This window comes from Lathyrus oleraceus, chromosome 4, assembly GCF_024323335.1.
Source record: "Lathyrus oleraceus cultivar Zhongwan6 chromosome 4, CAAS_Psat_ZW6_1.0, whole genome shotgun sequence".
Classification (NCBI taxonomy): domain Eukaryota; kingdom Viridiplantae; phylum Streptophyta; class Magnoliopsida; order Fabales; family Fabaceae; genus Lathyrus; species Lathyrus oleraceus.
In genome coordinates this window covers 434146122-434218210 of record NC_066582.1, presented here as the reverse complement: position 1 = coordinate 434218210, position 72089 = coordinate 434146122, and the positions used below count along the sequence as shown (strand labels likewise).

The 72089-nt window shown below is 40.1% G+C and overlaps 2 protein-coding genes across 3 annotated transcripts; one reads left to right on the top strand and one right to left on the bottom strand.

Annotated features, from left to right (window-relative positions):
* Positions 1-28276: 28276 nt before the first annotated feature.
* LOC127135633 (elicitor-responsive protein 3) lies at positions 28277-30071 on the bottom strand. The gene is made up of 5 exons (XM_051062295.1): positions 29959-30071; positions 29761-29826; positions 29507-29633; positions 28761-28878; positions 28277-28605 (listed from the first exon to the last, which is right to left on the bottom strand). Exons 1-5 carry the CDS (start codon positions 30023-30025, stop codon positions 28594-28596), a joined length of 390 nt encoding a protein of 129 aa, XP_050918252.1. The 5' UTR covers positions 30026-30071; the 3' UTR covers positions 28277-28593.
* A 9777-nt stretch (positions 30072-39848) lies between these two features.
* On the top strand, positions 39849-41477 carry LOC127075897 (uncharacterized). 2 transcript variants are annotated; one of them, XM_051017404.1, is made up of 4 exons: positions 39849-40162; positions 40331-40477; positions 41099-41257; positions 41346-41477. In XM_051017404.1, exons 1-3 carry the CDS (start codon positions 39902-39904, stop codon positions 41240-41242), a joined length of 552 nt encoding a protein of 183 aa, XP_050873361.1. In that variant the 5' UTR covers positions 39849-39901; the 3' UTR covers positions 41243-41257; positions 41346-41477. The 2 variants fall into 2 exon arrangements, with proteins under 2 accessions (XP_050873361.1, XP_050873360.1); XM_051017403.1 differs by having other exon boundaries at positions 41099-41477.
* The last annotated feature ends 30612 nt before the right edge of the window (positions 41478-72089 follow it).

Below are 72089 nucleotides of genomic sequence, written 5' to 3'. Positions count from 1 at the left end.
GTCGCCCCTGGGAGACTTGAGCTTTGTATTTTTACTATTATTCCTTTTGTAATGAACATTGATAAAAAAAAAAGTAGCAATAAAACATTTCCCTCTTGTTGGGGATTTATGCAGAGTTAAATTCCAAAAGTCCTTGAAAACATTTCATACATTGCATCGCATAACATAACATTGCATAACAGGTGTTCTAAAGGACCATATTCTCACGGTCTGCCTCTTAAACAGAAAAATGGATCTCGAACAGACTGTCAAAGATCTCCAGACTCAGAATGCTCAATTCAAGGAGATGATGCTAAGCTTGTCCAAGGGGCAGGAGGAGCTGAAGGCTCTTTTGGCTGAAAAGAAGAAGGACAAGAAAGCTGTGAGCTTCATTAACCCGGGCAGAAGGCGTAAAGGACAGGCTACGGGAATCAAATTTGGAATCCCGAATGGCCCAGAAGAGGGGGCGGAAAATGATTCAGAGGAGGAGAATGTTGATTTCTCTAACCCTGAGGATGATGATGAGGAGTATGAAAATGAACAGTACTCTCCAAGAGATGATAAGTACAAATTGCTGGAAGAACGCATGCTAGCCATGGAGGGTCAGAAGACACCTGGTCTGGATTTCGAAAGTTTGGGTCTGGTCTCCGATGTGACCATTCCTCGCAAATTCAAAATCCCCACTTTCAATAAGTACGATGGTGCGTCTTGTCCTCAGATGCATCTAAGGGCTTATGTGAGAAAGATCCAGCCGCATACCACTGATAAGAAACTGTGGATCCATTTCTTCCAAGAGAGTCTATCTGGCACTCAGTTGGAATGGTATTATCAGCTCGAGAGCTCTGACATCCGCACCTGGACTGATCTAGCAACGGCTTTCTACAAGCAGTACCAGTACAATTCTGAATTAGCACCTACTCGGCTACAGTTGCAGAATATGGCCATGGGATCTAAAGAAAGCTTCAAAGAGTATGCTCAGAAATGGAGAGATTTGGCCGGCAGGGTCAAACCCCCTATGACTGACCGAGAATTAGTAGACCTGTTCATGGGTACTCTGACTGGCCCATTCTACAGCCACCTACTGGGGAGTTCTTCATCAGGTTTCACTGAACTTATACTGACAGGTGAACGGGTGGAGAGCGGCATTCGAAGTGGAAAATTACAGGCATCTACTTCTACAAGCAGTAAAAAGTCCTACCATGGGAAGAATGAATCGAATGCTGTGTATGGTCAAAAGAATCATAATAAGAAAATCGGTGACCATGCCATCGGAGCAGTGACGATCGCAGCCCCGCCAGCTCAAAACTTCCAGCAAAGACAAGACAGACCAAGAAGGCAGTTTACCAAGCTCAATATGACTTTAGCACAAGCACTGCAAAGTATGCTGAAGGTAAACCTAATCACTCTCAGAGGTCCTCCTGCAAATGTCAACACTGCTTCGCCTCGTTATAATCCCAATGCCAGGTGTGCATATCACTCCGATAGCCCCGGGCATGATACAAATGATTGTTGGCTGTTGAAGAATAAGATTCAGGACATGATCGATGCTGGGGAAATTGAGTTCGAGCCTCCGGAGACTCCTAATGTCATCAATGCACCTATGCCTAATCATGACAAGGCTGTTAATGCTCTCAATGATGATTCTCTCATCACTACTGTAGCGGACTTAACATCTCCTCTCCCGATCATAAAGCGGAATTTATCGCAAGCTGGTTTATTTCCAGGTTGTACTGAAGATTGCAATCTCTGCACACTTTGGCCCGAGGACTGCTTGAAATTGAAAAATGGCATTCAACGGCTAATGGACGACCGTACAATTCTCTTTGAAAGGGTTTCTAAAACGGAAAACCCTATTGAAGAAATATCTATGATTGCAAGGTCCAAAGTTCCGGTTAAGATTACCGCTCACAGGGTACCTGTGAAGATCATTGCTGAGCCCAAGGTAGCTCCCCTGATCATTACTGCACCTGGCCCAATACCGTACTCCTCAAGCAAGGCCATTCCGTGGAATTATGGAGGTGAGGTTTACATCCATGGCGTAAAGCAAGTTGGTGACTCTGCTAATCCTAATGACATTGTTGGGACTAGTAAAGTTACTCGAAGTGGAAGGATCTTCTCTCCAGAAATCTCACCCCCAGCTCCTGAGACTCGAGGAAAGGAACCAGTCAATCCTTCTCAGTCAGAGACACCTGTCGAAGATACTACTGAAGACGTTGCCAAACGAGAAATGGAAGAAGTGTTGAAAATCATCCGCAAGAGTGATTTTGATGTGGTAGAGCAGTTGGGGCACACTCCTTCCAAAATCTCGATGTTGTCCTTGTTGTTGTCTTCTGAATCTCATGCCAATGCCTTGATAAAATTCCTGAAGACTGCCCATGTACCTCAGGAGACCTCCGTCGATCAGTTCGAAAATTATGTTGCTAATCTGACTGTCGACGGTGGCCTAGGTTTTTCCAATGCTGACCTGACACCAGCGGGAAAGGACCATAATAAGGCTCTGCATATCTCCATTGAGTGTAAAGGGATCACCCTGTCTCATGTGCTGATCGATAATGGCTCTTCTTTGAATGTGTTACCAAAAACCGTGCTCGAGAAACTTGACTGCAAGAGCGTTGAACTGAAGCCTAGTGACATTGTGGTGCGGGCTTACGATGGTGCAAAGAGTGTTGTCCACGGTGAAGTTGTTCTCCCTATCAAGATAGGACCTCAAGTTTTCAACACTACCTTTTATGTAATGAACATTCGACCTGCCTACTCCTGCCTACTGGGGCGCCCTTGGATTCATGAGGCAGGTGCCGTGGCTTCGTCCCTCCATCAAAAGCTGAGGTATCCAATAGAGGGCAAGATCGTCACTGTGTGTGGGGAGGAAGAATACATTGTCAGTAGTGTGCATACCTTCAGATACGTTGGGATGGATGGTGAATTCTTCGAGACTCCAACTCAGTCATTTGAAGTGGTTTCTCCGCCCGATCCTGTCCTTAAGCCAACTCCCTGTGTGCCCAAGGTTACTCGTGCTCCTCCTGCTATGATTTCTCTGAAAGATGCTCAAGCTGTGGTTGAAGATGGTGGCTGTACTGGCTGGGGTCAACTGATCAACGTACCGTACAAGTCTGACAAAGCTGGTCTGGGATTCAACTCTGAGAAGACGGTCAAAGATCAAATCAATGTTGTAGAAGATGCTGACAGTGATTGCGACCTGGATAGTTGGATCTACCCAACAATTGGCGACGGACTCAATAATTGGAAGGCTGAAGACACTATCCCGATCTCCTTTAGTCAGGAGTAATTGTTATTGTCTATTTAGCATTGCAAATTCTAATTGAACTTCTTAAAGCATTGTGTCTATACCCGGGGCACAATAGCTAATTTGTTAAGGGTTTTGTCATTTCATAAGCATATTTTCATATTCAATAAATCAATGGACATTTTCGCATTCAAATGTTGCGCTCTTTATTTTTCCTGTCGTCTTTCAAACAAGCTATGCTTTCTTACACACACTCACGTAACAAATTGCAGATCCGTACTCACTCTGGATCCTATTGGTAATAATTCCGCTACTGTTCATTATGACTTTGAAAATCCAATTTACCAAGCCGAAGATGGAAGTGAGGAAGATTGTGAAGTCCCTGGAGAGCTTGCCAGATTGTTACTGCAAGAGGAAAGGACTATACAGCCGCATGAAGAGTCCCTCGAAATTGTAAATCTGGGTACTGAGGTAGACAGAAAAGAACTCAAAATAGGAGCAGGATTGGAAAGCAGTGTCAAGGAAAGATTGGTTCGGATGTTGCATGACTATGTAGAGGTTTTCGCCTGGTCTTATGAAGACATGCCTGGGTTGGATACTAATATAGTGGTGCATCGGCTGCCTACGAAGGAAGACTGCCGTCCTGTCAAGCAAAAGGTTCGCCGCATGCGTCCCGAAATGTCTGAGAAAATCAAAGTCGAGGTTATGAAACAATTCAATGCTGGTTTCCTAGCCGTTACTTCTTATCCTCAATGGGTTGCTAATGTGGTGCCAGTGCCAAAGAAGGATGGTAAGGTGCGAATGTGCGTAGATTACCGAGACCTGAATAAAGCAAGTCCCAAAGACGACTTTCCACTCCCGCACATTGATGTTCTGGTAGATAACACCGCTCAACACAAAGTATTCTCATTCATGGATGGATTCTCGGGTTATAACCAGATTAAGATGGCACCTGAGGACATGGAGAAAACTACGTTTGTGACGCAATGGGGCACTTTCTGTTACAAAGTAATGCCGTTCGGTCTAAAGAACGCCGGGGCAACATACCAGCGTGCTATGGTGGTTTTGTTCCATGATATGATTCATCATGAGATAGAAGTATATGTGGATGACATGATAGCTAGATCTCATACTGAAGAAGAGCATCTCGATCATTTATACAAACTGTTCGAGAGGCTGAAGAAGTACAAGTTGAGATTGAATCCGAACAAATGCACTTTTGGAGTAAGATCCGGTAAACTCTTAGGCTTTATTGTCAGTGGTAAAGGAATTGAGGTTGACCCGGCTAAAGTGAGAGCTATTCAAGAAATGCCAGTTCCCCGTACGGAGAAAGAAGTCAGAGGTTTCTTGGGACGCTTGAACTACATTGCTCGATTTATCTCCCACTTGACCGCTACCTGCAAACCCATCTTCAAATTACTGAGGAAAAATCAAGAGATGACATGGAATGATGAATGCCAAGAAGCTTTTGACAAAATCAAGAACTACCTCCAGGAACCTCCAATTCTGATACCACCAGTTGAAGGAAGACCTCTAATCATGTATTTGACCGTGTTAGAAAATTCAATGGGGTGCGTATTGGGGCAACATGACGAGTCTGGTCGAAAAGAGCATGCCATATACTACCTGAGCAAAAAGTTTACCGACTGTGAAACAAGATACTCACTGCTCGAGAGAACTTGCTGTGCTTTGGCCTGGGCTGCTCGCCGACTAAGACAGTATATGTTGAATCATACCACTTTGTTGATTTCTAGGATGGATCCCATCAAATACATGTTCGAGAAGCCCGCTCTCTCCGGAAGAATAGCGAGATGGCAGATGATCTTAACAGAGTACGATATCCAGTACACTTCCCAGAAAGCAATCAAAGGAAGCGTGTTGGCTGATCATTTGGCTCATCAAGCGGTGGATGATTACCAATCTATGAATTTTGAGTTCCCAGATGAGGATGTCATGTTTGTTGCTGATAATGAAAAACCTAAACCAGATGAAGGACCCGAATGGGGATCCCGATGGACTATGGTCTTTGATGGATCGTCTAATGCATTGGGCCATGGTGTTGGGGTTGTACTCATTTCTCCTGGAGGTTACCATACGCCTCTCACTGCTAGACTATGTTTTCATTGTACCAATAATATGGCTGAGTATGAAGCATGTATTTTTGGACTCAAAGCTGCTATAGATTGGCGAATCAAGTTTTTGAGTGTGTACGGAGATTCGGCCTTGGTAATCAGTCAGATCAAAGGGGAATGGGATACTAAACATCCAAATCTCATCCCTTATCGAGAGCAGGTGATGACATTAATCCCATACTTTGAAGAAATAGCATTTGAACATATTCCTCGAGAGGAGAACCAGCTGGCAGACACATTAGCTACCATGTCATCTATGTTCAGAGTCAGATGGGGCAGCGAAGCTCCCATGGTTACCATTGGACGGTTAGATGAACCAGCATACTGTTATGGACTTAACACTGAGAAGGTACAGGAGAAACCTTGGTTCCACGACGTAAGAAGATATTTAGAGACTCAGGAATACCCTGAAGGGGCATCCATCAAGGACAGAAAATTCCTGAGGAAGTTCTCCGCTAAATTCTTTCTGAGTAATGGAGTATTGTACAAACGTAATCATGATTCAACTTTGCTTCGCTGTGTGGATAAAAAGGAAGCGGAAAAGATTATGGAAGACATGCATGACGGTATTTTTGGGACTCATCCTAATGGACATACCATGGCCAAGAAGATTCTGAGATCAGGGTATTATTGGTCTACCATGGAAGCTGATTGCCACCATCACTCCAGAACCTGCCACAAGTGTCAGATCTATGCGGATAAAGTACATGTACCTCCTGCTCCATTGAACGTGTTAACAGCGCCTTGGCCCTTTGCAATGTGGGGCATCGATATGATTGGAGAGATTAAACCTACGGCTTCTAATGGACATCGCTTCATTCTCGTCGCTATTGATTACTTCACGAAGTGGGTAGAGGCAGCCTCTTTCGCTTCTGTCACCAAGAATGTGGTGGCACGGTTCATCAAGAATAGCCTTATTTGTCGATATGGCATCCCTGAAAGAATTATCACTGACAATGGTACCAACTTGAATAACAAGATGATTACTGAACTCTGCACGCAGTTCAAAATAAAGCATCATAATTCTTCTCCGTACCGGCCAAAGATGAATGGCGCCGTGGAGGCTGCTAATAAGAACATCAAGAAGATCATACAAAAGATGACGGTAACGTACAAAGACTGGCATGAGATGTTACCATTTGCTCTCCATGGTTATCGCACTTCAGTACGCACTTCGACAGGGGCAACTCCTTTCTCTTTAGTCTACGGAGCGGAAGCTGTTTTACCAGTGGAAGTCCAGATTCCTTCTATAAGAATCATGAAAGAGGCGGGCTTAGACGAGGATGAATGGATTCAGACTCGGCTCGACCAAATAAACTTGATTGATGAGAAGAGACTTGCGGCTGTTTGTCACGGGCAGATATACCAGAAGCGCATGACCCAAGCATTTAACAAAAGGGTCAAGAGACAGGTGTATCAGGTAGGCGGCTTGGTGATCAAGCGTATCACTCTACCACAAGGTGACCCCAGAGGCAAGTGGACTCCCACATACGAAGGACCATTTGTGGTTAAGAAGGTATTCTCCGGTGGAGCCATGATACTTGCTACGATGGATGGCGAGGACTTCCCGCATCCTGTGAACGCGGACATAGTTAAAAAATACTACGCATAAAAGAGACCCGCTAGGTCGACGTACCTAGGCAAAAGTAAGGGCATCCCGGCGAACCAAAAGGGTTCGGGCAAAAGTTAGGGATAAATATATAAAGACGTATACCCGGCAAGTCGAAAACCTGAAAAGGCGGCTTGGGCAAAAAGGGGTATCCCGGTGGACAGAAAACCTGAAAAGGCGGTCCAGGCAAAAATTAGGGATTAAAGCGTATGACTATGTCCTGTTCTCTGCCACCTTCACCCAAGTTCAAGGGGCTGAACAAGCCAATCACCTCTATCCGACAGCAGGAGATGAGATGCTTGAAGACATAATGACAGTAATGGAGTCAAAATCAATAGGGCTTATTCTGCATAGCTTTCTTTTTGTTGTCTTGACAACTTCCTCTTACTAGGATTTCTGTCTCCTTGTACACAAATTGCCTGTTTATAGGCCCTCTTTCAAAATCAATACAATTTCATTTCCAAAAAGATGCTTTTGTTTTTACCTTTTCTGTTTTGTTTGCGTAAACGTCCATTAATTTAACTTGAATTGACTTATGCACTTGAATATGACCCATGTTTACAAAAATGCATGCCTAAAATAGCAATAGCAATTACTACACGACTTCAGGATCGAGGAGAAGGTCTAACCACGCTTTCCAAGGAGGCTGTTACTAATTCGATTCCCCGGCAACGCCAATTATTCCCCAGAAGAGGTCGGCATCGCCCTACCGAAAGGTCATCCCTTCTATCCCCAGCCAGGCCCCGTTGGACAGAACCCGAATCCCCAGCTAAGGAAGGGCCATCAATACCAATGTCTCCGACCAGCAGACTGGGATCTATCTCCCCAGTAGTGTCCCCTGGAAGAATGTTTCAGACGCCTAATGCATTCATTACATCATTTCACATCACATACCTACATACAATTTTCATTCCGCATCATATACATTACATCATTTCATAATATATACATGCATACACATGCATACCAGGTTCGCAAGCATAAAACATCTCATGCATCATGACATTGCATGAAACTAACGTTATTTTTCAGGTTAATTATCCTCTTGATACAGTCAAAATAAAGGTCCATTCGGACGGACATCTGTATCAGTTACATTCAGGATTCAACTACACCTTTCAAATATACTCCATGTCAACATTCATTCTGACATTCTCCCAATGGTGGCATCTCTAAGCCCACCCCAGGTATTCGCTGCAAATACAACAAACAGTATCAGATACAGCCTAACGTATGGTTCATTCTGATTCAGCCCAACATATGACTCTTTCAACTCAGATACGGTCTAACGTACGATCCATTCTGACTCTCAACCACTCCAATACGGTCTAACGTACGACCCATTTGGACCTCCAACTCAGATACGGTCTAACATACGATCCATTCTGACTCTCAACAACTCCAATACGGTCTAACGTACGACCCATTTGGACCTCCAGCTCAGATACGATCTAGCGTACGATCCCTTCTGATCTTCAACAACTCAAGTATGGTTTACTGGACGACCAAGTTAAACCTTCATTTTCTCAGGTGCTACCTTCGGACAGGTACATTCCTGAATGGTAGTCTAGTATACGGCTACTCCCTTTCTCAGGTGCTACCTTCGGACAGGTACATTCCTGAATGGTAGTCTAGTATACGGCTACTCCCTTTCTCAGGTGCTACCTTTGGACAGGTACATTCCTGAATGGTAGTTTAGTATACGGCTACTCCCTTTCTCAGGTGCTACCTTTGGACAGGTACATTCCTGAATGGTAGTCTAGTATACGACTACTCCCTTTCTCAGGTGCTACCTTCGGACAGGTACATTCCTGAATGGTAGTCTAGTATACGGCTACTCCCTTGCTCAGGTGCTACCTTCGGACAGGTACATTCCTGAATGGTAGTCTAGTATACGGCTACTCCCTTTCTCAGGTGCTACCTTCGGACAGGTACATTCCTGAATGGTAGTCTAGTATACGGCTACTCCCTTTCTCAGGTGCTACCTTCGGACAGGTACATTCCTGAATGGTAGTCTAGTATACGGCTACTCCCTTTCTCAGGTGCTACCTTCGGACAGGTACATTCCTGAATGGTAGTCTAGTATACGGCTACTCCCTTTCTCAGGTGCTACCTTCGGACAGGTACATTCCTGAATGGTAGTCTAGTATACGGCTACTCCCTTGCTCAGGTGCTACCTTCGGACAGGTACATTCCTGAATGGTAGTCTAGTATACGGCTACTCCCTTTCTCAGGTGCTACCTTCGGACAGGTACATTCCTGAATGGTAGTCTAGTATACGGCTACTCCCTTTCTCAGGTGCTACCTTCGGACAGGTACATTCCTGAATGGTAGTCTAGTATACGGCTACTCCCTTGCTCAGGTGCTACCTTCGGACAGGTACATTCCTGAATGGTAGTCTAGTATACGGCTACTCCCTTTCTCAGGTGCTACCTTCGGACAGGTACATTCCTGAATGGTAGTCTAGTATACGGCTACTCCCTTGCTCAGGTGCTACCTTCGGACAGGTACATTCCTGAATGGTAGTCTAGTATACGGCTATTCCCTTGCTCAGGTGCTACCTTCGGACAGGTACATTCCTGAATGGTAGTCTAGTATACGGCTACTCCCTTTCTCAGGTGCTACCTTCGGACAGGTACATTCCTGAATGGTGGTCTGGCATACGACTACTCCCTTTTCAGCAGATTCAGCCTAACGGACGGCCCATTCTGCAACTCAGAGACGATCTAGCATACGATCCATTCTGATCTTTCATCCCCATCAAAGTCATCCGCCTAACAAACAACTCACTCTGGTATCCAGACACGGTCTAACATACGATCCATGCTGATCCCATATCCCCAGCAGTATATAGCATACTCTGACTCCCCAGCGAAGTCGACGGCATAATGGATGACTCACCATACGGTCGGATGTATGACCCGATGTGACACCCATGTCTCTAGATATCGTCTAACGTACGACACCATCTGGAAATCTCCTCGGCAAGTTTCTTGGATGGCATCTCTAAGCCCATCTCCGTCAAGACTGATGGACAAGCGCAAATTTTCGGGGCATTCTAGTGTTCAATAATCTTTCACCTCCAGACCACGAACGGCACATACCATTCTACTCTCTCGGTTCAAGAGTATTGAACAGGGGCAGCTGTCATACCCCAAAATTTGCCCGTTGATATTACAAAGCATTTTCCAAGACCCTCTGACTTGTTCTGCAAGGCACTGATATCAAATGGACAAAAGCCCACTCACAACAGGCCCAATCCACAGGCGGCCCAAAATAACTGGCTCGCTAGGCGAGCAGCTCCTTCGCCTAGCGAACATTGCCTCATGCCACTCGCCCAGCGAAGAGTTGGACCCAGGAAAAAGCCCAGACCTAGTTTGCTCGCTAGGCGAGCAATTCCTTCGCCTAGCGAAGCTCGCGAAAGTTTGAAGTTTTGGACCTCATTCTAAGCCCATTAGGTCACCACTACCACTACTATAAATACCTACTCCTCTGCCACGAAAAAGAACACACAGAGACGGACGAAGACGGACGGAAACACACATCCAGAAGGAGAAACACCGAAACCCTGCTGATCCAAAGAGTTCAGAAGGCGGAAACCCTGAAGGCCGCTCACCCGCTCCGAAGCTACCGCCGCCCAACTCAATCCGGCTCGCCAACTCAAGGTTGCAACTCGATTTGTAAACAGGTTTGCATCACTGCTATCGCTTTAGTTTCTTAATTGGCATATGATATCCCTTTAGGGTCTTAAGCTACCTATGATTATCACTTTGTATTCTTATTTTGCATGTGGTACCGCTTTAGTGTCTTAATTTGCATGTGATATCGTTTGGTACTCTCATTTGGCATATGGTACCACTTCATGTTCTTAATTTGTGGAGGATATTATAATTGAATTCATAAACATTTTGAAGTTTTGCATGAGAATTTAAATGTGCTTGAATATTGTGAAACTGAACCATATAATTATGTGTTGGATGCCATAAGCCATGCTGCAGGTTGAGGTCATAATGTTCTCAAATTCCAAACCCGTGGCTGCTCGCTAGCTCATCGCTAGGCGAGCCTGCAGTGAGCCTTCGCTGAGCCTTCGCTAGGCGAAGCAGAGGCGAACGGGACAGGGGCTGCTTTGTCTCTTTGTTGCCCATTTTATGTTTACCTAATGATGATTCTGCATTATTTGGCTTAAATTCCTGGCTGTTATATTTATCTTATGGTGCAATTTCCAATTGTATTTTACCTCGATGCTTTAATCCGTGTGTTCATGGTGTAAAGGCTAGCATTCTTCCGAAGAAATAGCTGGCTAGGTACTCCGCTTTATGCATGGGAAGCCTTCATGGAGATGGATTCTAAATTATTTCACTTTAATGTGAAGATTCATGTTGATGGCCCAATTAATTTTAATGTAGTGATCCTTAATGTGTTGATTTTAATGTATCGATTTAATGCGGTATCACCATAATTACCTAATGAACGTAAAACATGGACTTTAAATAAATGATATCGGACCTCTCTTTATTACCCCACGATTACAATATTACGGTCATGCCCCGCGAATGTGGGATATCCTTAGCAAAGACCCTTCGGTTAAATCATCATAGTCCCTCGGATGTTGCCTTCGGAAATACGACTTTGTCCCTCGATGACCCTTCGGTGTAGCCTACGGTTAAATGATGATAGTCCCTTCGAATGCTAAGGTATCCTCACAACTGTTGCCTTCAATGACCAATCGATGACCCTACGATGACCCTTCTACATCCCAAGGATAAAACTACTTACTTCTCAATAGTAAGGACAGTTTTACCCTCATAAGGATAGGAAACGCCCGGAAAGACCTCGGACAGGTATAACCTTAATTGCTCATTCATAACCAAAAAATATACTTTTCACCTCACACCTTTCAAACATCTTTTTGGAAAATCACCACTTAGCATACATCCGCACTAGGATCATTGCCGAGTTATATTTTTCTAAACTATTTTCTAAATTAAAACGAGATAACCACTTTGTATACATTCATGCAAGAATCATTACAAAGTTAAATTCTCATTTTGCAAAACATTTTTCACACCTTTCTCAACCACCTTTTTCAAACTAGAAAACATAAATGATTGAGCAATTAAGAGCCCATGGATAACCATGGATACAAAGGGTGCTAATACCTTCCCTTTGTATAAAGTACCTCCCGAACCTAAGAATTTAAAATTAAGGTCTTTCCTGTTCTTTTCCACCTTTCCTTATTGGATAAAAGAAAAGTCGGTGGCGACTCTTGCTAACCGCGACATTGCGATTAAAACCACAAAAAAGTCCAGTTCACCGTATGACAGAACTGGCGACTCTGCTGGGGAAACAAAGAGAGGTCCACCTTAAAAATCATTTATGTTTGAATTTGTTCTTTCGTTTTAAGGGATTGTCTGAGTGAAAGATCCTACACCCGGATCTAGTGTACCTTAGGTAAGTAGCAATAGATCATCGCGACTATCCGGCGTATATTGGAATGGTCAAAATGATGGCTACGGTTAATGTGGCACTTTGGTCGTCCTGATGTTCCTCATGTTCACTTGAGGAAAAATTTGGCTTCCGCGTGGTGTCATCAAAGCATTAACCAGACCTTTAGAACCCTAATTGACTCATCCTAGCCTTTAGAAAGTAGTGAGATAACTGGCTTCGGTTCCGACTGAGGTTGGTTGATACTCGATACTACACTCTTTGAGATTGGACTTTAGGGAAGCTTCGGTCAACCACTTGGTGTTGCACTGAAGTGGACTTAAGGAAAGGTCGATGATTTGAGATCCTTCTAGAACCCGGTTACTATTCTAGGACAGGTTGAACCAACCAAACTTCAGTGGGGAGGGTATTTACCTATGGAACTCATGCAAGCCTTAAATCCTAGGATTGATTGTTGTGTGACATGTCTTTGCTTGCATAACATCATAACATCATAACATCATGGCATTATACTAACCATTTCAAGGACTTAGGAATTTAGCTTTGCTCTGTTAAACAGGTTATGGCTTCCAGGAAGACTATCCGGATCAATCTTGTAACGATCTCTCCTCAACTCAAGGATTTGGTGTTAGAACTTCCCGATCATGCTCAGTTCAACAAGAAACATGGTCATCTTCTCAACTTAGTTACCACTGGTTTCAAAGAAGATATGATGAGAGTCCTATTCCAGTTCTTCGATCCTAAACATCATTGCTTCACTTTCCCAGATTATCAGTTGGTACCCACATTAGAAGAATTCTCCCAGCTGCTCGGGATACCTATCCTGGACCAAATACCTTTCAGTGGTTTAGAAAAGATGCCAAAGTCTGAAGAAGTTGCCGCAGCTTTATGCATGACAAAATCTGACATTGAGACCAATTGGGTAACAAGGAGTGGAACGAAAGGTTTACTTGCCAAATTTCTGATAAGTAAGGCCCGAGAATTCCTAAAAGTTGTGAATGTCCATGCTTTTGAAGATGTTTTAGCATTGCTAATCTATGGTTTGGTGCTATTCCCTAATCCGGACCAATTCATAGATGTGAATGCTATTAAGATATTCCTCACACATAATCCTGTGCCTACCTTGCTTGGAGATGTCTTGCATTCCCTTCACACTCGTACTATGAGGAGGAAAGGGACTCTCATGTGCTGCGTACCTTTGTTGTCTAGGTGGTTTATTTCGCACCTCCCTCAATCAGTCTTGAAGAATGATCAAAATCTGAAATGGTCTCAAAGGACAATGGCACTCTCCCATTCAGACATCCGTTGGTGTTCCAATCTCAGAGAAAACGTCACCCTCATCGACCGTTGTGGAGAATTCCCTAATGTACCACTCCTGGGGATAAGGGGAGGTATTACTTATAATCCTGCCTTAGCCCTACGTCAGTTTGGGCATGCTCGAAGAGATGGTCCACATGAAATGATTATTCAAGGTACAGTGTTTGACTATGACAATGACTCTCAAGGTCTCCGCCAAAGGTTTGTACGAGCTTGGGGCATGGTGAAAAGAAGCAATTTAGGAAAGAAAAATTCTATTCCTATGGAGCCTTATCTCAGATGGGTGCGCGCCAGAGCTCGCGAACTTGTCATGCCATATCTTGCAGTCGGACCATTGACTGTTGAATCAGAGGCCGAAGGAGCTACTTCCCAGATCATTCCTTATCCAGATATGCCTACTGATGTTGAGGAATTGAAAAGATCCTGGACCCAGTTGAGAGAAGAGAGAGATACTTTCGAAGCTCAGTTCAATGCAGAAAGGAAGAAAGTGTTAGAGCTCACCAGTCAGCTTAATGAGGAACGAAGACTCAATGCATATCTTCGCCCGAAAAGAAGTCGCCCCTGGGAGACTTGAGCTTTGTATTTTTACTATTATTCCTTTTGTAATGAACATTGATAAAAAAAAAAGTAGCAATAAAACATTTCCCTCTTGTTGGGGATTTATGCAGAGTTAAATTCCAAAAGTCCTTGAAAACATTTCATACATTGCATCGCATAACATAACATTGCATAACAGGTGTTCTAAAGGACCATATTCTCACGGTCTGCCTCTTAAACAGAAAAATGGATCTCGAACAGACTGTCAAAGATCTCCAGACTCAGAATGCTCAATTCAAGGAGATGATGCTAAGCTTGTCCAAGGGGCAGGAGGAGCTGAAGGCTCTTTTGGCTGAAAAGAAGAAGGACAAGAAAGCTGTGAGCTTCATTAACCCGGGCAGAAGGCGTAAAGGACAGGCTACGGGAATCAAATTTGGAATCCCGAATGGCCCAGAAGAGGGGGCGGAAAATGATTCAGAGGAGGAGAATGTTGATTTCTCTAACCCTGAGGATGATGATGAGGAGTATGAAAATGAACAGTACTCTCCAAGAGATGATAAGTACAAATTGCTGGAAGAACGCATGCTAGCCATGGAGGGTCAGAAGACACCTGGTCTGGATTTCGAAAGTTTGGGTCTGGTCTCCGATGTGACCATTCCTCGCAAATTCAAAATCCCCACTTTCAATAAGTACGATGGTGCGTCTTGTCCTCAGATGCATCTAAGGGCTTATGTGAGAAAGATCCAGCCGCATACCACTGATAAGAAACTGTGGATCCATTTCTTCCAAGAGAGTCTATCTGGCACTCAGTTGGAATGGTATTATCAGCTCGAGAGCTCTGACATCCGCACCTGGACTGATCTAGCAACGGCTTTCTACAAGCAGTACCAGTACAATTCTGAATTAGCACCTACTCGGCTACAGTTGCAGAATATGGCCATGGGATCTAAAGAAAGCTTCAAAGAGTATGCTCAGAAATGGAGAGATTTGGCCGGCAGGGTCAAACCCCCTATGACTGACCGAGAATTAGTAGACCTGTTCATGGGTACTCTGACTGGCCCATTCTACAGCCACCTACTGGGGAGTTCTTCATCAGGTTTCACTGAACTTATACTGACAGGTGAACGGGTGGAGAGCGGCATTCGAAGTGGAAAATTACAGGCAGCTACTTCTACAAGCAGTAAAAAGTCCTACCATGGGAAGAATGAATCGAATGCTGTGTATGGTCAAAAGAATCATAATAAGAAAATCGGTGACCATGCCATCGGAGCAGTGACGATCGCAGCCCCGCCAGCTCAAAACTTCCAGCAAAGACAAGACAGACCAAGAAGGCAGTTTACCAAGCTCAATATGACTTTAGCACAAGCACTGCAAAGTATGCTGAAGGTAAACCTAATCACTCTCAGAGGTCCTCCTGCAAATGTCAACACTGCTTCGCCTCGTTATAATCCCAATGCCAGGTGTGCATATCACTCCGATAGCCCCGGGCATGATACAAATGATTGTTGGCTGTTGAAGAATAAGATTCAGGACATGATCGATGCTGGGGAAATTGAGTTCGAGCCTCCGGAGACTCCTAATGTCATCAATGCACCTATGCCTAATCATGACAAGGCTGTTAATGCTCTCAATGATGATTCTCTCATCACTACTGTAGCGGACTTAACATCTCCTCTCCCGATCATAAAGCGGAATTTATCGCAAGCTGGTTTATTTCCAGGTTGTACTGAAGATTGCAATCTCTGCACACTTTGGCCCGAGGACTGCTTGAAATTGAAAAATGGCATTCAACGGCTAATGGACGACCGTACAATTCTCTTTGAAAGGGTTTCTAAAACGGAAAACCCTATTGAAGAAATATCTATGATTGCAAGGTCCAAAGTTCCGGTTAAGATTACCGCTCACAGGGTACCTGTGAAGATCATTGCTGAGCCCAAGGTAGCTCCCCTGATCATTACTGCACCTGGCCCAATACCGTACTCCTCAAGCAAGGCCATTCCGTGGAATTATGGAGGTGAGGTTTACATCCATGGCGTAAAGCAAGTTGGTGACTCTGCTAATCCTAATGACATTGTTGGGACTAGTAAAGTTACTCGAAGTGGAAGGATCTTCTCTCCAGAAATCTCACCCCCAGCTCCTGAGACTCGAGGAAAGGAACCAGTCAATCCTTCTCAGTCAGAGACACCTGTCGAAGATACTACTGAAGACGTTGCCAAACGAGAAATGGAAGAAGTGTTGAAAATCATCCGCAAGAGTGATTTTGATGTGGTAGAGCAGTTGGGGCACACTCCTTCCAAAATCTCGATGTTGTCCTTGTTGTTGTCTTCTGAATCTCATGCCAATGCCTTGATAAAATTCCTGAAGACTGCCCATGTACCTCAGGAGACCTCCGTCGATCAGTTCGAAAATTATGTTGCTAATCTGACTGTCGACGGTGGCCTAGGTTTTTCCAATGCTGACCTGACACCAGCGGGAAAGGACCATAATAAGGCTCTGCATATCTCCATTGAGTGTAAAGGGATCACCCTGTCTCATGTGCTGATCGATAATGGCTCTTCTTTGAATGTGTTACCAAAAACCGTGCTCGAGAAACTTGACTGCAAGAGCGTTGAACTGAAGCCTAGTGACATTGTGGTGCGGGCTTACGATGGTGCAAAGAGTGTTGTCCACGGTGAAGTTGTTCTCCCTATCAAGATAGGACCTCAAGTTTTCAACACTACCTTTTATGTAATGAACATTCGACCTGCCTACTCCTGCCTACTGGGGCGCCCTTGGATTCATGAGGCAGGTGCCGTGGCTTCGTCCCTCCATCAAAAGCTGAGGTATCCAATAGAGGGCAAGATCGTCACTGTGTGTGGGGAGGAAGAATACATTGTCAGTAGTGTGCATACCTTCAGATACGTTGGATGGATGGTGAATTCTTCGAGACTCCAACTCAGTCATTTGAAGTGGTTTCTCCGCCCGATCCTGTCCTTAAGCCAACTCCCTGTGTGCCCAAGGTTACTCGTGCTCCTCCTGCTATGATTTCTCTGAAAGATGCTCAAGCTGTGGTTGAAGATGGTGGCTGTACTGGCTGGGGTCAACTGATCAACGTACCGTACAAGTCTGACAAAGCTGGTCTGGGATTCAACTCTGAGAAGACGGTCAAAGATCAAATCAATGTTGTAGAAGATGCTGACAGTGATTGCGACCTGGATAGTTGGATCTACCCAACAATTGGCGACGGACTCAATAATTGGAAGGCTGAAGACACTATCCCGATCTCCTTTAGTCAGGAGTAATTGTTATTGTCTATTTAGCATTGCAAATTCTAATTGAACTTCTTAAAGCATTGTGTCTATACCCGGGGCACAATAGCTAATTTGTTAAGGGTTTTGTCATTTCATAAGCATATTTTCATATTCAATAAATCAATGGACATTTTCGCATTCAAATGTTGCGCTCTTTATTTTTCCTGTCGTCTTTCAAACAAGCTATGCTTTCTTACACACACTCACGTAACAAATTGCAGATCCGTACTCACTCTGGATCCTATTGGTAATAATTCCGCTACTGTTCATTATGACTTTGAAAATCCAATTTACCAAGCCGAAGATGGAAGTGAGGAAGATTGTGAAGTCCCTGGAGAGCTTGCCAGATTGTTACTGCAAGAGGAAAGGACTATACAGCCGCATGAAGAGTCCCTCGAAATTGTAAATCTGGGTACTGAGGTAGACAGAAAAGAACTCAAAATAGGAGCAGGATTGGAAAGCAGTGTCAAGGAAAGATTGGTTCGGATGTTGCATGACTATGTAGAGGTTTTCGCCTGGTCTTATGAAGACATGCCTGGGTTGGATACTAATATAGTGGTGCATCGGCTGCCTACGAAGGAAGACTGCCGTCCTGTCAAGCAAAAGGTTCGCCGCATGCGTCCCGAAATGTCTGAGAAAATCAAAGTCGAGGTTATGAAACAATTCAATGCTGGTTTCCTAGCCGTTACTTCTTATCCTCAATGGGTTGCTAATGTGGTGCCAGTGCCAAAGAAGGATGGTAAGGTGCGAATGTGCGTAGATTACCGAGACCTGAATAAAGCAAGTCCCAAAGACGACTTTCCACTCCCGCACATTGATGTTCTGGTAGATAACACCGCTCAACACAAAGTATTCTCATTCATGGATGGATTCTCGGGTTATAACCAGATTAAGATGGCACCTGAGGACATGGAGAAAACTACGTTTGTGACGCAATGGGGCACTTTCTGTTACAAAGTAATGCCGTTCGGTCTAAAGAACGCCGGGGCAACATACCAGCGTGCTATGGTGGTTTTGTTCCATGATATGATTCATCATGAGATAGAAGTATATGTGGATGACATGATAGCTAGATCTCATACTGAAGAAGAGCATCTCGATCATTTATACAAACTGTTCGAGAGGCTGAAGAAGTACAAGTTGAGATTGAATCCGAACAAATGCACTTTTGGAGTAAGATCCGGTAAACTCTTAGGCTTTATTGTCAGTGGTAAAGGAATTGAGGTTGACCCGGCTAAAGTGAGAGCTATTCAAGAAATGCCAGTTCCCCGTACGGAGAAAGAAGTCAGAGGTTTCTTGGGACGCTTGAACTACATTGCTCGATTTATCTCCCACTTGACCGCTACCTGCAAACCCATCTTCAAATTACTGAGGAAAAATCAAGAGATGACATGGAATGATGAATGCCAAGAAGCTTTTGACAAAATCAAGAACTACCTCCAGGAACCTCCAATTCTGATACCACCAGTTGAAGGAAGACCTCTAATCATGTATTTGACCGTGTTAGAAAATTCAATGGGGTGCGTATTGGGGCAACATGACGAGTCTGGTCGAAAAGAGCATGCCATATACTACCTGAGCAAAAAGTTTACCGACTGTGAAACAAGATACTCACTGCTCGAGAGAACTTGCTGTGCTTTGGCCTGGGCTGCTCGCCGACTAAGACAGTATATGTTGAATCATACCACTTTGTTGATTTCTAGGATGGATCCCATCAAATACATGTTCGAGAAGCCCGCTCTCTCCGGAAGAATAGCGAGATGGCAGATGATCTTAACAGAGTACGATATCCAGTACACTTCCCAGAAAGCAATCAAAGGAAGCGTGTTGGCTGATCATTTGGCTCATCAAGCGGTGGATGATTACCAATCTATGAATTTTGAGTTCCCAGATGAGGATGTCATGTTTGTTGCTGATAATGAAAAACCTAAACCAGATGAAGGACCCGAATGGGGATCCCGATGGACTATGGTCTTTGATGGATCGTCTAATGCATTGGGCCATGGTGTTGGGGTTGTACTCATTTCTCCTGGAGGTTACCATACGCCTCTCACTGCTAGACTATGTTTTCATTGTACCAATAATATGGCTGAGTATGAAGCATGTATTTTTGGACTCAAAGCTGCTATAGATTGGCGAATCAAGTTTTTGAGTGTGTACGGAGATTCGGCCTTGGTAATCAGTCAGATCAAAGGGGAATGGGATACTAAACATCCAAATCTCATCCCTTATCGAGAGCAGGTGATGACATTAATCCCATACTTTGAAGAAATAGCATTTGAACATATTCCTCGAGAGGAGAACCAGCTGGCAGACACATTAGCTACCATGTCATCTATGTTCAGAGTCAGATGGGGCAGCGAAGCTCCCATGGTTACCATTGGACGGTTAGATGAACCAGCATACTGTTATGGACTTAACACTGAGAAGGTACAGGAGAAACCTTGGTTCCACGACGTAAGAAGATATTTAGAGACTCAGGAATACCCTGAAGGGGCATCCATCAAGGACAGAAAATTCCTGAGGAAGTTCTCCGCTAAATTCTTTCTGAGTAATGGAGTATTGTACAAACGTAATCATGATTCAACTTTGCTTCGCTGTGTGGATAAAAAGGAAGCGGAAAAGATTATGGAAGACATGCATGACGGTATTTTTGGGACTCATCCTAATGGACATACCATGGCCAAGAAGATTCTGAGATCAGGGTATTATTGGTCTACCATGGAAGCTGATTGCCACCATCACTCCAGAACCTGCCACAAGTGTCAGATCTATGCGGATAAAGTACATGTACCTCCTGCTCCATTGAACGTGTTAACAGCGCCTTGGCCCTTTGCAATGTGGGGCATCGATATGATTGGAGAGATTAAACCTACGGCTTCTAATGGACATCGCTTCATTCTCGTCGCTATTGATTACTTCACGAAGTGGGTAGAGGCAGCCTCTTTCGCTTCTGTCACCAAGAATGTGGTGGCACGGTTCATCAAGAATAGCCTTGTTTGTCGATATGGCATCCCTGAAAGAATTATCACTGACAATGGTACCAACTTGAATAACAAGATGATTACTGAACTCTGCACGCAGTTCAAAATAAAGCATCATAATTCTTCTCCGTACCGGCCAAAGATGAATGGCGCCGTGGAGGCTGCTAATAAGAACATCAAGAAGATCATACAAAAGATGACGGTAACGTACAAAGACTGGCATGAGATGTTACCATTTGCTCTCCATGGTTATCGCACTTCAGTACGCACTTCGACAGGGGCAACTCCTTTCTCTTTAGTCTACGGAGCGGAAGCTGTTTTACCAGTGGAAGTCCAGATTCCTTCTATAAGAATCATGAAAGAGGCGGGCTTAGACGAGGATGAATGGATTCAGACTCGGCTCGACCAAATAAACTTGATTGATGAGAAGAGACTTGCGGCTGTTTGTCACGGGCAGATATACCAGAAGCGCATGACCCAAGCATTTAACAAAAGGGTCAAGAGACAGGTGTATCAGGTAGGCGGCTTGGTGATCAAGCGTATCACTCTACCACAAGGTGACCCCAGAGGCAAGTGGACTCCCACATACGAAGGACCATTTGTGGTTAAGAAGGTATTCTCCGGTGGAGCCATGATACTTGCTACGATGGATGGCGAGGACTTCCCGCATCCTGTGAACGCGGACATAGTTAAAAAATACTACGCATAAAAGAGACCCGCTAGGTCGACGTACCTAGGCAAAAGTAAGGGCATCCCGGCGAACCAAAAGGGTTCGGGCAAAAGTTAGGGATAAATATATAAAGACGTATACCCGGCAAGTCGAAAACCTGAAAAGGCGGCTTGGGCAAAAAGGGGTATCCCGGTGGACAGAAAACCTGAAAAGGCGGTCCAGGCAAAAATTAGGGATTAAAGCGTATGACTATGTCCTGTTCTCTGCCACCTTCACCCAAGTTCAAGGGGCTGAACAAGCCAATCACCTCTATCCGACAGCAGGAGATGAGATGCTTGAAGACATAATGACAGTAATGGAGTCAAAATCAATAGGGCTTATTCTGCATAGCTTTCTTTTTGTTGTCTTGACAACTTCCTCTTACTAGGATTTCTGTCTCCTTGTACACAAATTGCCTGTTTATAGGCCCTCTTTCAAAATCAATACAATTTCATTTCCAAAAAGATGCTTTTGTTTTTACCTTTTCTGTTTTGTTTGCGTAAACGTCCATTAATTTAACTTGAATTGACTTATGCACTTGAATATGACCCATGTTTACAAAAATGCATGCCTAAAATAGCAATAGCAATTACTACACGACTTCAGGATCGAGGAGAAGGTCTAACCACGCTTTCCAAGGAGGCTGTTACTAATTCGATTCCCCGGCAACGCCAATTATTCCCCAGAAGAGGTCGGCATCGCCCTACCGAAAGGTCATCCCTTCTATCCCCAGCCAGGCCCCGTTGGACAGAACCCGAATCCCCAGCTAAGGAAGGGCCATCAATACCAATGTCTCCGACCAGCAGACTGGGATCTATCTCCCCAGTAGTGTCCCCTGGAAGAATGTTTCAGACGCCTAATGCATTCATTACATCATTTCACATCACATACCTACATACAATTTTCATTCCGCATCATATACATTACATCATTTCATAATATATACATGCATACACATGCATACCAGGTTCGCAAGCATAAAACATCTCATGCATCATGACATTGCATGAAACTAACGTTATTTTTCAGGTTAATTATCCTCTTGATACAGTCAAAATAAAGGTCCATTCGGACGGACATCTGTATCAGTTACATTCAGGATTCAACTACACCTTTCAAATATACTCCATGTCAACATTCATTCTGACATTCTCCCAATGGTGGCATCTCTAAGCCCACCCCAGGTATTCGCTGCAAATACAACAAACAGTATCAGATACAGCCTAACGTATGGTTCATTCTGATTCAGCCCAACATATGACTCTTTCAACTCAGATACGGTCTAACGTACGATCCATTCTGACTCTCAACCACTCCAATACGGTCTAACGTACGACCCATTTGGACCTCCAACTCAGATACGGTCTAACGTACGATCCATTCTGACTCTCAACAACTCCAATACGGTCTAACGTACGACCCATTTGGACCTCCAGCTCAGATACGATCTAGCGTACGATCCCTTCTGATCTTCAACAACTCAAGTATGGTTTACTGGACGACCAAGTTAAACCTTCATTTTCTCAGGTGCTACCTTCGGACAGGTACATTCCTGAATGGTAGTCTAGTATACGGCTACTCCCTTTCTCAGGTGCTACCTTCGGACAGGTACATTCCTGAATGGTAGTCTAGTATACGGCTACTCCCTTTCTCAGGTGCTACCTTTGGACAGGTACATTCCTGAATGGTAGTTTAGTATACGGCTACTCCCTTTCTCAGGTGCTACCTTTGGACAGGTACATTCCTGAATGGTAGTCTAGTATACGACTACTCCCTTTCTCAGGTGCTACCTTCGGACAGGTACATTCCTGAATGGTAGTCTAGTATACGGCTACTCCCTTGCTCAGGTGCTACCTTCGGACAGGTACATTCCTGAATGGTAGTCTAGTATACGGCTACTCCCTTTCTCAGGTGCTACCTTCGGACAGGTACATTCCTGAATGGTAGTCTAGTATACGGCTACTCCCTTTCTCAGGTGCTACCTTCGGACAGGTACATTCCTGAATGGTAGTCTAGTATACGGCTACTCCCTTTCTCAGGTGCTACCTTTGGACAGGTACATTCCTGAATGGTAGTCTAGTATACGGCTACTCCCTTTCTCAGGTGCTACCTTCGGACAGGTACATTCCTGAATGGTAGTCTAGTATACGGCTACTCCCTTGCTCAGGTGCTACCTTCGGACAGGTACATTCCTGAATGGTAGTCTAGTATACGGCTACTCCCTTTCTCAGGTGCTACCTTCGGACAGGTACATTCCTGAATGGTAGTCTAGTATACGGCTACTCCCTTTCTCAGGTGCTACCTTCGGACAGGTACATTCCTGAATGGTAGTCTAGTATACGGCTACTCCCTTGCTCAGGTGCTACCTTCGGACAGGTACATTCCTGAATGGTAGTCTAGTATACGGCTACTCCCTTTCTCAGGTGCTACCTTCGGACAGGTACATTCCTGAATGGTAGTCTAGTATACGGCTACTCCCTTGCTCAGGTGCTACCTTCGGACAGGTACATTCCTGAATGGTAGTCTAGTATACGGCTATTCCCTTGCTCAGGTGCTACCTTCGGACAGGTACATTCCTGAATGGTAGTCTAGTATACGGCTACTCCCTTTCTCAGGTGCTACCTTCGGACAGGTACATTCCTGAATGGTGGTCTGGCATACGACTACTCCCTTTTCAGCAGATTCAGCCTAACGGACGGCCCATTCTGCAACTCAGAGACGATCTAGCATACGATCCATTCTGATCTTTCATCCCCATCAAAGTCATCCGCCTAACAAACAACTCACTCTGGTATCCAGACACGGTCTAACATACGATCCATGCTGATCCCATATCCCCAGCAGTATATAGCATACTCTGACTCCCCAGCGAAGTCGACGGCATAATGGATGACTCACCATACGGTCGGATGTATGACCCGATGTGACACCCATGTCTCTAGATATCGTCTAACGTACGACACCATCTGGAAATCTCCTCGGCAAGTTTCTTGGATGGCATCTCTAAGCCCATCTCCGTCAAGACTGATGGACAAGCGCAAATTTTCGGGGCATTCTAGTGTTCAATAATCTTTCACCTCCAGACCACGAACGGCACATACCATTCTACTCTCTCGGTTCAAGAGTATTGAACAGGGGCAGCTGTCATACCCCAAAATTTGCCCGTTGATATTACAAAGCATTTTCCAAGACCCTCTGACTTGTTCTGCAAGGCACTGATATCAAATGGACAAAAGCCCACTCACAACAGGCCCAATCCACAGGCGGCCCAAAATAACTGGCTCGCTAGGCGAGCAGCTCCTTCGCCTAGCGAACATTGCCTCATGCCACTCGCCCAGCGAAGAGTTGGACCCAGGAAAAAGCCCAGACCTAGTTTGCTCGCTAGGCGAGCAATTCCTTCGCCTAGCGAAGCTCGCGAAAGTTTGAAGTTTTGGACCTCATTCTAAGCCCATTAGGTCACCACTACCACTACTATAAATACCTACTCCTCTGCCACGAAAAAGAACACACAGAGACGGACGAAGACGGACGGAAACACACATCCAGAAGGAGAAACACCGAAACCCTGCTGATCCAAAGAGTTCAGAAGGCGGAAACCCTGAAGGCCGCTCACCCGCTCCGAAGCTACCGCCGCCCAACTCAATCCGGCTCGCCAACTCAAGGTTGCAACTCGATTTGTAAACAGGTTTGCATCACTGCTATCGCTTTAGTTTCTTAATTGGCATATGATATCCCTTTAGGGTCTTAAGCTACCTATGATTATCACTTTGTATTCTTATTTTGCATGTGGTACCGCTTTAGTGTCTTAATTTGCATGTGATATCGTTTGGTACTCTCATTTGGCATATGGTACCACTTCATGTTCTTAATTTGTGGAGGATATTATAATTGAATTCATAAACATTTTGAAGTTTTGCATGAGAATTTAAATGTGCTTGAATATTGTGAAACTGAACCATATAATTATGTGTTGGATGCCATAAGCCATGCTGCAGGTTGAGGTCATAATGTTCTCAAATTCCAAACCCGTGGCTGCTCGCTAGCTCATCGCTAGGCGAGCCTGCAGTGAGCCTTCGCTGAGCCTTCGCTAGGCGAAGCAGAGGCGAACGGGACAGGGGCTGCTTTGTCTCTTTGTTGCCCATTTTATGTTTACCTAATGATGATTCTGCATTATTTGGCTTAAATTCCTGGCTGTTATATTTATCTTATGGTGCAATTTCCAATTGTATTTTACCTCGATGCTTTAATCCGTGTGTTCATGGTGTAAAGGCTAGCATTCTTCCGAAGAAATAGCTGGCTAGGTACTCCGCTTTATGCATGGGAAGCCTTCATGGAGATGGATTCTAAATTATTTCACTTTAATGTGAAGATTCATGTTGATGGCCCAATTAATTTTAATGTAGTGATCCTTAATGTGTTGATTTTAATGTATCGATTTAATGCGGTATCACCATAATTACCTAATGAACGTAAAACATGGACTTTAAATAAATGATATCGGACCTCTCTTTATTACCCCACGATTACAATATTACGGTCATGCCCCGCGAATGTGGGATATCCTTAGCAAAGACCCTTCGGTTAAATCATCATAGTCCCTCGGATGTTGCCTTCGGAAATACGACTTTGTCCCTCGATGACCCTTCGGTGTAGCCTACGGTTAAATGATGATAGTCCCTTCGAATGCTAAGGTATCCTCACAACTGTTGCCTTCAATGACCAATCGATGACCCTACGATGACCCTTCTACATCCCAAGGATAAAACTACTTACTTCTCAATAGTAAGGACAGTTTTACCCTCATAAGGATAGGAAACGCCCGGAAAGACCTCGGACAGGTATAACCTTAATTGCTCATTCATAACCAAAAAATATACTTTTCACCTCACACCTTTCAAACATCTTTTTGGAAAATCACCACTTAGCATACATCCGCACTAGGATCATTGCCGAGTTATATTTTTCTAAACTATTTTCTAAATTAAAACGAGATAACCACTTTGTATACATTCATGCAAGAATCATTACAAAGTTAAATTCTCATTTTGCAAAACATTTTTCACACCTTTCTCAACCACCTTTTTCAAACTAGAAAACATAAATGATTGAGCAATTAAGAGCCCATGGATAACCATGGATACAAAGGGTGCTAATACCTTCCCTTTGTATAAAGTACCTCCCGAACCTAAGAATTTAAAATTAAGGTCTTTCCTGTTCTTTTCCACCTTTCCTTATTGGATAAAAGAAAAGTCGGTGGCGACTCTTGCTAACCGCGACATTGCGATTAAAACCACAAAAAAGTCCAGTTCACCGTATGACACTTGGTACATAAGTTAACTTCCAAAAATTCTTGTTTTGCATTGTTTGTTTGAGACATGGTAACGTTGCTCAACATGCTTCCATTCAGAGGGAAAATTTATACTCTTTAGTCCAGACATTGGTGTCACTTCATTTAATGCAAGATCATCATTTTTTGGAGTTCACATGTCTCCGACATTGTCGTCCTGGAGACATGAGTTCTATGCTGCTTCCCCAAAAAGCCCCGGAAGTCCAACTTGTTACTTCCGTTCTTGATGTTTTTCCAAGAGGTCCCTCAAACACCTTACTACTCTATACCCATATATAACCTGATCAAGTCATGCACCGGTTTGGGTATTTGCAAGGTATTCCTAGAGCCCTCATCATTGTTGCTCCTTCCACACTCCACCGCAGAGATATTGATGAGATATTTGCGGAGTACCGTGATCATTTGGTCCCAGAGGATGTATGTAGTGTGTCATGTCCTCGGCCATGGAGTACTACATACAACTACATCCAATGATTTTTTAGAGTGTCACATACTTACTTGACACCAAATGAAGAGGGAGACCCACTTAGGTCAGCACATCAGAAGATGTTAGAAGAGGAACAAACTAGGGTGGACCATATCGTTGATGTATTACCGATATGTCAACATATTGTTGCTATTGGGCGAGCAGGCATAAACATTGTAGATTTTTATGAAGGAATTCTTGTGAGGGGCGCTATAGAGGTCATATTAGCCGAGGCATGACATGTCATACAGTACAGGAGGCAGAGGATTAACTAGGGGGTCAGATATACTCAGTAGTTGACTTTTTCTTTGTATATTGATAATTTGTATTTTGATTTGTATTTTGTGAATAATGTATGATTTGCATTTTGACTTAATATATGACATTTTGATTGAATTATATAAGTGTATGGTTTAATTGAATAACAATTATGTATACATGGCTTAAAATATGAAGTTTATTAAAATATGTCAAATTTATAACAAAATTACTATCCAAAAGGGAAACCTACAATCCTGGGATTAGTACGGAACTTGACATTCGTAATATCAACTGAGTTATGTAATAAACACACTTTAATGAGTTCAAAATGTGTCCAAGAGTTAATATGTAATTTAACCTACATACTCACCCTTCAATCAATAAATAAAGAGGTTAACTTATGTATTATGTACTATTTCAAGGACATTTACGAGTTTCTTAAGGGTGGCTCTTCACTAAGGGTGGGAAGAACAATCCCCGTAACCGTCTTTAAGGACGTGCATGATGGGTTACCGCACATGACCTTAAATTTGTCAGAGTTATATTATAGTTAAATAGGATCTCATAAAATATTTTTTAGATTAAATTGTGACTAAACAGAGCCTTTAATTATTTTATCATGGTTAAAATGTTCCTAACCTATATAGAACCTCCAAAAACTTGAGACAACTTAGACGATCCCCAAATTAAAACTATGAGAGTGATACAATCTAACTCTTGCATGAAAGAACCAACAAAAAAAAATAAAGTGGAATCACTATAAGAGTTATAAGATAAGGCCAAAAAATAAGACCCGAGAAAAATAAAGCATATCACAAAGCGTCTAAAGTGGATGAAGGATTATCACGGTTAGATTAAAGGAATGCAATGAATTATCTTGTATGTTTGTATTTCCATTATGTAATTCATCATGTTAGTTATAATGTGTTAATATTATAAGCTTTGTACTAGATATATGAAATAAACGACTAATCTAATAAAAAGACAACTGAAAACCCCACATCACTTCCTATCATCTAACTAAAATATATCGATCCACATAAATTCTCTCAAGAGTGAATGATCACATAATATTTTATTGGCCCTTAACAACACATAACAAACTAGCATCAATTGTTGAATAGAAATAATATAAAATTACAAAAATCATATATGTAAACATGATAATCCTTCATCCACCCTAAACGCTTTCAGATATGCTTAACTTTACTTGAGCCTTGCTCTTTTATCTCATCTTAATTTTACTCGAGTCTTCTATGAGAGTTGGATCGCATCACAAACATTCCTTCTCATACACAAATAATAAGTAATTGAATTGTTAAATGACATGTATTCAATAAAGAAAACTATATATTAATAACATTTATTTTAAAACATGATAAAAATATAAATGTACATTTTTTTATTTAATGGTTAAATGTATATATGAATATGAATTACCTCAGGAGTAAAAGTGAAAGCCACATGAATTTCTCCACAATATTCTTTATTGTCATTAACTACACTGTAAACAGCTGTTGGGATGATACCCTCATAAAACACTGAATGGAAAGGAATTCTGCACATGAAAAATGAATGTTAGTAATCTTTTAGTTCATCAATGTTGTCTACTTTATATAGGATTATTATTGTTATTTATTATGCCTCATTAATAATGATCATATTTGTAAAACTAATGTAAGAGAGTGTTATTTTCAACTTTCATTTTCATTATAATTTTTATTTTTTTTAATTATTAACCAATTTAGTATAGATTTTAAAAATATTTTTTATGAGACATTACTCAAAAATAATAGATATTAGATTGAACTTAATATTTTTGATATCCAAATATTTTTTATTAGAGATTTTAACATAATAAAAATATATATTTTTAAATATAACTTTATAATATTTTATTAAAAATAGTTTATCATTTTATTTATTTTTAAAATTTTATCATCTATAAAAAGTCATTTAGACGAATTTTTCTTTTGATTTTTTTTTTAAAATTCTCTTTTAATTTTTTTAACAAAAATATATAATATTATAAAAATTATTTTAAAAAGTTGTAACAAATGAATCTTATATCATTCAATTAATAACATATAAATCACTTTAAAGTTAATAGTTTTTATTTTATATTTAAGGTATATATACATGCACTAATGATTAATAAAGTTAGTTTAAATGAAAAATAAACTCACATTGCCCTGCCAAGAAAATCATCTTGAGTAAAACTATCTTCATCCATTAATTTCATATCAATTTCACAAACATCATCAGAAACTGTAAAAAGAAATACCTCATTCCACTTTGGGTTGGATCCAGCACCTGTTACATATTGAAAATAAGGTACCAAATACAATTAAGTAGAATATTATGTTAAAAAACAAATAAAAGAATATATATTATAGTAAGAAAAAATAAAATAAAAAATTAAAAGAAACAGAAATTTCACCTTGTGACACACTGCTTTTGTGCTCCTGTGACCGATATGTGAGAATAACATAAGGATCTACATTGGCTGTTTTTTTTATCAAGAAATAAAAATCAATCCAATGAAAAATAATTTGACTAATTTGATTTGTTAAAATGGATTAAAATATTTATAAGAAATTCAGTAAAATAAAGTAATTAAAATTTGAGTATTACTTACTGAGAAAATCATTGTTGCTAAGGCCTTTAGCACATATCAAATTAACATGAAGTGTTCCACGAGGCATCTTTGAGAAATAGATTAATTTCAACAATTACAAATAAATCTCTTACAATATAGTTTTGTTAAATTTTCTTGAAACCATTGTCTCTCTATATATACAAGTTGAGTATTAACTTTTTGGTCAGAAAAAGAAAAGAAAAGTTGAGTATCAAATTCATTTAATATGTGTCTATCTCAAGGATATTGTTTTTCCTTTTTTAAATTTACCATACATGGTCTATCTTCAAATTAAACTTCCAAAAGTAGCTTAGTGTCTTAAATGAATTCATTCTTTTCTAGTCAAGTCAACTAGTAGTTAATGATTTCAAGATTGTGTATTGAAGGTTAAAGTATATAATAAAATGAATATTTTATGTAAAAAGAAATAACATAATTTTTTTTTAAATAAGAAAAATTTAAAAACTTACGAAATTATGCATATTTAAAGAGTGAATTTCAATCTCTAGATTATTTGGAAAAAGAATTTAATATAAAAATCACAAACGTTTAGTTTAGCCTTTAAATAATATTTATTTTTAACCTTTATTTTTATTTTAGAGAAACTATTTTGAAGATTAAACTAAGGATAAAAAAATATTTTTTCTTCGCTATGTGGCGACTTTTGTTTTATCCATGTAAAAAAATAAGTTGTGATTCCAACTTTAAAATTGAAACATCTTTCATTTTAAACTTTCGTGATATAAGACTTCACAAAAACGCCTAGGTGGCTGACACATTATTTTGTTTTAGACCTTCATGATATATGACTTAGCAAAACGTCGTGTGTGAAAGCATTGGGCGGTTAAAAGCGTCATATGTGATCATGCGTGTGTTAGGTTTTATATAGTGTGGATGGTTAAAATCATTGTGTGTGATCTTGCGCCTTGTACAAAGGATCTTCCACTCATATTTGACGGTGGACGATTGCCAGAGGGTGAGGATCGAATGCAAGTTTCATGGTTGAGGGTACCTTGAGTCTTTAATGTCTTGGTACATTTGCTCTTGGAACGGATCTTCTCATGACTGAACTTTTCTATCCTTCCACATGTGGTTGACCCATAATAATTGCCTCCAAAGTACGTTGTAATGGAAAGTGTAACACCCAAAATTCGATTAATTAATTTAATTTAATTATTTAAAATTTTATTTGATTAATTGGTGTTTTTAAATTATTGTTCTGGAATTTTTGGGGTAAGTATCCTTAGAATAGAGATATGAAGAGAGTAAGAGGTTGATTTATTGGTTTAGAAGTTATTAGAATTTTAATTAATTATTAGAATAAATAGTGTTTTATTTGAATTTATTAAATAAATAGTAAAATGATATGATTGGACCATTTGTGAAGATTGAGGGAAATAGGTGAAGAGAATAGATAAATTAGTAATGAGTTGGGAAATTTTCATAATTAAACAAAGTGATGGAGGACTATATATTCTAAAAATATGGAGAAAACTAGGTTTTAGAGAAAACATATGATATACGTAGAAAAGAGGCAAAAGGGAGAGAAAGAGCAAAAGCTAAAAAATTAGAGAGGGAACTCATAGAAGTTATCCAATTCATCATCAATTAATGGAAATCTAAGGTAAGGGGAAGAAAAGACTATCAATCTAGATGTATTGCATGAAGGGTAGAGATGAGAGGTCCTTACTCTCTTTAGGGTAATTGGGATGTGAATGATTCTGAATTTCTATGATATTTTGATGTTGTTGGTTGTTTTCAATGATGAATTTTATGTGCCTATATGTGTACAGTTTTCTTTTTTGAGATATTGATGTTTTCCACCATGTTTGAGGGCTTGGAAGGTTTAGGGTAAACATGAATTTGTGAAATTAAATGGTTTTGTTGATGTCAATATGTGATATAATGTGAATTTTCTATTTTTAATCATTGAATAATTGTAGTATGTAGAAGTCTGAGATTAGAGGTTTCTACGGAATCAAAATCGGAGGTCCAAAAGGCCTTCGACAGTGAAATTCGCAATTATGCATTTTGCAGGTCTGGACGAGTTTGCTTAGCAAGAGCGACTTTGATTAGCGAGCAAGGCTTTCCTCATCGAAGAGAAACAATGTTGAAATGCTGATTTTTCGTTCAAACTATTTTTATCATAACTTGAGTTACATAACTCGGAACAAGACGTGGTCTAAAGCGTTGGAAAGCTAACGTGCATAACTATCACATGGCGATACTTGGTGAAATGTTTGAAATATAATTTTGTACCTACTATGTACATGTTTTTGCTGACTTGTGTGATCGGTTAGCGAATATTTATGTTTATACGACGATGTATTGTTGTTTTGGTGAAGTAACATGAGTGAATGCATATGAAGTCATGTTTGATGAGTTGTCGTTGTTTGTCATTGATTATTGATGTTGTAAAATTAATTGATTGCTGCTTATGGTGAATGATGTGATGCATAAATGATGAGATGTGTTTGGGGATCCTTTGGTGAAACATTTTATGATAATGCATGTTGTTGAGAGTCATGCATAATGGTCTACGGGTTTCGATCCAAATTTGGCGTGCTATGGTCCTATGATGGGGATCAAGAGCGAGTATCCGATTTTAGGTGGAAATCTATGAAGAATTACTTATGGTGATGGTAACGAACTTTGGTGTGCTCTGGTCCTACAATGGAGATCGAGAGTGAGTAGCCAGTTTCGGGTGGGAATCAGTGAAGTGTTACATATGGTGATGGTAACGATTTGACGTGCTCTGATCCTATGGTGGAGATCGGGAGCAAGATGAACCTCTATGATCATGAATGGTACCACATGCATAATGAGTCAGTTATGGAGTACATTTGCATACATGATGACATATGTAGTTGATTGTTCATGATGTTGATAACTAGATATGATTGTGTCAATGTTATCTTGATTTGGGTGTGAGAACATGTTATTGATGAATGTGTGTTTGTTGTGTATTCTCTACCTTAGTATTCTTTACACTATTTATATTGGTTTGTTGTTTATCACCCCTTTTGCTTTGATGTTGTCCATGATGGATATCTTGCAAATACTCAAGAGTAGAGTTTATTGATGTAAGTGGAAGTTAGGCCATGGAGTTACTTCGTTTAGTTTCACCGTTATTTTAGAAGTCTTGCTATGATCCTGTAACATCGGGGTTGGGAATGTTTGATTATTTTATTCAGTTTGTGTTTTGCTAATCGAGAGTCGTGTGTTATTCTCTTGATGTTTTGAGCTCATGTTATAAGGGAGATTTTCGCCACATTACTTTTATTCAAATAAGGTATTTTATTGAGACTTAAATGTTTGTGAAAAATCCACCTCTCTCTAGTGGTACATCTGAAATGTCATCTAAAAACACCTTAGGAAAATTATGCATTACCTGCAATTCATCAATCACCGCCTGACTCTTAGTAGATAATGGTCGCAAACAACACAAACATCTGAGCTTCCTCTTACAAAAGCTCCTTCAACTCTCTAGCAGACAAGAAACAAGCTTCTTCCTCCTCACAAGGAGTAAGAAACCGCACCGAATTGTTATAACAATTGATATGAACATGATTTAACTCCAACCAGTTTATCCCTAAGATAACATCAAGTTCCCACAGTTCAAATTCTGCTTTCCTCTTCTCTCGCTCAACCCCTTGTATTGAGCCGACCGAGCATTACTATCATCCTCATAAATTCTACAGTTGTTCACCAACTTTGGGAACCTCCTTATCTGTTGGTATCTAATTGCCTGCTTAATTTCAGGACGCAAACCATTCTCGAATTTAATACACTTTGAGAACTTAGCAGTCACCTCACTGTAATGAGTGTAGAACTTAGCAAGTTCCACAAATCTGAAAGCATACTCAGTAACCGACAAGTTACCCTACTTCAGCTCTAGAAACTCAATCTCCTTCTTCCCACGAACATCCTCAAGAAAGTACTTTCTCATAAATTCCTTGCGGAACACAACCCAAGTTATAACTTCAGCTGTAGCATCCAACACCTAAAGAGTGTTGATCCATCAGTCATCAGCTTCCTCAGCTAACATGTGCGTATCGAACCACGCCTTCTGTGCTTTAGAGCAATCATCACTCTGAAAATCCTCTCAATCTCCCTGGGCCAAGTGTGCGCTCCATCAGGATCGTACCTACCCTTGAAAGTAGGCGGATTATTCCTCTAGAACTTCCTAAATGTCGGAACTCGTCGTTCCCACCAGCATTAGGCTGATTCTGCACATCCTGAGCAACAACCTGCAAAGCAACAGCAATAACAACGTCATTTCTTACTATTTGACATGATAACAACAGAATCAACCATCCAACACAATACCAAATGCAACCAATGTGCAATGCAATGAGACTCAATAATTTGACTCAAAGCATGTGGTACCAATACGTGAACACTCAGGTTCACCGCTTCGATCCTCACCTCCTAGGATCAAAGCCACTAATTCGTTACCATCACCTCCGATAACGACTTATTGATTCCATCACCTCCGAAATCAACTACTGGCCCAATCCATACAATGGGATTTAAGGCTCAACAACAACAGACTATTTATCCAACAACATGAATGCATGCAACATATTATACATGCAACAACAACATCATACACAATGACCCACCACCATAGTCAATGTACACCGTCAATACTGACCATCATGCATCAAACAGATGTTATACAACTCAACAACATCAACATATAATAACAATACATTTAGGGTTATGTCACACCACCACATAAATATTACAATGCATTTCAACACAATCGCACATAAAAATATTCATTTTCAGGTACTGAAATCAATTTTAAATGAAATTACACGCTCTCAATTTTCCGACGCTTCGAAAGCGACACTCGAATTAGACACTCGAAACAAACGTTATGATTAAAAATGTGTTGGAACCCAAATTTGCCTGGACGCAATGGAGAAGCGTCACAGGCATGGCGCCCACCACCATGGGCTTCATGGCGTTCGCCATGGGTTAATGGCGTTCTCTATGGACCTTTAGAATGCAGATTTTGTTTTTTTCCGCCGTTTGAGACTTTTCGGACCTCCGATTTCGATTCCGTAAAAATCTCTTATTTCAAAACTCAACATACTATAATTATTCAATGATTAAAACAACAAATTCACATTATATCACATATTGGAATCAACAACATCATTTAATCCCATCTATTTCTTCATGTAATCATGGATCAACAACCCTACTTAACTATAACATCAATTTCATTATTTTCAATCATCGGTTCATATCTTTTTCAACATAATACATGACACACCTCAGTAATGAATCACACAACATTGACATCATACAACCCCACCAAATTTTATGATTCCAACAACAACAATTGCAACAATTCATCATTCCAACATCAGTCACAACATCATCATACCACACACACAATTCAACAAGTAATTGATCAATTCAACAATTACCAATTATCACAATGATCATGAATATAGAGAAGAAGAGAACAAAACCTACATGGCATAATCTTCCCACCATCATCATGTTAACCCTTAGATAATCAGAATCCCACATTTACCTTAGAGTTCATAGCAATTGATTATTTGACCTTCAACAATAGTGAATTCTCCTCTTGATCCCTAGCCTATTCTTCTCCCTTTCTCAGTTTCTTCTATTTTCTTTCAATTGTTACATGTTCTCTATTTCTCTCCCACTATCCCTTTTTTTTATTTTTATTATAACTCTTATTATTTACTAATTACACTAAATAGAATAATAACAAATAATAATACCTCTAATTATTTTATTAACTTATTACTATTATCATTAATTTCCACCTATTAAATAATAATAATAATAATAATCTACTCAATTAGCTAATTAAATTAATATTCAACTAATATTAACTAATTAACTAAATAATAACTAATATAATTAATTAGTTTTACTCACCACACCATCATTTCTACACTTTTGCTCACACACTCCCCAATACCTTAATTTCTATAATTCTAATGCAACTATCCCACACCAAGGGTAACACAACACATAAAACACCAATCAACACAACACAACCACAACTATCACATAATTAAATTACGAAAAATAATTTAAATAAAACCGGGGCGTTACATAATGTGTGTAAAGTACTTTTCCAATGGGGAAATATATAAGTTTTTGATTTTATCTATTCAAGTATGTTTGTATGATTCTGAAAGCTGAGTTCCAAATTCCATGTAGACTTACAAGGTTTTCCCTTAAAGTTTGTTGGACATCTATGGGGTCGTTCACGGCCAATGATCGTTTCCCCTTCCCCTGCCCAAGTGAAAACCTGGTCCGAGGTCAATGTATGGCCAACCTATCGTTGCCTCTAGAGTGGCTACCTACGAGAGGGGGTGGATCATTATTTCTAGTGCTTTATATTGTGGGGAATTTATTGTGTATTTGCACGTGTGTGGCGTTTGCGACAGCACCTCTGATGTTATTTGTGTGTGCTTTAATATGTAGGAAATTGATTATTGAAGTTGCACAACGTGGCATTTACAGAAACACCCCTTATTTTATTTGTGTGTGCTCTTACAATGTGGGTAATTGATTTCTCTAGTCGCACACACGTGGCATTTGTGACAACACCTTTGAGTTTTGCGTTGGGGCCTCGACTCCTTCAATTGTACCCCAAAATTGTTGTTACTGTACACAATCATAAAGAAATGAATATATCAGAACTTGTAATATTTCATTCATACTTGAGAATTAATCCTACATACGAGGACGACGATGGTACAAACATATCATACAATGTGAATAATAAAGAAAAGATAACCAAGCGGGATAGACACCACTTCTTCTTCTTGTTTTCTCTTTGTTTACTTAACCATTTTTTAGGGGATGGATGCCCATGCTTTTGTGTTGGCCGATTAAGGAAGTCACATTCATTTCCGCTGTGTTGGCTTATCCTTGGTCTCACTAGAGTGCTTGATAAATTCTTTTTTCTCCCTTGTGATCAACATTGGTGGTGACCAATGTTGGTAGTCCCAATGTCGGTAGAATTTGAGGGAGATTTCCCCTTGGGCAAATATTTAATTTCTCTTTTTCCTCCCTTCACGTACTCAGAAAATCAGTATCTCTTGATCCATCCCTCAATAAGATCCTTCAGCTTGATGCAGTAATCAATGTTATGGTCATGTCCCTTATGGAAGAGACAACCCTTGGTCGTGTCCGTTCTGGATGACTCTCGGATGGGAAAGAGGGTTATGATTCCTCTCTTCCAGAACTTTGTGTTAGCACAGTCTTGGAAGATATTTTCCCGTGATGCATTCAACGACATGTATTTGTTGTATCGGCCCTACATTTCCTGGTCAAACTCATCCTTCCGCTGATATGACTCATTTCTTATCGGGCGGCTAGAGTTTAGCATCGACAGAGGCGGGATTGTCGAATCGGGTATTCATCTTTTCCTCTAGGATCATGTAAGATTGAGCCATGCTCAACATTTTCGGTGTGGTTCACATTCCTTTCCTACCTAGCTTCAATTTGAATGGATGATCCTATAGAAGGCGTTATTATCTTGGTCGACCCAACCAGAGTTAATGCGAACAACTTGCATTTGGAGCCTTCGTTAACGCTGAAGTAATTCAATCGATCATTGACAAGTTGGACATGCTCGTCCAAATATTCCTTTCTATTTTATTCGCTCAGATTGGGAGGCTTCTCCATGGATTTCGATATTCTCTTATCCAAAATACGGACGCACATAGGATGCTTATGCTAATTCTTTGGTGGATAATTTTTTGCTTGTTCCAGGGAAGGAGTGTGGCTGCCTCGATCTCACTCGGGGCTTTAGGAAGGACTCTGGAACTTCTTGTTTTTCTATTAATTTATGAGTTAAGAGCTTCATCTTTCCTTGTGTTGGTCGTCTCAGAAATGGAGGTTTGAGTTCTCCTTGATATAGCCTCTTGAACGATGTTCCTTTGTGGAAGCGCATTGTGTACTCTTTCTTTGAGACGAAGCAACCTTTCCTCTATTACCAGTGATTTCTGTTGTCGAACAATGTTGTACATATTCTTCAATAATTCGTTGGCGCCTTGCAACCCAATGTTAGCTCGCAATAGTTGGAAACTAGGTAATGTTTCAATTTGTGAAAGTGGCGGCACAATCAAAGGTCCAATCAGAGGCGCTTTGACAATTCTAGCTATTTGAGGAGCATGTAGTAGATCTGGATGTAACGAAACATCTTTTCCTAGATTCATAACACCTTGCAGAGGAGGTGGAGGTAGTTGATTGATTGTTGTTTGAGCTGCGGCAACGGAGACAACTTCTCGTGTTGTGGCGGAGTGAGTAGCTCTGGATCCATCCATGACCGATGAGAGTAGAAATTAAAGATTTGGTAATTTAATAAATCATAGTTGATATGCTACTTAATTGGACCGAACACGGAGGATCTTCGTGTTCGATTTCAATAGCTCTTGATCTGATGAATTAAAAAGGTTTCGAATTGACGAATCGAAGAGCGAACGTGAGACATAGAAAAATGTGGGAATCAAAAGTCGATTCTCACATATAACACCATTGTTCCATACTGGAACCAGAAACAAAGTAAGGCTCGAAGATAACAACAAATCTAAGCTTCCGATAAGACGGAAAGGGGATTGACCTGCAAAGTTGGCACTCCAACTCTCAAGTCACTGTGTGAGGAAAGAGAGTGAATTGAAATTGAATACCTAATTTGTCGCGCTTTCAATATATAGTGGAGAGGAAATAAATACCTGATATTTGTTAGGTGCGAATCGTAGAGAGTCATTTGATGTACTTGAAGTTTGAATCCTCTGTACTTATCAGTAGGGTATCTCTCGTGTGTTGAGAATGTTCTGAAAGAATTGCAGCTTCTTTAGAGTGGCCAGTCGGAACTCGAGTTTAATATGGTTGACCCAGATCAAATTCATATTTTTATTACATTTTTTTTTCAAATATTTGACATAAATCATAGATTTTTGAAGCACAAATTATGATTTTATATTTGTTTTTACTTTTTTCAATTATCTTAAAAAGTACAATTTTTTTGAAAAGTCTGATATTATTAACTTTTTTTATTGATTTATCGAATATGAACTATCGGATTTTGAAAAATCTAAAAAATATCAAAACATATCGAATTTATAAAAAAAATTTAATTATGTTAGTTTCATTTCTATATAGATCTTAATATAAACTATCGAATTTTTTTAAAATTCTAATATTAAGATGATTTTACCTTATTTTTCTAAAAGTTCTAGTAAATTTTCCGCATGTGAGAAAAATATTCAACACTTTTAATCAATAAAAAATTGAAAGGCGACAAGTTTAATTGGAAGAATAAGAGAACAAAATCTCTAAACCAACATATTAATGGCAAAACTCCCTATCACCGACTTATACACATCTTATTATATTATTGATTACACTAAATAAAATAGGAAAAAAAATATACACATATAAAATATTTTTATACCGTTAATTAATAAGAGATATGTATCCTGATAAATCACACGTTTAATTTTAAAAAATTGATATGACATGATATAACATTATAATTCTATTAGACGATTGTGTAAAAATAATTTATATCGATAATGCACTATTTTTAATCTCATAAAATAATATTCACCTAATCTCATTATAATAAATATCACTTTTGTAATATTTATATGTCTCGGATTATTTACGATTCAGTATCAATGTATCATTTAATCTTCTTTATTAATATATTTTTATTTATTATTTTTCAACTTATTTAACTATTTCACTAAATACGAATACTATTTGAGGGAAAAAATATACATCTGGTTATAAATATTTTATAAATACTTAAATTATTTTTATATGAAAATATATATTTTATTCAAAATTAACATAACTAATTTCAAATGAAGCAACTAACTAAAAGATTACAGAGTGGATTAGTCCCATCAGATAAAAAAAGTCAACGACCATGGCTACTAAACCTTCTCTCTCCACCACCACCACCACCACTGTGCCCAAAATTCCGTCGTTTCTAATATATCCGGAAATGGATCCAAAACACGTTTCCGAGACTCTAAAGTTTGCTAAGCGTATGAGTATCGGCGCTCCCTTTCCTGAAAACTGTAACACCGATGGTTTTTTCGACTCTTTCCTTCGGAATTTCATCAAAGTCGATCAAATCCAACCTGGCCGAATCTCTTGTACTGTTGTCGCTAAACCACCTCTCTGTGTAACCTCATTTCCTCTCTATCTTTCGATTTTTTACTTTATGCTATGTTGTATGAATTTCAATATTCCATGGATAAGTTCCACTGATTTACTCTTTGTTGATCAATGTGGAGCTAATTATGCGATTGTGTGTGGAGATTTGAGTTTTCTTACTTTGCTGGAATTGCAGAATAGCTATGGAACACTGCATGGAGGGACTGTTGGATCCTTGGTTCAGGTTTTGGCAACTGCTTGTGCTAGAACTGTAGTTGCTGATGACAAACAACTTTTTCTTGGGGAAATTAGCATTTCTTACCTCTCTGCCACTCCAGCAAATGTGAGTTCTTGTTTTCGTAAATGACTCTTTCCTATGATGTCCATGTCAATACTAGCTTGTGTTTGTTTTCAAGTTTGCAATGTTTTCACCTTATGTTAGTTACTATGAAGCTTCTGGTCTGTCTATGAAGCTCAGACACAAGAAACATGACACTGATACTAAAACCTCCACACCGATAATCATTTGAAAAAGAAAATTAAACATAATAAGAAGTGTCGGTGTCGGATTTGTACACAAACACATTTTTTTCAGACACATTTTTTTTCCAGAGGTACAAGAACACTGACACAAACACACTTCAATGAATTAAATGATATTTTGGATTATTGAGAATTGGAAAACAAGAGAGAATCAGAGAAATCAGTATTCCACCTTTATACTAGTTCAAAGTGGAGTACATCCTAAGCTATTTAACTCTAATCACATACAATCATAACTAACTGCTGTAATTGAATTTTGATGGATGTTACAAGTTATTACAACTGATATCTTAGGCCTTTGCTGAGTTTACTTGTGATGCAAGCTACTTTAGATCATCATGCTCCTTATTCATATGATGCACCAACTTGTCTTCATGCTTGAACACTGAATGAATGGAATTTGCACTATATGCATGTGCAGGAAGAAGTGGTAGCTCATGCGTCTGTGGTGAAGAGTGGAAGAAATTTGACTGTAGTTGCACTTGAATTCAAATTGAAGAAAACTGGGAATTTGCTTTATTTTTCTCATGCTACCTTCTTTAACATGCCGGTTTCTAGCTTATGATCACTTACCTTTCTGGTGATTCTGCAGTTCCATTTAATGTATGTAATAATAACAAAATTCTGTAAATTAATTAGGCTGATTCTTATCATAAATATATGTATAGGCTTATTCGCTTTGGCATATTCAAGAGCATGGGAGGGAAGAGATCTCTTCTAAATTAATCAAATATTTTGATTTTAAATACTCTGGACACGCAACAATATTAAATTCTTATGAGAAAGAGTTTTGTCGTTCATTGTGATTGTGATTTTCTTCGACTCTGAGAATTTAATATTTCCAAATGTTTGTAATGGGTACCTGATTTTTACTAGGAAAAAAAATCCACCGTGGCATGCATCACAACCAAGCTAGTTTTGATTTTTGATAGAAAAGCTTGTTAGACATACATGAATATTGTAAAAAATTTGCCCAGTGCAATACTGTAAAAGAGGGAATTGCTCTTTCTACTCTTAGGGGTCTCTCCCACCATCGTGAAAAGACAAAAGTGTCTCCAACATTCGGAAATGCATCTCTGGACGCACCTTTGTCACATAATATTAGACGAAAATGGTGAGATACCCTTATACCATTAAAATTTGATATGGAGATGCATCTTCGTATGTACAAAAAATTGATTTGGGGATGTATCTCCATAACTCCCATTAGTTCATTAGCTTGTGAGCTTTTCGGAGATGTATCTTCAGAATATGTTCTGTTAATTCAAAACAGGAACAGACAGAAACAATGGCATAATGAACATTAAAATAAATATTACATAGATAAAGATTACATAAATTTAACATTACTGTCATTTAAAACAGGTGGTTCAGGACATTACAACATTCTTATAATTTCTTCGGCTGATCTTTGAATCGTCGCATCCACTTCAATCAGACCATTTGCTGAGTGACAGTAAAAGATACTCCACATAACCTTCAAGTTATCACTCGTCTTCAGTTCAAGCATGGTGAACCATATCTTCCTTTCATTGTCAATCGAGGGTGAATGGTACTCGAGTTTGACAACTCTAAATTTTTTTTGGATATCGCATGAGAGTATCCACTTTGATTTTCAGATCGACGAGAAGTATGTCCTTGCAGACCCGAAATTGAAGTGGGGGTTTTGCGCCTTTGAAATACACAAATGCAAGATGGGGATATGTAGTCATTCTGGTCTGTGTAAAGAAAATGGAATGAGAGACCCTGTTTATAGAAGTTGTAGAGCAATAAAGACCTTGCAAACACGATCATATATGCAGGAAAGACTTCGAAGATAGATATCCAGATCCGCCTTTTTATTTCGAAAAATAAGGGTTTATCCAGAGATGCATGTCCGTACAGACCCTATTTTTTTTTTAAATAATTAGAAGGTGGGTCCGTAGATGCATCTCCGGATCCACCCAAAAGTTATGTAGTACAAAACCAATTGATTATGCATTGCATAATTTCAAAAGACAAAAATTGTCCAAAAAATACCATTCAATTTTCCAACTTTATGCAGTGTGTTGCATACAAAGAATGTGTTACATTGTTAGGTTACAACTAAAACGCATCAAAACATGTCACTGCCTAAATCTATTGGTGGTTCATTATTCGATTTTCCCTTATTTTCTTCTCTTTTAATGCCGTTCAACTTGGTGAATTCTTCCATCCTTTCTAAAAAATGATCCGAGCAAGTTTCGGCATCTTATGTGAAATGTGTCGTCCACTATAGTGATGTCTTTTGTATAGGACATATCTGTTTCAAATAAACCTGAACAAAATGTTTTTTTTGTAGTCAACCAATACACATGATGCGTTCAGATGGATTTTGAGGTGACTGACTCCTAAGTGGAAAGAATGTTTATGAGAAACCATATTGTGTTAAAGCAATATACACCTTATCATAAGAAATTTCTATAAGGTGTCCCATTTCCAGGAAGCACGTCCATTTTTCAAACGGAGTCGGACTCGTAAGACAAGGAACTAGAGCATTGAGAATTGCATCGTAATTTGCTTTGTTTCCATATAGCTTTGTGTATGATTTCATATGTGTCTTCATCTCTTGTATAAGATAACGCCGAACAAATTGGTAGTTGTCCTCTCCCTTATTGAGCAAACCCGAAATAGCTCGAAAACCATAGTTATCGTCACCTCCGACGTCTGCAATCCGCTCAATGTATTTGTGCATAAAAAGCGACATCTCTTTAATGTATTTGATTTTTGGTAACGGATGTGGATGAGGTGGTTTGCTAATGCGAGCACCCTTGAAAACACTCTTTTGTGATATTAGAGTCGGAGAATTCGAAAAGTGTGAGTCAACATGTTCAAAGTATAAAGGAGACAGTCTCATGGAGTTCTCATTTTGTGTCAGTTTGACCTTTTTAGGGGCACCCTTTGTTTTAACCGGTTTCAACGGTGGTTTCAAATCCGTTGTTTTTGGATATGCAATCTTGCTCAGTTGCTCTTTGATGTGCAATTTCATCATGTCATTAGCTTTCATGAATCTCTCTTGGATCATTTCTCACTCGGTCATGATAGATATGTTTGATTTGTCATCCTTCATCACACCACCATCATCAAAATGAAGCATTTTCCAATGAGTGCAAACTTCATCCATACATATTGGTTTTTCAAGCTTCATATTATTTGAAATTAAACAAGCACATGGAATACCGTAAGTCTTCCTAAGTGTACATCTACACTTTGAGCTATCTAAACCTATTTTATATGCTTGCTTGGCTTCGGGAAAAATAAAATGTAAATCCGCCTGAGATACATTGTCAACCAACTGTGAATAAAGGATATTGTCTTTGAATCACCAAAAAATGTATGTATCTCATTATATTGGTTTCAGGGAAATTGGTTCACGACGTCTCAATCTCGACAAAAAACACATTTACTGTTTCCCAACCAATTCTTCAGTCTAGCATGTGCATATTCAACTTTGTTAGTTGTTGTATTGCCAAAGTATCGAACCTGGTCGGTCTAAGCACAAACAATTTTCTCTTTAACCTGATCCAATATAGTGCCTTCAAAATATTTTAGCAAATCTGGATATACCGCACACACACTCCTGGAATGTAGAACAAAGTTAGCAATTAATTCTTCTGTGGAAGAATTTATTATAAAATTCCATGCATCCATTATATTTTCCACCACCACACCAGGTTTGATACATTTTACATCTACATGTTTGACTTGTTTAGTGCCAACCACGGGTTTTACTCGGCTTCTTACATTTTTGGTTATGTGATACTTACAAAATAATGCGGATGATGTAGGAAACACCGTTGCAACCGAATTCATCAGTGCGGTGTCGCGATTGGTGATTATGACTTGTGGCATATTTTTTTGGTCCTTCAACATAGTCTTGCATATTTCCAAAGCCCATGTAACGTTGTCTTCTTTTTATGATTCCAAAAATACAAAATCCGAATGAATAAGTCATCTCCGTAGAAGTAACACCAACGATTTCTAGGAGTGGAAGTCTATACTTGTTTCTTTTGTATATTGAGTCAATTATGAGCACGAAGGGAAAGGTGTTAAACAATTTTAGGGAATCAGGATAAATCAAAATATATCTCGAACAATGACTTTATGCCTACAAACTATGTACCTCGAAACATAGAGGTCATCATCCAAAAGCTTCAAGAGTTGTTGCATCTCACACTTTGATCCTCTTATGGCCTTGTTATCTCGAGCATGCATGTGTTATATTTGCTTGATATTTAAAACATTTAAAGGTATGTTCCATTTCAAATATTTGAGTATGTTTTCTACACCACCATGTTTAATGTCATGTCTGAACAAGTTCCCTCCCCTCCAGAATAAGGATATATACAATGGGATGACCGACTAGCTTGTCATTTAAAGCATGATATATATATACCGGAAATCACATTAAATTTTCATGTCTCATCCGCCATATGGTATCCGTGCAACTTAAATAGATACTCACATTTCCTTGTTCCAGTGTCATCTCGTTTTAACTTCCTAATTTTTGGTTGGTATATGCCACTTCTTTCACATATTATTTTTACAAATGCTTGTCTTTTATCTTAACCATTGTCAGACCTTCCGATTACAACTCCAAACCCCAATTTGCCGGCCTCCCTATGGACCCATTGTAGCATATGTTCACGAACAATAAACACTTCTTTATTTGTAAATTATACATGAACATCTACCTCGACCTCAATCGATCGAGCACCCGATTTAATATTATCTTTCAATTCGTCCTGTTTAACATCATCATTCACTTAATCCAGTTTAATATCATGCTTTAGTTTGACCGGTTTAACATCCACACTCACAATAGCTTTGGGAAACATATATGGATGCACCTTATCTAATACCATAAATAATAGAAAAACAGTGTTAGAAATCAAACTAACATGACCATTCAGAGATACACATCCTGAACACACCTAACTTCGTCTAGAGGTGCATATCTGGACTCAACGTTCGTTTTTCAACTTAAAAACAAGATTAACGCAAGGAATGAAGGATCTTTACATGAAATTCCAGCTTTTGTCTCCCTTTGATGTGATAAAAATACAAAAATGATATTTTGGTGTTGAATAGATGATTGAGAATGAAAGAAACTTTTTAAGGGTTTTGAAAATGGATTGTTGTTTAAGTATGAAGAAGAAGAGTATACAAGGTTGGTTTTATCCAATTTCCCGCTGGTCATTTTCGGATATGAATCTCCAAAAATATCATTTAGTCGTTCATTTAACTATCTCAGTGAATTAAAACACAATAATTAAGTGCATAGGTTATTTCGAAAATGCATCATTGGATACACCTAAATAAGATACATAGATGTATCTCCGGATCTTTTTTTCCCGAAATTGGGTGAGTCTCAAAAAGGCAAAGATTAATGTGATTTTGGGTGCATCTTCAAACGCATAAAAAACATTTTCGAGTTTTCAAGGTGTGAAAGGCACCACCAAAAATGAAAATAGCATTTCCAAAAAAAACATTACATATGTGTAAAACACATCACAAAATGTTTTTTTTTAAATTATATGAATGACACGGGGAAATGTGCTTGCTACAAAGTGTTGGTTCTATATGTTGGCAACAATTTTGGTAAACCCTAGAGTGTTCACAAGTTGTCACAAGTGTTGTCTTGACATGAGATAACATGTACTTGCAGGGTGTTTAAAATGTGAATATGCAGGATTTTACTGAGATGTCAGACCCGATGTCATGACATATGTATACAGAACATTCAGTTTAAATGTTATGTATTGTGTGATTGCGTTTTTTATGCTAATCTATGTGTGATTGATGAGATGATTGAATGCGTCATTCAAGCAGTAATTACAAACAGATTGACTTATTTTCCAACGAGATATAATCAGTTGTCATGAGAAGATATGAATGGAAAATAGTTTTAGGGTTTTATGATGTCCAAGCCCAGCCAAACACTTCTATATAAAGGGCATGGAAAACCTGGTTTTAATACACATGAAATAACGAACAAAATATTGAGAGAGAATAAGGGTTTTAGTCTTGTGTGGTCGTGTGTATTGTAAGCCATTCATTCATCCATAGATGATTGAATTGGACTGATTTTTGAGTTGTAATTTGTCCACTCTAACCTTTGAAGCATGAGTGTATGTCTACTTGATTGAAGCTTTTAAGCAAGATCAAGTATGTGTTCTTAAAGAGTGTCTTCTTTTCATTGTAATATTTGGTTTTACATCACTGCTGTGATTGAGGGGGAGTGAGTAAGATCTCATATCTAGGAGTTCTTAGATAGAAGTCACACGGGTAGAGATTAGGTGAAAAGAATGTAACTTGAAGTTGTTTACTGAGAGTCTTTGAACTAATTCTATTTAGTGGATTTCCTTCCTGGCTTGGTAGCCCCCAGACGTAGGTGAGTTTGCACCGAACTGGGTTAACAATTGTTTATGTCACTTGTATTACTGTTCTTTATCTTTTATCCTGTTTATATTGTTCAGATATTAGTGTCGTGACATTACCTTCGACATCTCATATCTGATACCAGAATTTCATAAAGATAATATTAACATTCTATATAAAGCTTATAAAAATATTCTATATAAACCATTTTTACCCTTATGAAGTTTTCTTTTGTTTTCAGTTTGAGAAAAGTGATTATTATGATATATTTTTATCTAAATCATAAACACATAATATGTGAGAAGTATATTTTCTTTTTATGGATGGTTGATATTATAATTAGGCTTAATTTGACCTAACAAGATAGTTAGACTATATAACAATCAGATGATGATAGAGGTCTCTTAATAGACTAACTAAAAAGAAATGTCAAAAATGTGTCTGAGAAGTATTGGTGAGAATATTTTAAGATGACTTAAATTATAATTGGATTAGATAACTTAGGGAATTTCTTAATTCAATATATATATATATTACTAGTACACGACATGAAAATACTAAAATGCCCCAAAATTTTGGAGATGCATCTTTGGATGCACGTTGATACGCTAAATGAACCAGAGATGCATTTTCACAACAATTTAAAACATATTCCATACATCATAGTTAGAAGTCATTTTGTACGTTTATTGTACCGGAGATGCATCTCCATTTATTTTATGGAGATACATCTCTGTAACCTATTAGAACAAAATAGTTCATGTTATATTGTGTTTATGTTTATTCAGATGAAAATTTATAAGCGTTATGTATCATGCTATGTGACAAAATTTAAACCATACAATCGATGTGCAAAAAATGACATATATAAATCCAGATGGTCCAAAAATATCATATATAAATAAAGTCGAAAACAACGATAAAATAACATGAGATGAAAATAAAATACAATCCATAATGAATCCAAAGTGCAACTACTATATACTATTGCACTACTATGTATGTTGGACTACATCTCATCTGCGTCCTCTAGCTCCTCAGGTACATCAATGTCCCATGTGCCTCCTTCACGATGGCATCTAGGACCTGCCTCACATCAGACTCATCAGGGAAGATACCTCTGTCAATGCCTTCCTGGATAATCTCCAATATATGATGAAATCTAGTCAAGACATCCTTAACATGATCTAACTATATCTGCTCCTCCTCTAGTATCTCCCGATGAGTCAGCCTAGACTAATTTCCTAGAGTAGCCAACACCATATACAGATGTGATACCCTAAAGAACCACCTTATATACCTGTCGACTTAGATCCAATCGCTTTTAACTATGGTACTTCGTGCCTCTTCTAGTATCATATGACTCTCATAATCATCAAACACGACATCCATATGTCTACGTGTCAAAGTAGGAGGAGCAAAGACAATAGGGTGTCTGGGAATAGTCTGAGTGTAGCCGAACTGACATATAACACTCTCGGGAAGATGGGGAGAAGTGAGACATGATCCTTAAGCCAATCATCCAGAGTAGAGAATTATATCGTCAAATGGCTGCGTCTCATAGTGATAAACATAGATGTTGAAGTGCATGTCCTGGGAAACCAAGCGGTCAGGATACACTCTGAACGACTATGTCGCCTAGTTCCCTCTGAGCGGGACAAATGCAGTAGCATGCGCCCTATCCTCTGTGTAAGTCGGTACACTCACCCAACCGAAGATGCACGGGAAGTGATGAAGGATCCAGGTCTGAAAAGTATGGAACACAGGAATCATCGATAATGGCGTTGCAAAGATGAAATGAAAATAACACAAAAACATGAAAAGATCAACAAATATTATCGTCAGTAGTGTGATGTTTCCGGTGACCTGCTTCGTCTTCCACCTACAACCCTCTAATAACTTCGAGTATGTAGACCAAACAAGCGGCCCCCTAGTTGTACTCATGGATCCTTTAGAAATCCTCAAAGTACCGTAGGTAGACGACATTTATACAAGTGGAACTCTTGTCCATAAAAATCATAGTGTCAACCAAATATAGCAGGTATTCTCTCATAACATACGCTTTATGGAGCCCCACCTGCTCGTCATCGCCTCTAGCCTCCTTAGCTCTCTGGAGCTCGTTTGTATATACCCTTTTCAGGAATCCAAACCTAACATCAGCCCCCTGGTTTTATTCATCTCCGCCATCACATCTGTTGGGTCAACTCCCAGATAGTCTACCACCATCTCGAGTGCCTCGTATTTGCTAATCCTCCCATGAACTAGAAATTTCCCCCTAACCGGAAGATGTAGCAAACACGACACATTGTCTAGTGTTATAGACGTCTCACTAAGAGGGAGATAAAATGATGAGGTCTTGGTGTGCCATCACTCCACAAATTCATTAAGCATCCAGATAAGGACAAAGCTTCCTGAAACCACTCCTTATTCGGCTGAGGCAAGCTAGTAATCTTCCGCCCATGGTTAATAATCTTCAGCGGATCACGGTCCTGTAGAATAATAAATTAGTGTCAAAAACATGTAAATTTAAATAAACGTAAATTAAAAAGAGTGAATCTAATTAATGCTACCTATTCATCCCAAATATGTTTGCCAGTATGGTATGGGTATAAAGGAAGTAGTGACAACTCTATACGGCCTCCTCCAAATGGCTTTGGCTTAGCATCCTCAATAGACTCACCATCGAGAGGTGGCACTGGCTCAACAACATCAATAGTAGGAGGTGGCACTGGCTCAGAAGCATCATGGATCGGAGGTGGCACTGGTGCCTCTAGTACCACCGGTGACTCAGGTACCTCTGGCGCATGAATAGGTGAAACCTGACGCCTGCGAGAGGATGGAGGGCGTGATGCCCCGGTTGGTGAAACCCGTCTCCTATGGGAAGAAGAAGATGGAGAAGCATGAGCCCCAAAAGTAGATGTCTCTGCATGGCCAAAGTGAACAGAAGCCTCTGAAACCTAACTCTTCTCCCACTACACTGATGCATGATGTTCAATCGTCATGTGCCTCAGCCTATCGTGTCTATCAGCCATAATGCAAGTAAGTTAAAGTAAACCAGACAATTAGTACAAGTAAGCAACACTACAAACAAGAAAATAAAATTAAAAAAATAGACTGTTATTTTACGGAGATGCATCTCCGGGTAAAATGAAACCAAGCGTTAAAAAATTCCAGAGATGAATCTCTGAAATTTTCTACAACTCTTCAGTTCATCAATGGAGGCAACGCAAAAATGTAAACCTCAAAATAATCAGTTAGATCTTGATTTTCAACAAACAATAGTATTTTACAACATGCATAAACTAATATTTTTGCATTTCCTACTCATTTGATACTTAAATCATCATTTTCTACTCGTTTGCACAAAACTCATAAAACTCAAAAAAGCTTATCAAAACATCAAAAACTTACAAATTTTCACATTGCTTCAGTGTTGGATGATGTTTCAGATGTTGATTGAAGATCCTTTTAGCTTGTTTATTTATTTATTTTGGACTTGGTAATGAATTTTTTTTAGAGTTTGAAGAGAGTTTTGAGTATTTTCAGAAATGAGGAAGAAGAAGGGTTATAGCGTGATTTAAGCTCTAATACATTTCGAATATGCATCTCCAAAATACGTTTGAAGATGCATCTCCGAGATATTTCACGTTAACTCATAATGGAGTGCATCAGGAGACGCATCTCTAGAATCTGGGGGCATTTAAGTATTTTCACGTGGTGCCTAAGTAACATATATGATGCATTAAAAAAATTCCCATAACTTATGGTACATATTAGAAATAAAAAATATCAAATTCATATTAGTATCATATAAGTGTTACACTGATGCTTTTAGGCTGGACAAAAAGGTTGGCCCGTCTGTGGCCCATAAAAACCGAACAAAAAAACCCTTATTAGGTGGGCACATATTAGTTCACAGCTTACTCAAGTGATTTGTTTTGGGTTCTAATGATTTTTTATGGAGGTTTTTGTTGGTGTAAGCCCTAGAGGCCAATACTTCTGATACTTGTGTCGAATTATTTATTAATAATAAAAGCTTTTTTCTTTATTATGTTTGTTTAATAAAATCCCTAGAATAGCTAGTCCTTTTAATGTATCAAGTGTCACTTAATCAATAGATTCCATTAAACATAAGGACATTATTCTTAAAGTATCAGTAATCGAGCTTTGTTGTGAAGTAGGATAACATTAAAGCATTAAGACTATTATGTATATAGACTGATGATCACATCTCATGGATCATGGATAAGGAGTTATCAAGTCTTAAACATAGGTATGAACATTAGGAGTAATATTTATACTGGATTGACCCGCTATGAGAATACTACATAGAATGTTATGCAAAATGTCATAAGTTATTCTCATGGTGATAGTGGTGTATACCACCCTTCGACCTGAAACCACTATGGACTCTAGATGTAAAGTCGAGTGCTTTATTGTTGATCAAACATTATCCGTAATTAGATGACCATAAAGACAGTTGATGGGTACTCCACAAAGCATGTTAAGGGACATGAGTGACCTAGATGGAATTTGCTCATCCTGCATAATAGTATAAATGTCTAAGGGCCCAATATTGAACTGGACAAGAATGACACGGTCTATGCCTTGTGTTCAATATAGACATAAGGGCAAAAGGGTAATTGTATATACACGTATTATCACAAAAAGGGATTTGTCAAATCACATGACATTTTCGTGTCTTGGGTAGCAGTGATATGTTGCTAGATACCGCTACCTATTTATTATGTTAAATATGTGATTTAATATAATTGCCAATATCGTGAAAACCTATAGGGTCACACACAAAAGGACGGATTGATGAGAGACAGAGTAAATAAGGAACATCGTAAGGTACGGTGTACTTAAGTGAATTGTAGAACATCGTAAGGTACAATGCACTTAAGTAGAATACGAAATATGGTAAGGTACCATGCGCTTAAGTGATTTTTGGTATATCATAAGATATAGGCCACATACACTTAAGTGGGCTTTTTAGCTTGCAGCCCACACAAGTGGTTCTATAAATAGAACCCTTGTGCAAAAGCATTTAATTTTATGAAATTTCATCTCTCTCTCTCTCTCTCTCTCTCTCTCTCTCTCTCTCTCTCACACACACACACACACACACACACACACACACATACACACTCACTCTCACTCAAAGCCTTCATTCGTAGTAGCTAGCACTGAGACTGAAGGAATTCGTTCGTGTGGACTGAGTAGAGGCGTTGTCACCATTCAGCGCTCGTGATCACTCCTTAGATCTGCATTAAAGGTTTCAATCGCCACAAGAGGTAACAGTTTCTATCACTGATCATGCCCATTCGTAAGTATCACTAAAGGAAAAATTTTAATTTCTGCTGCATTTTGGATCGTAATTTTTCTTCAGTGGTATCAGAGCCACTTACGAAACCATGCATCTAATAGCTTTTTATTTTTTGTATTAATACGATTAAAAGATAAAATGAATTAAATGATAAACGAGTAATTAAATTTGGCATCATGTGTGTATGATTTGGATGATTGATGTTGACTATGCTTCGGAATCCGACATTAGTATGGTGAAGCAGTGATACATTGATCGTCCATAGGTTACACAAATGAGATCGATCAATTTATACATATGAAATAAGTAATTTTGGTGCAAAATATGGTATATATGATATACTGTTTCTATTTTGTTCATTCTGTAAGACCCCAATTTTGTCCCTAGGATCCCTCATGGCATCATATCATATCATTGCATTGCCTCAAGGATCATTGTGCACCTTGCTTCCTTCCTTGTGGGTGGGTCCTCTTTTGAGAGTGATTCTTGATCACCAAGCATTTCTTGCATTGTATATCATTTGCTTTTATTTCAATCACTAACCAAAAGTACAAAAATATGTCATCTAACCTTGTTACTTGCAGCTGAAGCTATAACAGGTCAAGCACATCAAAAGCACATCATTGAGCAATAGATGATGGTCACTCATGAGATTTGGATCCCACAATCATTCACAAGAGTTCATATGAGTTATGATGTCATTTGGAAGCAAAATCCCAAGTGGTAGAGGCTTGAATCTCATCAAGGCATTGTCAGATCAACTGAAACCCTAGAAAGTCAACTGCAAAGTCAACTGTGGATTTGGAGGTGGGAAGTGATTGGAAATACTTCATTCATGTTCAAACAAGTCTCATTTGACGTTTCAAACACTCACATTGAAGGATTTGAGGTCCAGTCAAAAATTTCCAAAAATAGAAAGTGACCTATAATTTGAACTTTCCAAAAATGGAAAGGTTTTGATCCAACTTCAACTCAATATTACACCATCAAAAATGCTTCAAATGAAATTTTGTTGAACATGAAAGTTGTAGATCTTTCTCTCCCATTTCCAAAATGTCCAAGATCATGAATTTCTCATGTGTGGATGAAGAGATATGATCAAATCATGGCAAGGTGTGCTTGAAGATTCAAATGGGCATAACTTCTCAACCAAAGCTCCAAAATGAGTGGTTCTTTTTGCAAAATTCTCATCTTGACCTCTACTTTCCAAAACATCCATTACATGACATGAATTTCACTTGCATGATCATGTGCATATTCATGAAGTTTTGTGAAGAAATTTTCATAAAATCATTTTGGTGAATCATGAGCTTACAAAACCATTTCCAAAACTTGCATGGGCCTTGTTTAAATGGATTTAAATCAGACTTGAGCACTGTTCGCGTGCTTCTCATGCATGGGAGGTGAAAAACAAATTTTGCACTTACACTCCAAAACTTGCTAATTTCATTTGCATTTGATCTAAACCTGATTAGAGGATGATTAGCATTGCATATATAAACTAAAACCTAACTGTTTTCAGCATTAGCAACCATTTTCAGATCTAGAATTTCAAATATCTCAAACTTTTCTCTCAATTTTTTTTGCAATTTCTTCAAACATAAGCACTTTCTATTGATCAATTCATCATCCTGAAGCATTATTGAGAAGATTTGGACGAGAATTCAAGAGAAATCGTGGCACATTGAAGCATACTAGAAGCTTGAAGCATCCATGGCAATGTCAAATTCTGTTGAATTCAAGAGCAATTGAGCTTCAATCTCTCATCCAATCATCCATACAAGCATCATAGAAGAACTTTGGAGCATCACAAGGCCTGGATAACACGATTCAAAGGATCTGCACTTCAAGAGGTCATGAATCGATCTCTCTAATTCTCAAATTTATTATGATATTGTTGTAGATCTAGGTTTGCTGGTAACTCTGAGCTTTGAATCATGAAATTCCATGCACTTTTGAGTTAGTTAGGGTTGATTAAAGTTTCATGCATGAATGTTCTTGTAGTCGATTTGCTCTCCTCATGTGGAATTAGGTTTAGTTGTTTATTGATTCGTGATCTACATGAAATATGCTACATGATGATGTCTGAGATTTGGATTTCTGGAACAAATGTTCTTGAGCTCGTATGAACATCCACTGTTCATCTTCTTCGCAAGGAAGAAGATGAAGTGCAGCCATTGGCAACGCTTTTTGATTCTATTGAAACGAAAAACCGTGGCTGCATGTGTTTGCTAGGGCACGCCTTCTGATTGGTTAATGACATTGCCATGCTAGCGCTCTGATTGGTCCATTTTGTTTGACCAGAGTTTGACCTGCCACCGCATAAATGAAACGCGGCGTTTCATCCAAGCCTGGCGCCAAATTGCATTCAAATTTTTATTTCATTTAATTCTTATTTCATGTGTTACATTTCATTTCAATTTTTCATCAAACTTCCAAAAATCATAACAAATGCAAAACTCATCCAAATTCATCCCAATTTTTTGCAAAATGATCCTTATCCTGTCTACTTTTTTATGATCATAAATTCACAAGTTGTGCTTGGCTGGAAAAATAAATTGTCCTAGGGTGATTGCATACATGTCTATTTGTGATATTGCCTCATTCAAACCTTCATAAAATGCTAAAAAATAATCCAATGTTTCTGAAATTTTGCATGCTATTTCTTGATTCATTGCTTGACATGTTGGCTTTGATTTGGTATTTTTCCTATGCATCATTTCTGTTTTATGCTTATGCTAACTTAGTGTGACAATTTGTGTCACACCTTTGAATGTTCAACTTGTGCCATGTGTTTGCCATGCCAAATGATCTCCAATTCTTCTGATTTTTGTTATGCTGGTCATGTTAGATGTCTTGAATGTGCATGAATTTTTCCAGATTTATTTGAATCATTTCTGTTTTGATTTGAATTTTTCATTCTTGATGATCACATATGAGCTTTGAAATTGCCTTGAACTTCACTTGATCATGAAATACTTTTGGTGAATGATTTTGATGTGAGCCTCTTTGTGATATGTAACTATGTGCTTGAAGTTGCTTCATGTTAAATTTGAGCTTCTGTTTTAAATTTTTTCCTCATCTTTTACCCTAGGCTTTGACCTAGTGGTTTGTTGCTTATATTTGAACTTTGATTTCAGGTTTAGACATCCAAATTCCATAAGTGGTGATGCCTCATCATTTGAACATTGATGTTGGCTTTTGATTACTAATGTTGTGTGTTTTGTAGGTTGATGCTAACACATTTGTGTTTGCCTTATGGCTTACACATTGTACATTGTCTGTCTGTTGCTCATTAACTGTTGATTGTCTGTCTGAGCATTGTACTGACTTGTTAGTTGTTTCCACAGGTACTTAAGTTGCTTTAAGTTCATTTTGAACTTTGCTTTGCTTGGTTGCTTAATCACTTAGGTATAATCTCTAATCTTCATGTAGTCTGGAAGACCTACTGTTACTGGTAGGCACCTGTCTGAAGCCCTCCTTAAGAGGCAATGTCTTTGTGTGTTTAATCTTTGTGCCAAGAAGGTAAAGACCTCCTTAGAGGCAATTGGCAGATATAAGAGATGTGTAATCCATCTCCTGCTACTCAGTGTGTCATTCACTTTGCTCACACCATGTGTTGATGCATTGTGAATAAGAACCCAAGATCTTATAGAGTCAATCATATGTGGAGAAGAGTTCCTACTTTCTGAACTCCCACACTTTCCTTTGATCAAAGCTCTCCCTGACCAGGGATAAGAGCTATGAGGCACACCCCTCATCTCCATTTCATCTGCTTCACCCTAACTCTCAATGTTAGGGTTAAGAGCTCAAAATACCTATTGCCAGTTGGTTTGTTTGTCAAGGTTGATATGACCCCTTGACTAAAGCCTAACCTTGCTTGAGCCCAATTGATTGTATATAGTGTGTGCTAATTGACTATCTTGTTTGCTTACTTGATTCATCTATGCATATTTGCTTGAGTGTGCCTCTGTGCATTTATCATCATTACTTGTATATCATTTCATAATCATTGTACATCACTTTGTGATATTGTATTTAGTCCATTGAGGAGTCAATTGTAAGTCCAGCTATTGGCATTTGTTTCCTATGATCTGGTTTTGTTTTGTCCATTGAGGAGTCAATTGTAAGTCCAGCTATTGGCATTTGTTTCCTAGGATATGGTAGGAGACTAGTATAAGTCCATTGATTGGCATCTGGTATCCAGGTTTCTTTGTTTTTGTGAGACTAGTCTAAGTCCATTAATTGGCCTCTGGTATCCATGTTGCATTTGTTTTCTTTCCTTTGTGAGACTAGTATAAGTCCATTGATTGGCACCTGGTATCCATGTTTGTTTGCTTTTGTGAGACTAGTATAAGCCCATGGATTGGCATCTGGTATCATCTTCTGTCTTGATTGCTTGCATATTGCTCTTTGTTGCTTATTCCAAGGGAATCACTTGAATCATCTACATATGATCTCAAGAGGTGAACACCTAAGAAGTTTTACTTCCTCACCCTTCCACATTTTGTTCTCAAACCTCCATTTGCATGTTAATCCAAAACCTGAAAATTGTTGTGCAAACATTTTGACATGTCTTTCAAATTAGAAACCTAGGCCCTAAGCCTCTGATTTTCAAACTCCAATTTCACAATACTTCTTTTGAATTGAACTCTAATCATACTTTGACCTCATTTTCATGAATACTCAAACCAGTAATTCAACTCACTCAATTGCTTTTGTGGCCCAAGCCCACTTCTTAATCAAACTTTCATACATTAGCCATAGGTTTCAATTATCTTGGTGGTTGATGTTAATCTCGCCTTTTATCCTTAGTGATCGAACTGTAAGACTTCCATACTGAAAACAGGGTTAACCCCTCTAGTATGTCGAAGCTATTCTCACATGGTGGACTTGTTGTTTGTATAAGGTTGAGTTTTCTCCCGTGGATAATGAAAGACCTTAGGGCTTTTGTTTAAAATCAATCCACTAACTTTTGGAAATCTTTTAGCCGAACTACGGCGTTTTGATCCTTACCTTCCATGGAAAGGTACGTAGGCAACAGGTTCATCCGTTCAAACACAAAAATAACTAACTTGCATATTCTTTTCTCATCCCCTCAATCAATGTTTGCACAATACATATGTCATAAACAAATAAACTTTTTATATAACAAGTGTGAAAAGGGCTCCCTAGGAGTACCTAGGACGTTTTGGGTGCCTAACACCTTCCCATTGCGTAATTAACCCCTTACCCAGAATCTCTAATCTTTTCATTAGTTTTCTACGTGTAAAACTTCTTAGGCTTTTGTTCACTTTTTTAGCCAATCCTTTGGATAAATAAAAGTGCGGTGGCGACTCTATCTTTGTATGCTTTGCTTTTGATTTAATCGATAAATCATAAGGCGACGAATACACCGCTACAAAAAAGTGGCGACTCTGCTGGGGAAAACATTAGACCTTCCTTGGTGGTTTTGCCTACTTTTCAGAATTTGTTGTATAATATTTGCTTATTTGTTATATGACATATTTTTGTACAATTTGGGATTACTGTATTGATTGTAATGCTTGAATTGCTTGATATACAACTGCTTGTTTGCTTGGTGATCTCTGTGAGATGAGTTCTATACCCGAACTCGAGTGCACTTTAGGATAGGAGAATGGCATAGTCTCGTCGACTTGTGTGGAGTATTCCTTAGCAAGTTGACTTGCGAGCCCATTCACTTGGTGGAGGTCATGTTGGATTAATAATGTCACACAAGTTATTTGTGGTTAGGCATTATTCTTTCAATCATGTGCCTTAGAAGCCAAGGACCTTAGTTTACCAAGCCCATCTTGGCCTATTTTTAGGACATAGTGCGGAGGTCGTTCAGATGTAAGATCTGATGCGATTGTTACGCGATACTACACTCATGAGAGTCTCTCTTGAGAATATTTTTGGAATACGAGTATTCGTTCCTCCGATAATATTCGAAAGATGGGATGATGACTATAGGAACCTCTTGTAGAACATGTTCGGCAGGTTTAAACCCTAGTACACTCCCTTTGGGTGGTTCTTAACCAAGACTCCATGCTCGTGACTCTCAACAAACCCGTGATTCATGGTTGAGTCGTTCAGACAGCCTTAATATCAACGAAACTTGGGCGTCGATAAGGTGCAAACCATAATCCGCCAAAATGGATGGTTGATATTAAGGATGATTGAGTCGGTTCATGTATCGTTAATATCAATGGAACTTGGGTGTCGATAAGGTGAAAACCATAATCCACCAAAATGGATGATTGATATTAGGGATACTACGAGATTTCCCATGACCTTTGTCTGGTGTGCTTTGCTTGATCCTTGAGTGTGATTGTTGCATTCATACATTCATGCATTCATCTGCATTCATGTCATCAGAAAAATCAAAAAAATTTCAAGGAACTTAAAGGGTTATTTGCAAAATTTTCAGACATGGAAAGACCAAAAAGGCATACAAAGAAGTACAGCTTTAGACAGCCCGATTTGAAAGAGTTAAGGAATCTGACATCTTATGTATTAGATCCCTTGGGTTTCAAAGCTCGTTATGGGAAGCTTCTGCCTCTGTTGACTACTCAGGTTGATGAAGGATTGATGGGCACTCTTGTGCAGTTCTATGATCCTCTGTATCACTACTTCTCTTTTCCAGACTTTCAGCTGTTGCCTACGCTTGAAGAGTATGCTCATCTTGTGGGTATTCCTATTCTGGATCAGGTGCCGTTCAATGGCTTGGAGAGTATTCCAACTTCTCGAGAGATTGCAGACTTGTTGCACATAGATGAATCCCTGATTGAAGCGTATATGACCACCAAAGGTGGAATTCAGGGTCTTCCTTCTGATTTCCTCGTCGCTCAAGCTACCGTTTATGGGAAGTCCCTGAGTGAGGATGCCTTTGAGGCCATATTCGTGCTACTCATCTATGGTTTGGTATTGTTCCCCAACATCGACAAATTTGTGGATGTAAACGCCATTAGGATCTTTTTAGTTCTTAATCCCGTTCCGACTCTGTTGGGTGATACCTATTTCTCTTTGCACCTGAGGAACGCAAAGGGTGGAGGAGCTATTGTGTACTGTTTGCCTCTGTTGTATAAGTGGTTTATTTCTCACTTACCGCAGACGGTTGCTTTCAAGGAGAACAAGGGATGTCTACGGTGGTCTACGAGACTCATGTCTCTCACTAATGACGATATCTCTTGGTATGATCGTGCATATGACGGTGTCTAGATCATCGATTCTTGTGGTGAATTCCCTAATGTGCCTCTTCTTGGTACATGTGGTGGAATCAGCTACAACCCTATATTAGCACGTCGTCAGCTTGGGTTCCCCCTAAAGGATAAACCTAATAACATTCTGTTAGAAGGTGTGTTCTTTCAGGAGGGTAAAGATCCCCAAGGCTTGAAAGCCAGGATGGTCCGCGCTTGGCGCAAGATTCACAAGAAGGGTAGAAGTGAGTTGGGTCCGAAGAACTGCATAACGTTGGAGCCATATACCTCTTGGGTCAGACAGAGAGCATCAGAGTATCTTATGCCTTATGACTATTCGAGACCAACACCTTTGGTTGTGGTTGGGCCTTCAACCCTCCCTAACCAAGGCGTAGAGGAGTTGAGAGACGAAGACTTTTCACGTGCCTGGATCCGTGAAAGAGAAGAGTTGCTTCAACAGCTTAAGGAGAAGGACGCTCTGATCGAGTTTCTCGAGCATCAGGTGATCGAAGATCCGAATGATACTTGGACTTCTCTGCTTCCTCAGTCTTCCAAATTTTGGAAGAGGAAGTATGATCGACTCGTTAAAGAGAAAACGGATATGGAAGCAGCCTATGAGAGAGAGATCAAGAGGCTTTGTGCATCTCGTCTTCCAGCATCTCGAGCTTCTAGGGATCCATAGGATGTCTATTTTCCTTTTCCCTTGTAATAATTGACAATGCTGTACTCCTTTGTTCAAATATATATTTGATGAGATGCTTTCCATATGCGATTAAATGCTTTAAATTTCAAAATTTGCAAATAGAACCCTAAAAGTTCCTTGAAATAAAAACAAAGCATATGCACGAACATTACATGCATCATTTTGCATAAGCAGGTGTTGTTCTGGTCTTCTTATTTGTGGCCTAACTCTGTGCTCTTCATTTATTTTGAAGACAAGCTGACGCATCGGTACTACACCCGAGCTAATTCTGCAAGAGTGATGGATCAGTTGGAACAAGAGAACCGTGAACTGAAAGAAGAGGTCGCCAGACTGGGTGCTCTGATGGAGCAATTCTTGGCTGCTCAGAATCAACCGTCTCTACCGCCTGCAACTCCTCCCCAGAGGACTGTTATCTCAGAGGTTGCTTCCTCAACTGTGCCAGCTGCTAATGCCCACTACATGCCAGCCATGCCAGCTGGGTTTCCGTGGGATATGCCTCCAGGTTTCATGCCTGATCTTCCTGCGCCAACCTTTGCTTCTATGTCGGCATCTAGCCCGGTCCCTGCGATGCCTCCTCCTGTCGTGCATACCATTCCCAGGGTAGACGACACCATCTATCATTCTGAGCCGTCTGAGGGTTCAGATGTTCATGAGAAGATGGATGCTATGAACGACCAATTTCTTAAACTCCGCAAGGAATTGAAGACCCTTCGAGGGAAGGACTTGTTCGGCAAATCTGCAGCCGAACTCTGCTTGGTTCCCGGTGTTAAAATACCAGTCAAATTCAAAGTCCCTGACTTTGAGAAGTATAAGGGGAACACCTGCCCGCTCAGTCACCTGGTGATGTATGCCAGGAAAATGTCTACTCAAACAGATAATGATCAGCTGCTGATTCATTATTTTCAGGATAGTTTGTATGGTGTAGCTCTTCGTTGGTATATGAGCCTTGATAGCGCAAACATCCGTTCCTTCAACGATCTTGGCGAAGCCTTCGTCAAGCAATACAAATACAACGTAGATATGGCTCCTGACCAGGATCAACTCAAAGCCATGTCTCAGAAGGACAAAGAGACATTTAAGGAGTACGCCCAGAGGTGGCGAGAGCTGGAAGCTCAGATTACTCCTCCGCTGGAAGAGAAGGAGATGACTAAGATCTTTCTGAAGACTCTTAGTTCATTTTATTATGAGCGGATGGTCGCGAGTGCTCCCTCTGATTTCACCGAAATGGTAAACATGGGGATGCGTCTGGAGGAAGGAGTCCGGGAAGGACGTCTGTCTAGAGATGAAGGCTCTTCTAAACGATATGGGGCGTTTAAGAAGAAAGATGGGGAGGCACATGCTGTGCAGTCCCATGCTAAACCTAGAAGACCCTCTGATAAGAGGAAGCCTATGCGTCATCAGCACCAGGTGGCTCATGTAGCACCTGTTTTCAGAGACAATCCTCAGCCTTATCAGCATCAACAACATCAGCAATATCATCATCAACAACATAATCAACAACAATCTTCTCAACAGTATCATCAATAGCAACATCGCCCTCAGCAGCAGGCTTATCAGCCTCGTGGTAATCCAGCTAGTCAGAATCTTGAGAGGAAGAAGATCACTTTCGATCTGATTCCTGTTTCTTATGCAGAGCTGTATCCCTCTTTGATAGAGCGGAAGCTGATTACTCCGAGAGATCCTCCGGCTATACCGGTCAACCCTCAGTGGTGGTATAAGCCTGATCTTCACTGTGTCTATCATTCTGGCGCTCCGGGCCACGATGTAGATAACTGCTTTCAGTTGAAGACTAAGGTCCAGGACCTTATGAGATGCAGCATCCTGAGCTTCGAGGACTCAGGTCCCAATGTTAAGAAGAACCCATTGCCCGAGCATGGGAAGTCAGTTAACATGGTCCAGGGTTGCCCTGGCAAATACAAAGTCAAATATGTAAGCCATATTCGACAGTCATTGGTCGAGTTGCACCGGCTGCTATGTGACTACAGTCATCTAGAGCACGACCATGACAGATGCCACATCTGCTCCGTCAACAGGTTGGGTTGTCGCCAAGTGCGAAAGGATCTTCAAGAGTTGCTAGACGATGGGACTATTGAGATTCTGCAGAACAGAAACGTTGATGAAGATGAACCAGAAGTGAACGTGATTTCCCCTGTGTTCAAGATTCCTGTGCCTGTTGTTATTTGATATGATGGCAGCAAACAGAAGTCTTCTCCTTCTCTGGTCATCAAGCCTGCAGGCCCTGTGCCTTATGCTTCTGAGAAAGCGATTCCTTTTCGTTACAGTGTTGTTGCTGTCGAAGATGGGAAAGAAGTGTCGTTGCCTTCAACCTCCATGGTGAATATTGCTGATGTGAGCGGGTTGACCCGAAGCGGTCGCGTGTTCTCTGCACCCCCAAAGCCTCACGTTGTTTCTGATTGTGCTGAGCGTCCGGTTGGGACTGTAGTGAATGTTCCGAACCCGGCACCTGTTGCCAAACCCTCCTCTGTACAAAAGACTCCTGCTTCTTCTGTTGGTCCTAGCGGCATTGTGAATGAAGAGTGCGATGAGATGCTGAAGCTCATCAAGAAGAGTGAGTACAACGTTGTAGATCAACTTCTATAAACGCCGTCCAAAATCTCCGTGCTTTCGTTGCTTCTGAACTCAGAACCTCATAGGGAGGCTCTACAGAAAGTTTTGGACCTGGCGTATGTCGATCACGATGTCACGATAGAACAGTTTGACAGTATTGTTGCAAACATCACTGCTTGCAACACTTTGAGTTTCTGTGACGCTGATCTCCCTGAGGAGGGAAGAGACCACAACATGGCCTTACATATTTCAATGAACTGCAAGAGCGACGCCATGTCCAACGTGCTGGTGGACACTGGGTCATCTCTAAATGTACTGCCAAAAACCACCCTCTCTAGATTGTCATATCAGGGGCCTCCCATGAGGCAGAGTGGTGTTGTTGTGAAAGCATTTGATGGGTCGCGCAAGATCGTGATTGGAGAAGTTGATCTCCCAATCAAGATTGGACCAAGTGATTTCCAGATCACCTTTCAGGTTATGGATATCCACCCATCTTATAGCTGTCTCCTTGGTAGACCATGGATTCACGAGGCTGGCGCCGTGACGTCCACCCTACACCAGAAGCTGAAGTTTGTCAAGAACAAAAAACTGGTTGTGGTAGGGGGAGAAAAGGCTCTCCTGGTTAGCCACTTGTCTTCTTTCTCATACATTGATGCTGAGGATGAAGTTGGAACGCCTTTCTAAGCTTTGTCTATAGTCGAGCCGATTGAGAAGAAGTCTCCTTCATTTGCTTCCTATCGTGATGCGAAACTGGCCATTGAATGTGGTGCAGTTGCTAGATTAGGAAAGATGATTGAGCTTGAAGACAACAAATCTCGGGCTGGCATTGGCTATTTTTCTGGGGCACTCAACGAGCAAGGGCTGTTCGAGAGTGGAGGCTTCATCCACGCCGGTCGTGCTGAAGAGACTGCTGCTATTCTGGAAGAAGATGCAGAAGATTTGAGCAACTTTGTTATCCCTGGTGGTGTCTGCCATAACTGGGTCGCTGTGGATGTTCCTACGGTCATCCATAAGTCAGCATAATTTGTTCACTTTGTTCAAAAAATCCTTCTCCCATGCCAAAAGGAGAAGTGATGACATTGTTGGCATCATATATACAATGATATTTTCATTCAATTAATGCATTGTTAAACATTTGTTTTTCCACTTGTTTTCACTTTTTGCTTTTGCATGAAATCAGTGATCACAAAAAACCCCTAAAAACAAGAATAAAAGCAATCCTTTTCATTTGCATAATGATTTGCTTGTTTAAATTCTAAAGCTTTTTATTATCCAAAATCATTATGCAGGTTGATTCTAAAACCCATTGAACATAATGATCCAACGCCATCTCCCAATTTTGAATTCCCTGTATTCGAGGCAGAGGAAGATGATGTTGAAGAGATTCCTGATGAGATTACCCGTCTCCTTGAGCACGAAGAGAAAATCATTCAGCCGCATCTCGAGAATCTGGAAACAGTCAACTTGGGGTTTGAAGATTGTGTTCGATTGGTGAAGATTGGGGCACTCCTTGAAGAGTCTGTCAAGAAGGGGTTGATCAGTTTGCTACGAGAATACTCTGATATCTTTGCTTGGTCGTATGAAGACATGTCGGGTCTAGATACAAATATTGTGCAACATTTCCTGCCTTTGAAGCCTGAGTGCGTGCCAGTGAAGCAGAAGCTCAGAAGAACTCATCCAGATATGGCAGTGAAGATTAAAGAGGAAGTTCAGAAGCAAATCGATGCGGGGTTTCTGGTGACTTCTACATATCCTCTATGGGTGGCCAACATTGTGCCTGTGCCTAAGAAAGACGGAAAAGTCTGAATGTGTGTGGATTACCGTGATTTGAATAAAGCTAGTCCGAAAGATGATTTCCCTCTACCACACATTGACATGTTGGTAGACAATACAGCTAAATTCAAAGTCTTTTCCTTTATGGACGGATTTTCCGGTTATAACCAAATCAAGATGGCACCCGATGATATGGAGAAGACAACATTCATCACACCTTGGGGAACATTCTGTTATCGAGTGATGCCCTTCGGTTTGAAGAACGCCGGAGCCACGTATCAACGTGCTATGACTACCTTGTTTCATGATATGATGCACAAGGAGATAGAGGTCTATGTCGATGACATGATTGCCAAGTCGCGAACGGAAGTTGAACATGTTGAGCATTTGTTGAAGCTTTTTCAGCGTTTGAGGAAGTACAAGCTTCGTCTGAATCCGAACAAATGTACATTTGGAGTCCGTTCTGGCAAGTTGTTGGGCTTTATAGTCAGCGAGAGAGGTATTGAGGTTGATCCTGCAAAGGTCAAAGCAATACAAGAGATGCCTGCGCCCAAAACTGAGAAGCAAGTTCAAGGTTTTCTTGGCCGCTTGAACTATATTTCCATATTTATATCCCACATGACTGCCACATGTGCGCCGATATTCAAGCTCCTCCGGAAAGATCAGTCTCTTGATTGAACCGAGGATTGCCAGAAAGCTTTCGACAGTATCAAAGAATATCTGTCTGAACCTCCGATCTTGTCTCCGCCTGTGGAAGGAAGACCTCTGATCATGTATCTAACCGTTCTTGAAGACTCGATGGGTTGTGTACTCGGTCAGCAAGATGAATCGGGGAAGAAAGAATCTGCTATCTACTACCTCAGTAAGAAATTCACAGATTGTGAGTCTCGATACTCTATGCTTGAGAAGACGTGTTGTGCTTTGGCTTGGGCTGCTAAGCGTTTGCGCCAGTACATGATAAATCATACAACTTGGTTGATATCCAGAATGGATCCGATCAAGTATATCTTCGAGAAGTCTGCTTTAACTGGGAGAATTTCCCGTTGGCAGATGTTGTTGTCTGAGTATGATATCGAGTATCGAGCTCAGAAAGCTATTAAAGGTAGTATCTTGGCTGACCATTTGGCGCATCAGCCGATTGAAGATCATCAGTCTGTTCAGTACGACTTCCCTGACGAGGAAATTTTGTATTTGAAAATGAAAGATTGCGATGAGCCTACACTTTACGAAGGTCCGGAACTTGGTTCCAGATGGACGATGGTGTTTGATGGCGCTGTAAATCAGTACGGAAATGGAATTGGGGCAGTAATCATCACTCCTCATGGCACACATATTCCTTTTACAGCAAGGCTAACTTTCAAATGCACGAACAATATGGCTGAGTACGAAGCCTGTATCATGGGACTGGAAGAATGTATTGATCTGAGAATCAAACATCTTGACGTGTATGGTGATTCGGCCTTGGTTGTCAATCAAATCAAGGGTGAATGGGAGACAAATCAGCCTGGTCTCATTCCGTATAGAGACTATGCGAGGAGGATTTCAACGTTCTTTACAGAAGTTGACTTTCATCATATTCCTCGAGAGGATAATCGGATGGCAGATGCTCTTGCTACGCTTGCTTCAATGATTGTGGTCAAATATTGGAACGAAGTCCCCAATATCACCGTGATGCGCTTGGACAGACCAGCTCATGTATTTGCAGTGGAAGAAGTCAAAGATGACAAGCCTTGGTATTTTGATATCAAGAATTTCCTCCAGAACCAGGTCTACCCACCTGGGGCATCTGTGAAAGATAGGAAAACTCTGAGAAGGTTGTCAGGCAGTTTCTACCTCAGTGGTGAAGTGCTTTACAAGAGAAATTTTGACATGGTTTTGCTCAGATGCGTGGATAGACACGAAGCAAACCTGTTAATGACTGAGGTCCATGAGGGTTCATTTGGTACTCATTCCAATGGACATGCCATGGCTAGAAAGATGCTGAGAGCAGACTACTATTGGCTGACAATGGAGTCTGACTGCTGCAAATATGTGAAGAAATGCCACAAATGCCAGATTTACGCGGACAAGATTCATATTCCTCTGACACTTCTGAATGTGATTTCATCACCATGGCCTTTCTCTATGTGGGGAATTGACATGATTGGCATGATTGAACCGAAGGCGTCCAACGGACACAGGTTTATTCTCGTAACAATTGATTACTTCACCAAATGGGTTGAAGCCGCATCGTATGCGAATGTGACCAGGCAGGTGGTCGTGAAGTTTATCAAGAATCAGCTTATTTGCCGTTATGGTGTGCCAGATAAGATCATTACCGATAATGGATCTAATCTGAATAATAAGATGATGGAAGAGTTGTGCGCTGAGTTCAAGATTGCACACCATAACTCCTCTCCCTACAGACCCAAGATGAATGGGGCTATTGAAGCTGCTAACAAGAATATCAAGAAGATCATCCAAAAGATGGTTGTCACGTACAAAGATTGGCATGAGATGCTGCCATTTGCTTTGCATGGATATCGTACATCTATCCGCACTTCAACAGGGGCAACCCCCTTCTCTCTTATTTACGGCATGGAGGTTGTTCTCCCAGTAGAGGTGGAGATCCCATAAATGCGAGTCTTGATGGAAGCCAAGTTGACTGATGCTGAATGGATTCAGAGTCGTTACGACCAGCTGAATTTGATTGAAGAGAAGCGCTTAACTGCCATGTGCCATGGTCAGTTATATCAGCAGAGAATGAAGAAAGCATTCGATAAGAAGGTCAAGCCTCGTGTGTTCCGAGAAGGTGACCTCGTGCTCAAGAAAGTCTTGTCTTTCGCGCCCGATTCCAGGGGCAAGTGGACTCCAAACTACGAGGGTCCATATGTTGTCAAGAGAGCCTTTTCAGGCGGTGCATTGATTCTTACAACTATGGATGGGGAGGATTTCACTCGTCCTGTGAATTCAGATGCAGTCAAGAAATACTTTGCCTAAAAAAAAAGTATATGCAAATCATAAAAACAGAATAGCTCGCTAAGTTGAAAACCCGAAAGGGCGACTTAGGCAAAAATGAGCGTCTCGGTGGATTGAAAACCCGAAAGGGCGATCCAGGCAAAAATTAGAGACATGAAAAAACAAATATTTGCGTCCCGCTAGATTGAGTACCCCACCCTGGGGCAATCTAGGCAAAAATTAGGGATTTGGCAAGTAACTGCATCCTGACAAGACTTTCTGTTCCGCAATTGTCTTTTCCTCAGAGATTCTTGATTCGTCGCCAACTGAAGCTTCAAATACATCGAGATTCAAATTGGTAGAGAAAGGATCATTATGTTCAATGTAGCCCTCTTCCAATATATATCACTGATTTCAAACTTGTACAGATCTATGGAGTCCTGCCATTTGCAGACTACCATTCTATCAAATCAATTTGAGCTTTTATCCAATTATTTGCACTCTTATTTGTTTCAATTCAACAAATGTTTTGCATGTTTTAATTGATAAAATGTCATTGTTTTAAACAAAACAAATTTTTTCCAAATTTTTCAAAATTATTTTTCAAACAAAGTGAACAATCACAATGATGAAAGGATACTCAAGAATTTCTCAGTGCTCTCCCAAGGGTGGCATGATTTCCAACAGGGTAAGACATCCGTTCATTATTCCTGACTTGGCTGTATCTCTTTTCTCCAGACTGTTATTGGGGGTTCTCCCCAAGCAGAGTTGTTGTTGGGATTTCTCCCCAAACAGAGTTTTTGTGGAGATTCTGCATCCCTAAAGCAGAGTGCTTGTTGGAAGTTTCAGTCTTCCCCAACAGTATTCTCTCCTCAGCACGGTTGATTTCCTTTTGGAAGATTCAGTAGTTGTTGGGATGACACCCCGATACTTTACCCTCTTCCCCGGCAAAGTTGCTAGCGGAGTTGTTGACTCTCCCTATCAGAAGTGCTTGTTGAGGTTTTCACCTCCCTTCCCTTCAGCAGAGCAGTGATTCTCTCCTCCTCAGCAGTTGTGGTATTTTGTGAAGGTTCAGTATTTGGTGGTTGATTCCCCAGCTCTCCTTCTCTTTCTCAGGCAAATCTCCAGTAGATCGGTTGCATGTTGGATTGTATCTGTGATGATCTTCCCCTGCAGAGATTCAGTTGATTTCCCGATGTTTTGATCCCCAGTAGAGTGGCTTGTATGGAAGAATCTACTTGTGTGATCTTTTCCCCCTCAGTGGGTTGTTCCCCAGTGGAATCGTTGACAGTATCCCCAGTAGAATTGCTTGTGCAGACAGATTCTACTCGTGTTCTGTTCTCTTCAGCAGTTCTTGCATGTGCAGTGAACTCCTTGTTTCCTAGCTGAGACTGGTGATATCTCTTGGAGAAATCTCATGATTTTCTCTACATCCCCAACAGAGTTTCTTCCATTGCAATTTCTGCCTGCTGTGAACTTTCGTTCCCCAATCGGGTTGACTGTTGATCCATCGCTCAGAGATTTGGTGTTTCCTCTGATATCTCTGATCTCTTGCTTCCTCGCAGATCTTTGCTTTTCAGCATTTAGATCTCCAGCAGATTGGCTTTCCAGTTGGATTTCTTGGATTTTCCTCTGGAAGTGTAGTACCGGGCGTTTGTTCCCTGGGCCTGTTTGTGTTAGAAATGTCTGTTTTGTCAGCATTCATCAAACATAAATCGCGCATATTCATGCATAATCATAAACATACAGATATTCATGTTGCATTTCTTGCCATATATCTTTTGTCTGTTGTCTCCTGCTAACGGTGATACAAATCTCTCCAATAGATCTCTCCAAGCAGATGTCGGGTGTCTAAATCTCAATTTAGAGTCAACCTCTTAAGCAGAAAGTGTTTATCCTTTCCTGCCATTTCCCCACTGAGATACATCCTCGTGGATGACGGTTGTTTCTGTTCCCTCCCAACACACATATTGGGATGGGTTTTCCTATTTTGAGTTCTATCCTCATTAGGACGAGTCTTGATTCAGTCCGCCTTTTAGTTCGATCCTAAATTGGCCCTTTTTCAACTGTCTCTTGTGCTTCCCTGCGGTATAAATGAATAGCTGCTTACTAACCGGCGCTCATTCATCTTATCCTCAGTGGAACTTTTGGCCTTCTGCCTACAAACCAGCAGTCGTAAGTCCTACCTGTGCGGTTTACTACCTACTAACCGGTAGTTATAAACCCTGCTTGCTCCCCTAGCAGAGCTAACTGTGTTGTTCATCCCAACCGATGACAGTTACTCTTCTGTGGTTTTCTATCCAGTATTTGGTAGATGTAATCCCCTCTTTGTGGTTATCTTCATTCAGTATTTGATGTTGATATTCCCTCTCTCTTCTGGGTAGTTGCTTGAGTAAGCACTTTTATCCCCCAGCAAGTCTTTTGTGGATAATTGCCGTATGCTAGCAATTTTATCCCCAGCGGGTCCTTTCACCATTTGCCAGTGATTGTGTTCCCCGGATCATTGATTTTCATCAATGTATTCCCAGCGAGTCTTCTTTCATTTACCCTTATGTCGGTAATGTTTGTTGCTCCTTTTGATCGGTCATCATTATATACCTAGTTTGGTATCCCGATGCCTTTCTTTTTGGATGATTTATCCTTTAACAACCTACAACCCGGTTATGGATAATCTTCCATGCGAGGTTATTATCTACGTTTTGACGGCTATAGATAATATATCTCATGCGCTCTTTGGTCGAAGCCTTTCGTGTTTCCCCGGTCGAGTAAGATTCGTTGTCCCTTTGCGGAACCGAATATTCACCCCATTTGTTTGGATAATTGTCGGTCGCTTGCAATTTATCCTCTGTGAGTCATCTTTCGTCTACCCTGTTGTTACTGGTAACGATTGTTTCTCTTTTCGGTCGATTTATCCTTTAACAACCTACAAACCGGTTTTGGATAATCTTCCATGCGAGTATATTATCTACGTTTTGACGGCTATAGATAATATATCTCATGCACTCTTGGGTCAATTTTTTGATTGTTTTCTCCATCAGAGTAAGGTTCGTATTCCTCGTGGAATCGAATGTCCATCCTATAAACAAGTCTGCTTTTCCAGCTTTCTTCAGGATGATGAGTGTTTTGGAACACAAACCAATTCACGATTTCGGTTGATTTATCCTTTAACAACCTACAACCCGGTTATGGATAATCTTCCATGCGAGTTTATTATCTACGTTTTGACGGCTATAGATAATATATCTCATGCACTCTTTGGTTGAATCCTTTGTTTATTTCCCCAACTGAGTAATATTTGCATTCTTTACAGAATCAAATATCCATCCTAAACAAGTCTGCTTTTCTAGCTTTCTTCAGGATGACGAGTGTTTTGGAACACACACCAATTCACGCCTTGATCGGTCACCTGTTACATACCTACAACCCGGTATCCTTGGTGTTCCTTCCTGTCTGCTCCCTATTGCGACCTTGGTCCCCTGTGGAGTCAGATTTCCCTGAGTTGAAGTTTACCTTTTTCAGGTTTTCCTCAGATGATTTTGGTCGTTTGATATCTCTCACCCGTACACAGGTCTTAGATATTCATTCTTCCTGAGCATGTTACTCACTAACCGGTAACATCTCATCCTTTGGCTTCCCCTGGAAAGTCTTCAACTAGATTTCCCCAGCGGAGTTGTGGTTATTCGTCTTGCTGTGTTGGCGTTTTCCCAATACACGCATTTTTGTGAGTCAGCTTGAGTCTTTCCAAGGGATGTGTCTTCCTTTGGAACTCTCTTTCCCCAGTTTCAGTCCTCTTTTCCCCAGTGTATTCTCCAGTTTCAAGTTGTGCCCTGCTCACGCAGTGTCAGTTTTTCCCCTAATTCAGAGTCGTGTCCTGATCACGCATTTCTTTTCTTTTCCCCATGAGAGTCCTGTTAGAGTCTCTGTTCCTGGCGAGTGTATTACTCCGATGGATCGTCTTTTCTTCTTTGTGAATTCATATTCCCACAGAGATAGTTTGTTTGCATACATACATTTGCATCATGAGGTCTCTCAGGAACCAAAATTTGTCTCATTATGGTTATTTAAGCCCATTCTACTGCGTCAAGAAGAAGATTTCAACCTTCACTTCTCCGGCTAGAATGACCTTAAATAGGGGCATCTGTAAGACCCCAATTTTGTCCCTAAGATCCCTCATGGCATCATATCATATCATTGCATTGCCTCAAGGATCATTGTGCACCTTGCTTGCTTCCTTGTGGGTGGGTCCTCTTTTGAGAGTGATTCTTGATCACCAAGCATTTCTTGCATTGTATATCATTTGCTTTTATTTCAATCACTAACCAAAAGTACAAAAATATGTCATCTAACCTTGTTACTTGCAGCTGAAGCTATAACAGGTCAAGCACATCAAAAGCACATCATTGAGCAATAGATGGTGGTCACTCATGAGATTTGGATCCCACAATCATTCACAAGAGTTCATATGAGTTATGATGTCATTTGGAAGCAAAATCCCAAGTGGTAG

What these genes read in the sequence shown, in the direction of transcription:
- LOC127135633 (XM_051062295.1), bottom strand. Translation starts at nt 30,025, where the DNA reads ATGCCTCGTGGAACACTTCATGTTAATTTGATATGTGCTAAAGGCCTT. An exon ending in TAGCAACAATGATTTTCTCA is followed by an intron (nt 29,827 to 29,958) that starts GTAAGTAATACT and finishes TAAAAAAAACAG; the next exon opens with CCAATGTAGATCCTTATGTT. An exon ending in CAAAAGCAGTGTGTCACAAG is followed by an intron (nt 29,634 to 29,760) that starts GTGAAATTTCTG and finishes AATATGTAACAG; the next exon opens with GTGCTGGATCCAACCCAAAG.
- LOC127075897 (XM_051017404.1), top strand. Translation starts at nt 39,902, where the DNA reads ATGGCTACTAAACCTTCTCTCTCCACCACCACCACCACCACTGTGCCC. An exon ending in TCGCTAAACCACCTCTCTGT is followed by an intron (nt 40,163 to 40,330) that starts GTAACCTCATTT and finishes CTGGAATTGCAG; the next exon opens with AATAGCTATGGAACACTGCA. An exon ending in TCTCTGCCACTCCAGCAAAT is followed by an intron (nt 40,478 to 41,098) that starts GTGAGTTCTTGT and finishes ATGCATGTGCAG; the next exon opens with GAAGAAGTGGTAGCTCATGC.